Source organism: Rhinichthys klamathensis, unplaced genomic scaffold, assembly GCF_029890125.1.
Source record: "Rhinichthys klamathensis goyatoka isolate OS25496 unplaced genomic scaffold, OSU_Roscu_1.1 h1tg000354l_1, whole genome shotgun sequence".
Lineage (NCBI taxonomy): Eukaryota > Metazoa > Chordata > Actinopteri > Cypriniformes > Leuciscidae > Rhinichthys > Rhinichthys klamathensis.
The window spans coordinates 625,155-697,243 of NW_026606864.1; the positions used below are offsets into that span (position 1 = coordinate 625,155).

The 72,089-nt window shown below is 41.2% G+C and overlaps 1 protein-coding gene and 1 pseudogene across 1 annotated transcript; both read right to left on the minus strand.

Annotated features, from left to right (window-relative positions):
* Window positions 1–791: 791 nt before the first annotated feature.
* On the minus strand, window positions 792–27,783 carry LOC130069074 (uncharacterized). The gene is made up of 8 exons (XM_056232766.1): window positions 27,122–27,783; window positions 26,762–26,851; window positions 21,219–21,290; window positions 20,944–21,099; window positions 11,942–12,056; window positions 11,718–11,866; window positions 1,396–1,485; window positions 792–1,183 (listed from the first exon to the last, which is right to left on the minus strand). Exons 1-8 carry the CDS (start codon window positions 27,339–27,341, stop codon window positions 1,065–1,067), a joined length of 1,011 nt encoding a protein of 336 aa, XP_056088741.1. The 5' UTR covers window positions 27,342–27,783; the 3' UTR covers window positions 792–1,064.
* A 36,388-nt stretch (window positions 27,784–64,171) lies between these two features.
* Window positions 64,172–72,089, minus strand: part of LOC130069075 (uncharacterized) — a 10,385-nt pseudogene continuing 2,467 nt past the window's right edge.

The window sequence follows — 72,089 nt, forward strand, 5'->3', positions numbered from 1 at the left end:
GGAGTCTTAATGAGGACTGTTGGCGCTTATCTACAGTAGCAGCATCTCTCATGGCCATGGGTTTGAACTTAAAGTCATTTACCCACCGGTGGAAGATGATAGCGCGGGTCGAAATGATTGTCCGTTCGAACTGAGGAATGATGTCAAAACGAGAGGCACAACCTGCATGATCCTCCGGTTGCATACATAAGGTAGAGCACTGCAAACTTCTCCACATATGGCTCCTCCGTGCTGGACATTGGGCGCACACCACAACCCGCCTCTCCGGGAGGGCGAAAAGGTCGCGTCCGTCTCTCCGCCACGTCCACGTCTCGAGGCCGGACATCCCCACTCAGGCTCTGTCACTCTCTCGAGACAAGTAAGATGGCTAGGGACTTGAACAACATTAAAGGCGTTTGTTATGCCAAACAGGCACGACACAGCAACAACACAGCAAAGGACCCAGTTCAGCTGGTGTAGTAAAGGCTCCACGCCGGGTTTGAGTTGTTGATCTTTAGTTGTTAAAGAGTGCCCGTATTGGCGTTTGTGAGTTGTCCAAACAAAGCGGTTGACCCGCACTTTACGGTACTGGAGCAAATGAAACAACGATAGCATTATAACTGCAGTAAATCTGGTAAAAAACAGACCTGCAGACATCTGTAATACCAGATATTTGATATTACCAGCTCGCTGTGACAGCCGCCATCTTGGTTTAACGCGCCAAGCGTGTAAAGATGCCCCAAAACCTGTAGATTAACAACAATCTCATCAGCAAATATCCATATTGTTCGAATAACAAACAGAAGCCAAAATAGGGACATATAAAATAAATTTTATTATCCATTTTCTGAATTTCTACACTGTAGTGGCTTCTATATAGACACCATCATCATCATCATCAGGAAAGACTGCCGGACACCGATGCAACATAACAACTGTGTGTCCCAGCTTCAATATATAATTATTGTATGGAAAAAGAAAAAAGGAAGAAAAAAAAGAAACCTAGTTTAGTCTCTCTTTAGTTTGTTTACACTCAACATAAAACTGTGGCCCAGGGCAGAGAGAGCGAGTGTGTGTGTGTGTGTTCAGGGCATCGCACCGGCGGCCGCAGGAATCTGTGTGGCGAGAGCACTGGGAGACGAGATGACCGGAGAGCCGGCGATGTTGGCCATCGGCTGGGACGAGGACATGGATGTGACGCCTCCTACAGGCACACAAACACCATCAGCATTTAGAAGCAAACACACTCGCAATAAGTCAAGGATCAGCTGACGTGTTAACCCTAACCCTGCAGATCAATGCCTTTTAGTAACGTCATGTTTCTCACGAACACAGAAAAATACTCTTTTAATCTTAATTCTAGTTTGTGATTCTCAATTCAATAAGCATGATCCCGGAGGGAGTCACATGACTGACCTGTGATCATACTGGACGTGCTGACAGGAGTGGATCCAGCGGACAGGCCTGAAGTGGAGCCAATCCTCGCCTGTTCCTTCACAATGGGATCTGACACGAGACAAAATAATAATTTGTTACATTCATACAGCGCTTATCTGGGTACTCAAAGCGCTTCACATATGGGCACAGTGATGAAATGCATGATGCAATCAATAGACTACATAAACCTTTTATTTCAAATGAGTGAACAAATCCTGTGTCCACATGACAACCGCTTTAGTTCCTACAGAGACACTGTTCACACTTCTCAATCATTTGATCACATAACTGATGTAAATGTCAACTTTGCAATCAAGGTGTTTTTGAATCAGATTGGGATATTGGTTCTGCTCAGTGGCGTCATGCCAATTCAAAGTGAGGGGGCACGTGCCCCCTCAGATTTTTCCTCCCTAGGGTGACCAGAAGTCCCGAAAAATTCGGGACAGTCCCCAAATCTAAGCTGTTGTCCCGAATCCCGAAACCGGCCTTAATTGTCCCGAAAATTATACTAAAGCAAAATCTTGATATTAAATATTAAAAACTGTCCGTGGAAGTTGAGTCGTCCTGCAGCCAGCCCCTTCCAATTGCAGCAGCCGCGAGGACAGTGAATGTGCAGGCAGCCAGTCTAAACTTTAGTTTTTTTACGCGCGTCATTTGCTCTCGACGCGCGAATGGATTCAAAGTGTTCACGCGTATGCTATAACTAGACGCGGTAGGCGCGAATTTGACGCGTGTTGTGGAAATTTTAATAGTCATTGATCCCTAACAGATATCATAAGAGAGAGAACCTATTCAATGTGTAAAATATAGATGATTCAAAGAATGTCACATGTGTGTCTCTTACTTGTAGTGAGACAAGATTCTGTTTATGTACCTGGGGAAGCAGAAGGGGGAGACACTCCAGGGAGCAGACGAACAGGGACCTCTGACCTAGATGTCGGAAGGCCATTTGGTGCAGGGGGGCTTAGTCTATGGAAAACTACTGGGAGGAAGGCTCTGGGGGAAAGAAGGCCTTGAAACTTAGATAAAAGCTGGTTCAGTCTGTCTGGGGGTGTGTCACTCTTCTGCACAGGGTAACAACTGTGTATTAGACTGCTCCTATTCTTGCAAGAATAAATACTTCTATTTTATATAATTTGACTCTGAGTGTCTCTTACGCAGTGATGTATGTTTGAGATGAGTTTTTGCCACAACAGTTTTGGTGTCAGAAGTGATATTCCTTGGACGTGCCTCCTGGACCTGAGATCGGACGGTGTTTGGCCACCTGGGCTAAGTAAGTTCCAGCTCTACCTCGTAAACTTGAGAGAGAGGGGCCGACCGATATCAGGGCCGGGAGAATCGACCACTGGAACCTAAAGAACCCGCAGGTGGCAACAGAAGCATCTCTGGTAAGAGACAGTTCAATTTATTTTCTTTTGGGTAAGTTAATTAAATTCAGTTTAATTGGGGAAAGAGTGAAATTGAACCATATTGGCTGAGGGCTGTTTCTGTGGTACGTAATCTGAGATTAATTGAGATCTATATATAGATCAAGAGGTTTCAAACAGATACGAGAGAAAATATCTGAGATTAATTGAGGTCTGTGACAGAACAAGAAATTTCAAGCAGATAAATAATCTGGGATTAAGTGAGAACTGTAACAGATCAAGAGATTCCAAACAGATAGGTACCCTGAAAATTAGTTGTTCCACCACGGAGCAAATTGTTTTTAGGTGCTGAGGCTAATTAGGGGGAACCAGAAAAGATTTTTTGGTAAACCATAATTAGGAGGGCACTAATAGTGCAACCCGACCGATTTGGGTTAAAAGAAAAATCGGGTCTGGGAGGGACGCCTTTCAGACCAAGAGAACGCGCGTTGAAGAGAAATCCACAGAGAACAGAAAACAGCCAGTATGGGGATGTCTCAAAAGCAAGCTTGCGAAATTTGATACACCGGTTTTCTGTAGAACTAGGAAAGTATGGGGGAAAATGTATGTTTTAGATATTGAAAAAACTGAGAAAATACCATGATTTCCCCAGGGAGGGAACACTGAGCACAAATAGACTAAGAGTGTGCGAGAATCAGTGGAACAGGGCAGCGGGACAAAAGGTTGTTGTGGCTGCGTTCAACATGTGTGTAAAAATGTGAACAGATAATGGATGCATGACATGGGATGTCTATAGAACTTAAATTTATATGACAAGGATTGAAGTAGCAAGAAGCAATAAGCCTGTCTGTGTGAAATAGAGGGAACTGAACTGTAAGTGAGACTTGGTGGAAGAGGGAAGTGAAAAAAAAACAAAAGGTTGGTGTGTGAGACATGTGTGTGTGGGGATTGTTCAAACAATCATGTACTGGTTAGATAATGAAGGAACTGGCATGTTTGAGAAAAGAAAGGAGAGGATAATGAAGGAACTGGCATGTAGGGAAAAGAAAGGAGGAAATATAGTAGAGAACTATATGTGATGAAAATAGACATGGTCTGATAGAATTTATGGAAGTTTAAATGATATGAAAAGTTTTAGAATAAAATAAGGCATTGTATGATTGACAGGGATTAACATGATATGAAGAATGTTTTAAGCAGAATGGGGAACAATTCTAGATTTTGATAAAATAATGATGATATATCTGCTTTATTTTATTAATGTTAAGAAAATAAGGGTATTGAAGCAAGTAGCTATAATGGTTGTCTGTGTAATTTACGGACTGAGTAATATAATCTGTTTTGGAGAAACAGTAGAGATAAGACTGAGACAATAATGTGATGGAAGAAAAAAAGGCTTCAAACCAGTTGTAATGAAAATAATGATGTACAAATTGTTACACTTTATGAAGAGTAACTGAACAGTCCGGGAAAATAAATAAATAGATAAATAAATAGAGAGACAGAAGAGAGCAAATGCTGTAAACAGCTCTGCTCTGAAGATCTCACTTTGAAGAGATTTGCAGATGATGTTTTGTAAAAGATAAGCTGGGATAACAGCAACAGTACTTGTAATTAGTGTTGTTGATGATAATACCAAATTACTAAGGTAAAGACAGAAAACAAATTCGAATATTCTGAGCATTTTCTGTGCTGCTCATGAAATTATGTTCTGCCAATAATAATGATAAAGAGTATGATTTGGCTATTGTGATTTGAATCCGCCATTGGTGGATGGTCAAAGGAATACAGAGAACTGCTTATCAGTGGCTCTGTTTACATTCCTGAATGGGACACACTGCTTCAAGAGTGTGCAGTTAGTTGGAGCCGTTTGCAAGCTCACAGTGATCAAACTATAGTCAAGGACAGGTGTCTGATGCTGAAGTTGAGGCTGAAACAAATTCACTAGATGACAGAGAGTGTTTTAATGGTGGTCATCAGGACAATTTAGTAGGTAACTGTAAATTACCACCGAGAAGGTGTTTAAAAATGTGATAAAATGACAACACATTTCTGGTAATAATATTGGTTTGAAAATAGATCAGTGTTTAAATGACGACAGTGACAATTTTTGGTCTGAGAAATAAGAGATAAAAAACAAGGTCAAAAGATTGATCTTAAAGTGAATCCTTTTGAAGAAAAGATCTATAATAGTAATTTTTATAAGTGAATTGAATACAGGTTGATGCAAAATGAATGACTGCAACAAATGTGAGTTGCAAAATATAGTAAAGGTAACTAGAAGGAGAATTGTGTTTTAATTAAGCATTTTTAAAAGGGTTCAGGTAATATAGAGAGACAGATCTCAAAGATGATTTATAATAACTGCAAAAGAGGCAGTAGCCTTGTAAAAGTTAGTGTGAATCCTGATTGGAGACTGATAAACTCCTAGAAGAGAAAACTTTGAGGTCAGATATTAAGTTATGGTAATTGAGAACTTGACAACTAAAATAGGGATTGAGAAATGTGAAATGTTATTGAGAACTAGAATAATTACCATTATGTAAGAACAAATAAGCAGAAGCAGTAGGCTACTGAATTAACAGTTGCTAAATGTAAAATGTGTTGAAAGGCATTTGATTAAACAAAAAAGGCCTGCTAGTGTTGACCATGAAAAGAACAGAGCTGATGTTTTGCTTTCAAAAGATAAGTTTGTTATGGGCTGTAATGAAACAGTTCGCTTATCTAAAATCTGATGTGTGCTGTGGCTGAAACTGCCAGTGCAACAGACTCAATCTGAGTGGAAAATTTGTAATGTCTAAATTCCCTGAGGTGGGCAAAAGACAAATATAAATAATATGTTTATTTGAAACCGTATGTAATTTCTGGCAAAGATGCCTTAAGCTGGGATAGAGTTAAAAGATGATAGATAAATGTTTGATGTTAGAAGTATATGAGAGAGCAGTGTACCATCCAATAGAGTCTCAGAGTCTCTCTCATTCAATGAGTCAGCTAAAAGCTGGTATCTGTGATAATGTGTAAAGCACAGTGTTTCAGTTGAAGAATCATAGACACAGAGATGGTAAAAGAAACCATTTAGAGAGCAATTTGTTTTAGAAGTAAAACTGAATGACTTTTTAAAGAAGTATTTAAAACAATAATACAGATAGAGATGACATTTTGATTAGCTTATTTTAGGACAGTAACTTCTCTGTCTCATTTAGTCTCCACCATTCAGGACCGATGGCTCCGGCTACAGATGAAGTACACTGAATGTACGGTTGTGATCTAAATTCACTGAGTATAAATCTAAGCAGCTAGGTTTCTGCTTTTAAGATGGTTAATGGATTTAAGTGATTAAATACTGTTGTTATTAATCTGTCTCCCTATGTGAACACTATTAGGCAATCGGAATGGCTCTGGATGACTCTTGAACGTGCCTTTCCTAAGCTCCAGAAAACAGCTGAGTTCTGTTGAAGAGAACTGATTGTGTGATTGGAAAGAGCGGTCACCAGTGGGCACGAGTGGCTACTCAATGACGGGTAAGACCTTCTATTGGCCTGACAGGGGGCAACCCAAGCCAGAGTGGATCACGTAAAGTCATTGGGCATCTCCTGAATGGAGGTGTGTTATGTGAGACAGGTATGAGGGTTGAGCAGGAGCTGTGAGGCCAGCAGCGTCCTTATGGCGTTAAGGGGAGATGACGCGGTGACGAGTCACGGCATGTCTCCCCAATAAAGCAAAGCTCCTCGATATATACCACTCGCCAGAAGAAACCGCATTAGTTGTATGGCTTGTTTTTTTATTGTGACAAGCGTCTGCAAATATGCCAGGGGAAAACACCCTGATGGAGATTATAGATAAAGGGCGAACAGGAGTGGGCTTTCAAGAGCCAGCTGAGGCCATGAAGTGATTCCCATTAGTTGTTGTGGAGACAGTAATAAAAAAATTTATGTACTGGTTGCCATATGGGCAAGGAAAATCATAGTGTTGATTTTGAACTAATATGTTATAACATAGTTTTAACTCTTGAAGGTCGTTAGACATGGTGGTGGCTAAAGATGAAGACAGCTTTTGTAGATTTGAGAAAAGTCTGGATAACAAAGGTGAATGGTCAAAGGTTATTGTAATGAATACAAATTTTGTCTAAGTTACAGCCTTAGGAGGCTGGGGGGGGGGGAAATATTATTTGTTTATAGTGAGAGAGACTGCCTGAGTTGGAGGAAGGGATGGTAACTGTGTCTGTCTTTCTGTTATCGGCCTGCTAGAGCAAGCTGAAGCAAAATAATGATAATGAAACAAAACAACCCAGCTGACTTGTCTAAAAATCAAATGAATAATGAACAGAAGTAAAATTAGGTAGAAGCTACAGGAAAAATGAAAAGGTTAAAATCTTATTTAAAATTTAAATCTTTAAGCAATAATATAAAGAAAAGTGAACATTGAGAATGAGCAGTTAACATATGTGTGTCTAGAATGAGTGCGTGTGCTAGTGACCGCACTTTATGTCTTGTATGTATTAGTTTGGGGCACTAATATTCCACCTGAATGGTGTGTATATTGCGTCATTAACCTCTGGAATGAGTTTATCATTACAGATGGGTTAAGGCAAATGAAAAATTTTAAAGAAGCTGATAATTCTGATGAAAAGACAATACAGAACATGGGACAAGCTTTAAGTTGATTGGCCATCAAGCTCTGTCTGGTAGTAATACTTTTGTCATACATAATGTAGATTTGAAGATCAGTAAATTGGAATTGTAGTAGATCACCATCTGGCATGGGCTGAGATAAATGAAAATGTTGTAGATTTGAGGGAAACAACAAAGTGACATATTGGCTAAGTCAACATGAAATTATCAAGAGAGCCTCTCACATTTATGATTATTGTGAACAAAGGGGGAGAAATGATTGACTGACAATGACCAAGTCTGTACAGCACGACCTGACCTGATAGAAACAATTGATGACTTTGGAAATGTTTGTAGATGACTGACTTGAGAGACCAAACAACAGGCCTGAAAAGCGGGATTTGCTGTGAGACTCAGGGCCGTTGTCCTTCAAATACTGCGAGAAGATGATGAGATTGTGGCTTTAAGTGAAGAATGTAATATTTTTGTTTCAGAGACAGGGAAAGATGTCTGGAGGAAAATTTGGCTGAAGGACGCCGTTTGGGTTGGTGTTGATGGCAAATCAAATTAGTTTAAATTGATGCATGAGTTGATTAATGCATCAAGAGGGAGATGGTATAACAATTGCCAAATATGGTTTATTAAGGGGTTCACATTTGCTGAATAAATGTTGGGAGAACACTAGGGGTATTTGGATAAAAGCCCTGAAAGAAGCCATTTTTCTGCCTAACAAAATTTATGTCTGTGAGTGTGCTGCACACACCAATAACAAAGATTGTTTCAACAGGAAACGCCAGGGCATCGAAGGACACGGGGGAACAGTAGACAAAAGAAACTACGTACTTTACTATCTGACAATAACCTCGAAATTTGTTTCTCTTTACAGAGAGCATGCAGGATTGGGAGACAGGGCAAAATATGCCCAATAAAATAATGGTTATGGATGAATTTGGCTAACTGTCCTGGCCTGGTTTATTATTGTGGCAGAAAGGTGCTACACCTGCGCAGCGCATAACTTAAAATTTTCCTTTTACAGAATGTCAGGATGGATTGCATCAAGCTGAACTGATTGTGTTTCCAAATGTATGAATATTGACTTGTTAACGTAAGCAAAGTGGATATGTGTTTTTCAGGGGAAAAGGACTGAGTCCTATTAAGTGAGCAAGAAATTATCCGGTGATAATGTTTCAGATTGTTGAATCCACAGGTCACACCAAAGGGGACGAGCGGCAAGACAAGCGGTCACTAACAAAATACTTAAGGTCTCCATTCACAGGTGACGGGAAGCAGGAAATGGTTCATTCCAGTGGGGGTGCGGTGGTGATCTCAGGAGATCAGTGTGTCACCTGGGTCCAAGCCTCTCACCTTAGACAACACCAACAGGCCACAATCATCCCATAGTCCATGGGGCGAACGAGATGATCAACACGCCTGGAGGAGGATGTGAACCGACTAATGGTTTAAGAATGTGGTTTTGTGATTATTTTGAGGATTTGATTTGATTAAATCAAAATAGGGCTTAATATTGATATACAGTAGATCAAAAGATTTGATTGGTTACTTATTCATTAGGAAATATTTAAGGAAAATGTTTTTGGGAAGAGAAGATCTATTAATTAATGTAAATGGTAGGGATAATTGTTGAAGCTTATTAAGTAGAACCACTGCCTGTTTGAATTAAAAGTTAAAGGTAAAAGAAACGGAACGTTTAACAGAAGAATCTGTTTTTGTGATGATTTTGTTTGATTGAATCAAACTAGGTATTGATTTGATTGTAAATGTAGAAAATATATTGATTGTGTCCGTAATGGAAATATTAGAGTTAATATTGAACAACTGCATTGGTTAGAAGAATGGATAAAATTATAAGACTTCTCTGTTTAGATTTTGTTAAATATGGCATTAAATAGAGCTTACTAAATTGAATTAGAAGTGAACAAAATATGGTTAGGAAAACCGAGGTGAAATATGGAGATGGGCGTAGATTAATGGAAAAGGCTTAATGATAGGGTTTAGGATTGTTATTCTAATAATTTTGTTATTCATGGGTGAATATGATTACAGTGACAGGTGAAACATGCTGTCTGTTCAATTGGTGAAAATGACAGTCTATCCCAAGGATGAACAAAATTATGTGACGATACAGTTAGTGGGAGCTACAGTGAGATATGTGTTAAATGTATGTTCTGTTTGTTTTTCTTCTATTTGTTTATTTTCTGAGAAAGATTAAGGGCAAAAGATTTAAAGAAGGTTACAAGCAGCGGTCATCCGTGTTACGAGATGGCGTACAAAGATAGGGTTTGAAACTGAGTGATTTTTTATTATACTTTTATCTGTTTGTTTCCTTACTATGTTATAACTACCTTTTTCCTTACTGGCGTGACTGAGGGTCTGTTTACAGGAGCGCAGGAACAGAGATTTCTCGTTCAGCCCGGCGTCGTGAAAATATTTACTTGCTAGCTAAAATATTACGGGGCTTTCCCCCACAAAAACAGCCTTATGCTTCTTCATTCTAAACTTTTCTTCACAGGTTCAAGGAGAGTGATCATTTATGCAAAAAATCAGAGATGAAGAGTATAAGTGTGATGATATGACTTAAAATTTGTCTTATTGTTTATTGTTATGATTATGGGTAATCAGAATGATAAAAAGCGGGAATTTGTTGTGGAAATTTTAATAGTCATTGATCCCTAACAGATATCATAAGAGAGAGAACCTATTCAATGTGTAAAATATAGATGATTCAAAGAATGTCACATGTGTGTCTCTTACTTGTAGTGAGACAAGATTCTGTTTATGTACCTGGGGAAGCAGAAGGGGGAGACACTCCAGGGAGCAGACGAACAGGGACCTCTGACCTAGATGTCGGAAGGCCATTTGGTGCAGGGGGGCTTAGTCTATGGAAAACTACTGGGAGGAAGGCTCTGGGGGAAAGAAGGCCTTGAAACTTAGATAAAAGCTGGTTCAGTCTGTCTGGGGGTGTGTCACTCTTCTGCACAGGGTAACAACTGTGTATTAGACTGCTCCTATTCTTGCAAGAATAAATACTTCTATTTTATATAATTTGACTCTGAGTGTCTCTTACGCAGTGATGTATGTTTGAGATGAGTTTTTGCCACAACACGCGCTATTCGCGTCTGGTGTGAACGCAGCATTAAAGGAGTGATTGATTGGTTGCGTCACTGTGTGCAAAAAAAACTTCGTCCGGGCCTTATAATGTCTGATGTCGGGTTAGGCTTACACAAAGCAAATCATCTACAAAATTATTTCGTTTTCCTATTTAATGACCGACAATTTAGTTGTAATAAGAATTTTGCCATAAGGCTTATTAGCGTTAGGCTATAGCCTGAAAGGTCTGATTTAGCCTAGACACTGTTACAACAGTAACACATTTTTTTTTCACAATGACATTTGAGTTCATGATTTTAATGTTTTTTTTTTTTTTTTTGCCAGACTAAAGACTAATGACAGACTTTGATCTTTGAATTAAAAAATATGTTTGGTTCAGGTTTGAAATTCATTATCTTTTAATGTAGTCTAATATCATAGGACTACCCCCCCAAATCCCTACAGCATAGTTGTTATACAGATCGCTATACATATTGCATTTGATTTGATTACTTTTTTACATTTCTGTCAAATATTAACCATTTTCAAATAAACGGGGTAGTGTTAACCTTATTCAGCACTGAAATCTGTCAAACTTCTTTCAAAGTCCTTCATCACATATTAATATTAAAATAACTTAATTTCAGAGCACCACAAAGTCAGACCTCAGCACCTTAATGTACCTTTAATGTAAGATCGTTCTTAGGTCACATACCAATTTAAAATCATAACATAAAAACTGCAATGGTACTGTTTTTAAAATCATGTGTAGTAGGCCTAAGTGTACAGTAAGTGTGTGTGTAAACATGCTTTAATGAAGTAGACTTCAAAAGCTTTTGAATTTGAGCTTACAGTTCTTTTATCAACCTGTATTTTACATAAACTTACAAAATAGATACTTTAACTTAGTCCTCAGAATCAGATAGAGGAGTGTTGCTGCTAGCTCCGTTAAGGTATTTCTGTCCCTCCCAAACTGCATTGAAATGGTATGTTTAGCAGCCAGAATTTAAAAAATTTTCAGGGGGAGAAACCCTCTGACCCCTCCTAACATGATCCATATCACCCGTCAGAAAACAATTGCAACGTCTCAGATTGTGCCCCCCCCAGAATTTTGGCTTGCATGACGCCCCTGGTTCTGCTTCCTTGGCTATTGACTAAGAGATGCTAGACTCTGGCATGAGGAGCACAGCAGTTGATCTTAGATTAAGACACTCACAGAAATAAGGGTGCTCCATGGCCTCGCGGGCGGTGAGGCGAGCTTGGTGGTCGTAGCGCAACAGTTTGTCCAGGAAGTCCAACGCTTCGGTACTGACCAGGTGCTGGTTCTCACTGTGGACAAACCGTTCCCACCTTTTCCGGGAATGTCTTGAGAGAGATAGTAAAATCCTTAAAGTGAGGTCAAAGTATTACATGTATACACAATCACACATCTCAACGTACCTTCCCAAAATGTCGTTGAACCGTGGGTCGAGCTCGATGTTGTATTTGTCGATGTAGTCGTAGAGGTCCTCTGTGCCCAGGACTTTGGCAATCCGTACAAGCGAGAGGCATCCAGCTGCAGCCCCGCAGACTCACTTCTCGCTAGACACCAGTGGCTGGACACCAGTGGATGGACAGCCTACGTCATTTCCGGATCGTCATTTCCGTATCGTCATTCACTTTTCAAATTTGACGCGCCATGCAGATGTCAGCGGTAAGAAAAAATATATAAACTGTCGATGATCTATAGGTCATGTCAGAATTCAAATGCACAACCTAGTTAAAAAATCGTCTTGTTTTCAAGGTACTTTGTCGTGTTTTTTAAAGGTATTAGTGAACTCTGGTGTGCCTCAATTCTAGAGCTAGGTTGCTACAATAGAACACTTGTACTCTAATATAGTTAAATATAAACATGCTCATTCTAATCATATTGTACATCTGTTCTTGCTTTAGGTGTGGTGAATGTCAAAAAACTGCCCCAGGCTGTAAGAGACATGTGTGTCCCTTTTAAAATTGTACAATGCAGAAATTGCAGATGTTCTTTCAAAGACTGGGTGGGGTAACGTTACCGTGGAAACGGAAGACATGGAGACCTGCGAGGGTTTTATACAGACCCTGAATTTCCTGAGCATTGCCCAGACTGCCAGTTTTAGGGGGCAGGAATGAGGTGTGGTGTGCACAGTGTGCAATAGTTTATTTGGTCTATAGTCTATAGTTTATTCTCTTGAAATAGGGACTTCCCCCACAACCTTACGGGCCTGACTGTGGCATCTTCATTCTGATGGTCAGATTTGACTAATTTTACTAATTAGATTGTGTAATTTCCAATAAATATTGCAAAACCATGAAGTGTTAATTTGATCTGGATTGTTTGGTAAATTGTCTGATCATGTGAATCTACGTATATTTTAAAAACAGAAGTGGTTACATTTAAAAAAAAAAAAAAAAAAGAATTGAATTGAATATCCAAATGGGCAAGGCAAAAAACTGTGGTCAATTAACATGTACAAGTCTGTTGTATTGACAAAACGTTATAGTCCATTGATCTAGGCTGAATTTAAGTCACAAAAAATGCATCCAATATGATCTGAACAATATATATTTTCAAGGTGGTTCTTGTGAATGCAGTTTGCATGAATTATTGATGTTATAATATTAGGTATATAATTTATAATTGTTTTATGTAAAGAGATATGATAAAGATCATATTTCAATTTGCACACAGCTTTTACATTATATATTTTAAGTCATAAAAGTAAAATGACAATACGGAAAAGACGTGTGCAATTAAGCCTGCAAAGAATGCTGTCTATCCACTGGTGAAAACAGAAAATAAATATGCTGTCTATCCAGAGGTGAAAATATAAAATAAATATATGTCTATCCAAAGGTGAAAATATAAAATAAATATGCTGTCTATCCAGAGGTGAAAATATAAAATAAATATGCTGTCTATCCAGAGGTGAAAATATAAAATAAATATATGTCTATCCAGAGGTGAAAATATAAAATAAATATATGTCTATCCAGAGGTGAAAATATAAAATAAATATGCTGTCTATCCAGAGGTGAAAATATAAAATAAATATATGTCTATCCAGAGGTGAAAATATAAAATAAATATGCTGTCTATCCAGAGGTGAAAATATAAAATAAATATGCTGTCTATCCAGAGGTGAAAATATAAAATAAATATGCTGTCTATCCAGAGGTGAAAATAAAAAATAAATATGCTGTCTATCCAGAGGTGAAAATATAAAATAAATATATGTCTATCCAGAGGTGAAAATATAAAATAAATATGCTGTCTATCCAGAGGTGAAAATATAAAATAAATATGCTGTCTATCCAGAGGTGAAAATATAAAATAAATATGCTGTCTATCCAGAGGTGAAAATATAAAATAAATATATGTCTATCCAGAGGTGAAAATATAAAATAAATATGCTGTCTATCCAGAGGTGAAAATATAAAATAAATATATGTCTATCCAGAGGTGAAAATATAAAATAAATATGCTGTCTATCCAGAGGTGAAAATATAAAATAAATATGTCTATCCAGACAGAGGTGAAAATATTAAATAAATATGTCTATCCAGAGGTGAAAGAGGTGAAAATATAAAATAAATATGCTGTCTATCCAGAGGTGAAAATATAAAATAAATATGCTGTCTATCCAGAGGTGAAAATATAAAATAAATATGCTGTCTATCCAGAGGTGAAAATAAAAAATAAATATGCTGTCTATCCAGAGGTGAAAATATAAAATAAATATATGTCTATCCAGAGGTGAAAATATAAAATAAATATGCTGTCTATCCAGAGGTGAAAATATAAAATAAATATGCTGTCTATCCAGAGGTGAAAATATAAAATAAATATGCTGTCTATCCAGAGGTGAAAATATAAAATAAATATATGTCTATCCAGAGGTGAAAATATAAAATAAATATGCTGTCTATCCAGAGGTGAAAATATAAAATAAATATATGTCTATCCAGAGGTGAAAATATAAAATAAATATGCTGTCTATCCAGAGGTGAAAATATAAAATAAATATGTCTATCCAGACAGAGGTGAAAATATTAAATAAATATGTCTATCCAGAGGTGAAAGAGGTGAAAATATAAAATAAATATGCTGTCTATCCAGAGGTGAAAATATAAAATAAATATGCTGTCTATCCAGAGGTGAAAATATAAAATAAATATATGTATATCCAGAGGTGAAAATATAAAATAAATATGCTGTCTATCCAGCAGTGAAAATATAAAATAAATATATGTCTATCCAGAGGTGAAAATATAAAATAAATATGCTGTCTATCCAGCGGTGAAAACGGAAATTAGCGGCAAAACGGAAATGACTGAGAAAACGGAAATGACGTAGGCTGTCCATCCACTGGTGTCCAGCCACTGGTGTCTAGCGAGAAGTGAGTCTGCGGGGCTGCAGCTGGATGCTATTGGTACAAGCTGGACAAAGACACAGTACTGGTTAACAACAGCAGAGGGCAGCAGACACACATCCAGCAGATCAAACCAGCTGACCACCTGAAGTTAGCATTGCACTGGTTCTCTCCACAAAAAAAAAAAAAAAAAAATCCATTGGGTTTGGATTATTGCAGAAAATAAGTTCTGTGACCAACAAAAGTTCATGATTCTTGCATGTTTTATTCATCATGAAAACCTTCACAAATTGAACTTTTGTAAATTGTGAAGCCTAAATTCAGAATAGTTTGCAAGACTGTAAACATAAAGCGGAAAACTGAGTAGACGAGTTTTCCTGTTCGGTGAGATGATGTTTAATGTCCCGTAAATTATGAAGGTATATTTGGTGCAAATCAACTGAACACCTGTGACAGTGAAATTTGTAGTTGTAGAAAATAGCCACACATGTGTATCAGTAAATTTGAGGTCACAGATAGAAATGTTTTAAGAGTTGCAAACTTGTAGACTTTTTTCTCTCCCACAAACACAACACAACAGTTACACCTTCTCAAATTCGTCATTGCAGGTACACACATCCTATTCTACAAATCACAAATTAAGAAACTCGTGCACTCACATTTTTGCTACAGTTGCTGCACTGAAAATGGTGCAAACCGCATTTACACACCCGCATCAAAAAAATGTGAAGTCACAGAGAAGTTTTGCTCATCCGCAAATCAATATGTGAATTCATCCAATGAGAGTTGCACACTTGTAGAATATTTTCTCACAAATATCTTGTATATTTGTCTAGCACAAACACAAGTACAGCTGCTTGAATCTGCTGCGACGAATCTCAAACACTGTTTTTCGCTCTCAAGTGACGAGTTTCACGTGCTCTCCCTTTTGCACCATTGATCTATGTGAAATGTGGAGCAAAAGTGAGTTGTGCATCTGTAGAGGCAGTGGGCATGAATATTCATGAGTTTCCCGGGCATGCGCGTGGAACTGCTCATTTTAGTTCACTCGTTTCTCAGCAGGTTTATTGGATTATTTCAAAAAAGGTCAATATAGTTTCAGCGCGAACTTAAACTACAATTGTGTATCGTTTCGTAAAGTTCATAATGTTTTTATTAATTTGCATGTTTTGTGTATTCGTCAATGACTGAATGATTGCAGGCATTCACTTCATGTAGACCTATAAAGTACAGCAAACTTCAACTCGTCGTATAAATTGCACCTTGCGAAGCTTTAAAACTGTGTCTTTTACTAATTGTTATCATTTGTTGATTGCAATAAATTAAATGAACCCTCATCACAGTGTATCTGTGGGCTAACACTTTTTTTTTTACAAATATCCTGGTGTGATTGTTCTTAAATTCTTGTTCATAAGCCAAATCATTTAAGACCACACACAAGCATGAATGTGTTGCTTCAATACTTAAGTACAATTTGGATTAAACAAAATTGTATGGACAAAAGTGGATAAATTACATTTGGTACTAGGTTACTGTAAATGAGGGAAAAAAACACTTAACATTCTTTTACAAAATATAATAAGCAACCAATTTGATGTTCTAAAATAATTATATTATTTCTTCTGTCATCTCCATCTCTGCTGTAGCCCAGTCTATGCTATGGTACGGTTACAGTATTGGCCGCTGTGGCTTCCTCAACATAACTCGTGGCCACGACAAATAGATGTCGTTCTCTCAAAATATGAAGTCGTGGCCACGAGAAAAATATATCGTTCCCTTAACATATGATCTCGAGGATACGACTTTGCATCGCGTGGCCACGACAAAATTATGTCGTTACCTCAACAATATGATCTCGTGGCCACGACTTATAGTCACGTTCCCACGACTTAATATGACGTTCCCACGAGATATTATCACGTTCCCACGACTCAATATCACGTAATATCACTGTTTGTTAAATACAAGTTCATCCACTTAATTGCGTCTTTGGAAAAATTAAAAAACGATAGCTTTGAGAGCGAGTACCTCATGGCTTAACCCCAATTTATACTTCTGCGTCGAACTTACGCCGTAGCTACGTCGTAGGCTGTGTGTAGCGCGTGTACCCTTCGGCGTACCCTGACGTGCACCTCTCCAAAAATGTAACAACACGTCAATTCTACGCGGACGCAAGCGATGTGATTGGTCTGCTAGTACCCCTCCCTCCAGTTTCACATGTTCCCTCTGCATGTGTAATTGCGCGTCAACACGGACAACGACGCAGAAGTATAAATGAAAACCAACGCGAAGTGTATAGCGTAGAGGCTCCGGCGTAGGTCCTACGCAGAAGTATAAATCAGCCTTAACTGTGTCAAAAGCCTTCTTTAGATCCAGAAATACTGCTCCTATTTCACCACCTTCATCTAATTTTGATTTTATATTTTCAATAAAATAACAGTTGGCTGTTTCAGTAGAGTGGTTGGCACGAAATCCAAATTGCATTGGATGCAAAGGAAAGTGATTCCCGCTTAGGTGAGTAGTCAACTGCTTTGCTACCCATCTTTTGGCAACCTTTGACACTATGGGTAAAATACTGATGGGTCTGTAATTTCCCACAGTTGTTCGCTCACCTGCCTTAAAAACTGGTGTCACAATAGCCATCTTCCAGGTGCTTGGAAAAATTCCATGCTTAATTGATAATTCAGATTAATCAGATGAGCAATAGGATAGCTATCCTTGTTTGATTTAAAAAATGTGGTATCCAATCCATAAGCATCCCTTGCTTTTGAGTCTCTTAAGGAGCGTATAATGTTTTTAACCTCTAATTCAGTTATTTCTGTTATTCTAAAAATTGATTTGGCATCATTGATGGGGATACAAGCTTTAGTTCTAGGAGAGAAGCTCTGGGCCAAATCCTCCACTAAGTTTATAAAATAATTATTAAAAGTACTTGCTATCGAGTCATGATCGTGTGTTAAAATTCCATTAATCATAAGTTCAGGTTCCTTTGTTCTCTGTTCTTTATTAAGTCCAGTTAGTCTATTGAGATTTTTCCAGACAAGTTTTCCATTTCCCCTGGCATCATTAATAATGCTAATAAAAAACTCAGCTTTAGCCTTCTTTATATTCCTTACTACCTTATTTCGAAGTGATGTAAAGTTAAGCCTATCACTACTATTACCTGATTTAAGTGCTCTTTTCAATGCCAGGTCCTGATCTTTCATTTGTTGTCGAATAGTTTCATTTAGCCATGGTAAAGTATATTTATGTCTAGGTTTGTGTTGCACCTTCCTTGTGAAGGAGGACATTACTTTATTTATTGTTGTTAAAAACGTTTTGCAACTGTTCTCGACTTCTTCGCTCGATAAAATGTTAGACCAGTCAGTTTTTGTTTTAAGGCAGTTTCAAAGTTGTTCATCTCATTTTTTGGAATCCTCTGGTGGTATTGTTTTGATGGTATTTTCAAATCGTTTTCTGGTGAGTTTCTGTACCAATAGTGTAATATTATGATCCGACAAGCCAGTTAACAAGTTAAATGATTTTGTTATTCTTTCAGGTCTGTTTGTGAAAATCAGATCAATCTGTGTCTGGGATGAACTAGTTACTCTGGTTGGTCCTTGCCCCAGTTGAGTAAGACTAAACTGGTCTGTTATCTCCTTAAGTTTTTTTCTATCTGATTTATATCCCAATTTATGTTGAAATCACCCATTAATATAAGCTCTTTTTTACCATTACATTTTTAAGAATTCTGTATAGCTGCTCATAAAACAAACTGTTAGATGATGGTGGTCGATACAGACAGACAACAGTAAAGGAAATTTCTGGAGAAAATGAAATATTCAATCCAATACATTCCATATCGGTTACATGCGACCACGCAATGAGACTGCATCTAATTGTCTCTTTAACATAGATTAATAATCCTCCCCCTTTACCCTTGTCTCTGTCCCTCCTAAACACGTTGTACCCAGGGACATTAAAAATACCCAGAGGAGAGAGTTTAGCCATCTAAACAACTAAACAACTTTTAGTTGTTATGTTGCATCGGTGTCCGGCAGTCTTTCCTGATGATGATGATGGTGTCTATATAGAAGCCACTACAGTGTAGAAATTCAGAAAATGGATAATAAAATTGATTTTATATGTCCCTATTTTGGCTTCGGTTTGTTATTCGTACAATATGGATATTTGCTGATGAGATTGTTCATCTACAGGTTTTTGGGGATTTAAAACATAATTAACATATGATTCATAGACAAATATCACGGTGCAAGAACCATTTTCACATTCATGCATTGGGCAGATGCTTTTATTCTTAATGACTTGCATTGCTTTCTAAGTTTACATTATATTCCTTTTGGATAGTAACGACTCAACTTTCTAAAGGAACAACTAATTATTTGGATCAGTTTTATAAAGTGAAGATCCCAATAGTAATGACTCGTGTTACTAAATCCATCGGAAGGAATTACTATCCAAAACCTTACAAAAAAAACTCAAAAGTTTACAATGAATTCATTCTTTAATAGGAGTATCATGGTTTTACTTTAGAATACTTTTCCAAATAATTATTCCTTTTGAAGTAAAACTTGAGTCATTGCTAGTGCGTTACCATGATCTTCACTTTAGAATTAATGATATATTATACATTAGTCATATTAAATATGAACTGCAAATGAAGCCTCATCAGTGATTAATTTAATTGTGATGCTATTGTCGAGTTAAAGTACCTGTGTAACCTATGTGATACAGCTGAGATATGAGAACACAAGTGCGCACACAACTTTAATAGCAAAAGACAAAAACACAGATAATCCAGACCGGGAAACAGGCAAATAATCCACATGAACACAAAAGGCAAAACCAGGACATGCAGGAACACCACAACTGAACACCACAACAGTAAACAACAGCGAACAAAACATGACTGAAGTACAAGGGTTTGAATGCACAAGGAAATCAAGCATGATTGGTGTGTCTGATGACGGTAACCATAGGAACTAACGAGGTAATTAAAGAAACAGAAACCAAAGGAAGAAAAAACAGACAATGGAAACTGAGAACACATTTTAACACAAAAGTCCTTATAAAACACAGAACCGGGATCGTGACAGTGTCCCACCTGTCGTTACATTGTTTTCAGAAATTACTGTTTCTTGCTGAAGCTCAAACGTGCTGCGTAACACGAGAATGAACCTCATTGGTTCTTGCTGAAGCTCAAACGTGAATGAATCTCATTGACAGCATTTAATTTTTGGATGAAATAACCCTTTAAACTTCACCAAATGTTTTTATTATTTTTTTTGCAGTTATTTTAGATACATAAACAAAAGAGATCTTGTCCACATACACTATTTTTTGTAGGCTACTTTAGCACTTGGTTATTCCAAGAAAACGTTGTATTCCAAGAAGAACTGCAAGGCTTCCACCTGCCGACCGCAGCAGTTTCATGAACAAAATTTTTGGACAAAAATCAGGCACAATCACACAAAAAAACTGAAATTTGTTGACATAATTTTTTCTGTGCATAGATTTAATAACATGCAATACCACTGATGTAGGTAAATTAATATTTCTTTTCACAGATAAATTTTTTTGTATTTGTACAAAAAGCATCAAACCAAGTGTTTACGGCGACGTCGTTATCACTTCCCAGAGCAACGCAATTAGCAGTTCTCCCGCCATTAGGTTGATTTGGATTCCCGCTGAACCAGAACCTTTAAGAGACAAACAAGCAATAATGCACTTACAATAATATTTTTAGAAAACATCTGTATATTTGTACATTGATTAACATTCCTAGAAAGATCACACATGCAGAGTTCTTACTGTAGTCTGGTGTCAGTGAGAGTTTGGTTATTCACCCAAACCCAGTGGTCTTCAGTGTCCAGATCATTGAGACCAATCCAGTGTGTATCGTTAATTTTAGATGCCAGAAAATTCTAATGGGGAAAATGTACATAAGTGATAGTGTTTTTGGTATATGTGAAGGGACATTTATAGGTTAATATAAACCCTTTAAAAGCTTTGTTTTATTTGTGTGATCAAAACATATTATTTTCTAATTGATCTGACTTGCCTGTTCTGATTTGCTGGTTATGGTCACCAGATCGGCTCCTTTTGAAACACAGACATCTCGACTGCTCGACCAGCTCAGTTTATCAGAGCTGAATAAATACAGCTTTCCACGACAAGCAATCCAGCCATTCACAGAGAAATTACAATACTGAGCTGTGAAAGATGAATTAAAAAGTCAATTACACCTTCTATTATTTAGATCATAAAGTTAATCAAATGGTTCCATGTGCAGAAATATTCACACTTTATGTTACTTGTAAACTGACACTCACCATCATAAAAGGACAGCCATTCTCTAAGTGTGTCGTATCTGGCTGTAAGATCATTAAACTCTTTCTTCATGGCTGGTGAAAAGAGAATTAAATAGTAAAGGAAAACAAGCAGATACTGTTTCTAACATGGGGAGTTCAATGAACACTCAACACTGTTAATGAAACATGCTGTGCTCTACCATTTATGAACGTCTCAGGTTACTACTGTAACCATAGTTCCCTGAGAAAGGGAACGAGACGATGCGTCACTTGACGCTTTGGGAACGCCCCCAGCGTGCATGCGTCTGAGCATCAATGTCAACTAGTCCAATGGAAAGAATGAGCGTCACGGGCGGGTGACGTCATGACCAGGAAGGGATAAAAGCTCGCCCGGTGAAACGCGGCATTAGCTTCAAAAAGTCGAAGCAAGCCAATCACAGGGAAGCAGGAAGTATGGCAGGGTGACGCATCGTCTCGTTCCCTTTCTCAGGGAACTATGATTACAGTAGTAACCTGAGACGTTCCCTTTCGAGGGAACTCGCGATGCGTCACTTGACGCTTTGGGAACGAGAATACCCAAAACGCCAGAATTCCAAGTACCCGAGTGTCAGTCTGTTGGAACTAAGCACTAAGCACCTGAGAACCTGGGGCAGCATCCAGGTCCAAACTGTAAAACCTGACGAATGTGAGCGGTGAGGACCAGCCTGCCGCATCACAAACGTCTTGGAGGGAAACCCCAAATAACAAGGCTTTAGAGGCCGCCATACCCCTCGTTGAGTGAGCTCTGACCACCAAGGGACACGGATGGTCAGAGTACTCGTATGCAAGTGAAATAGCCTCGACTATCCACTTGCTAACCGTCTGTTTAGAAGCAGGAAGACCCTTCTTAGGTGATCCAAAGCAAATAAATAACTGGTCGGACTTCCTCATAGAAGATGTCCGATGAACATAAGTATCCAGTGCTCGCACTGGACACAAGAGGTTCAGCCTTTCCTGGTCCGCAGATGTAAAAGGAGGAGGACAGAAAGCCTGCAGCACAATAGGCCTCGGAATCAAGGTCGGCACCTTAGGGACGTATCCCTGTTTTGGATATAAGAATGCCTTGACCATCCCCGGTGCAAACTCAAGGCAAGTGGGGGAAACCGAAAGGGCCTGAAGGTCTCCAACTCTCTTAAGGGACGAAATAGCTAGCAGAAAGATAGTCTTAAGGGTAAGAAATTTCTCTGAAACCGAATCTAAGGGCTCGAATGGAGCCCTAGACAGGCCTTCTAGTACTATTGCCAAATCCCAAGCTGGCACCCTAGTGCGAGTTGCAGGCCTCAGCCTCAATGTGCCACGAAGGAAACGTGTAATCAGGGGGTCTCGACCCAACGATGTACCCCCAACCAGGGCGTGGTAAGCCGCAATGGCCGCCACGTAAACCTTAAGTGTGGAAGGACATAAACCTGACGTAAAGCGCTCCTGCAAGAACTCGAGTACTGTGTTCACAGAACAGTTAACCGGATCCCACTGATGTCGGTGACACCATACAGAAAAAACTTTCCATTTCAGCGCATATAGTTTCCTAGTAGCTGGAGCTCTGGAGCTTAGGATGGTCTCAGCAGCCTCAGCTGAGAGACCACTCTCTATGAGTTGGGCCCCCTCAGAGGCCAAACCCACAGGTTCCAAATCTCTGGTCGAGGGTGAAATATTGTGCCCCCGGCCTGAGACAGAAGGTCTCTCCTGATCGGGATCTCCAAGGGAGGACCGTCTAAGAGATTGATCAGGTCCGCAAACCAGATCCGACTCGGCCAGCGTGGTGCTACAAGCAGTAGGCTTATTCCGTACTGGCGGACTCGTTCCAGAACTCCTGGGAGCAGAGCAACAGGGGGAAATGCGTACAGACGTAGCCTCGGCCACGTCTGCACCATAGCATCCAGCCCCAGGGGGGCTGGGTGAGTAAGGGAGAACCAAAGTGGACAGTGCGTCGTGTGCTGAGACGCAAACAGATCCACCTCTGCTTGGCCGTAAAACTCCCAAATTTTCTCCACCGCCTCGGGGTGGAGTCTCCAGTCCCCTGGCCTCAGCTCCTGCCTCGACAGGATGTCTGCCCCCACATTCTGGTCCCAAGGAATATACACTGCCCTCAGGGAGAGTACCTTCCCCAGAGACCACAGGAGGATCTGGTGCGTCAGTTTGCAGAGCGGACGCGACCGCAGACCCCCCTGACGGTTCAAATAAGAGACCACTGATGTGTTGTCTGTTCGTACAAGCACATGATGGCCCCTCAGGTCTGGGAGAAACTGTCTCAACGCATTGAAGACAGCCATCATCTCCAGGCAATTGATGTGCCACGAAAGATGATGACTTTTCCACAGACCCTGAACCGAGGGGCCTTCCATTACCGCTCCCCAGCCGGTGAGGGAAGCATCTGTCGAGATCGTAACACGATGGCAAAGAGCTCCCAATACCGGACCCTGGGTTAAGAACCAATGTTTCCTCCATATAATTAAGGCACGAAGGCACCGCCGCGTGACCTTGATCATACGAAGTGGGTTTCCCCTCGGGGAGAACCCTCTGGTCCTTAGCCACCACTGTAGAGGTCTCATGTACAGCAGGCCAAAAGGAATCACGTTGGACGCTGCCGCCAAGAGACCCAACAGTCTCTCGAACTGTTTCACAGTGCGTGACTGGCCTAGCTTTAGCTCTTTGGTGGCTGTCAGGATAGCAGCTACACGAACGGGCGATAGAGTGGCCCGCATCGTCACTGAATCCCATACCACACCAAGGAAAGTGGTTCTCTGTACTGGAGAAAGAACACTCTTCTTGGCGTTGAGCCTCAACCCCAACATCTGCATATGGGCGAGAACGACACCTCGGTGCCGAACCGCCAACTGCTCTGATTCCGCCAGAATCAGCCAGTCGTCGATGTAGTTCAGAATACGTATGCCCTGAAGCCTGAGAGGGGCTAGAGCTGCATCCACGCATTTCGTGAACGTGCGGGGTGATAAAGCTAGACCGAAAGGAAGAACCCGATATTGGTATTCTTTGCCCCCGAAAGAAAACCTTAGGAACTTCCTGTGCTGAGGGAGGATGGAGATATGGAAGTAGGCGTCCTTCAGATCTATCGTGACAAACCAGTCCTCGGATCTGATTTGAGTCACGATCTGTTTGAGTGTCAGCATCTTGAACTTGAGTTTCTGTACTGAACGATTCAACAGACGAAGATCTAAAATGGGACGCAACCCCCCATCCTTTTTTGGAACAATGAAATAACGGCTGTAAAAACCCGACTCTCTGTCGGGTGAGTACACCTGTTCTATAGCTTCCTTTGCTAACAGGGCCTTTACCTCTTGCTCCTTTACCAGAGCCTGCTCGGGATGCACCACTGTGGGCAGCACCCCGTTGTAACGAGGAGGACGAGAACCAAACTGGATTCTGTATCCTTTCTCTACAATCTGCAGGACCCAATGAGAAATATTCGGCAGAAGCTTCCACGCTGCCAGAAAATTTACTAAGGGAACCAGCCTCTCGAGGCTGGTCTCTGGTGTTATCGAGACAGCCAATTCCGGAGCCTGAAACATAATGGCAGGAACTACCTGAACTGGCCGCTCTAAGGCCCCCCTCAGAGGGCGCGAAACCGATGCTGTGCCGCAGCATAGCATCAGCGACTCGCTGGAGACCGCTGCGCCCTGAAGCACCAAGGGTGGCAGGGTTGGCAGAACGGTCTCGTGAGGACCCCGAAATGGAACGGGCACCGTATAATGAGGTGTACACCGCTCCACTTCGGTCGGGGCTGTCCTCACAGGCCTGATGCATGAACATCAGGACCTTTTTTTTTTTTTGAACCGAAGTCTTCTTCGCCTGAAGAACGGTCCTCAGATCCGGCTTCGACTTAGAAGACTTCGGTTGAGAGGGTTGCGTCCGTCTCCAGTCTCTACGTGGAGGTGCACGAGACGCAACACTCTCTTTCTGATGCACACGATATGATGAGCTCGACGGCTGGGGCTGCTCACGCCCAGCAGTCCCAGGGGGCTGGACCGGGCGAGGGATAAACTTTTTAAAAACGTCCGCTTGTTTCTTTGACTCCTGAAATCTCTCGACGACCGCGTGGACTGCGTCGCCGAAGAGACCAGAAGGTTCAAGCGGAGCATCTAATAAAAAAGCTCGATCTTTTTCTTTAATTTCAGACAGATTTAACCACAAATGTCTCTCAGTAGCTACCAAGGCTGCCATAGACCGCCCAATTGCTCTGGCGGTCTCCTTAGTAGCCCTGAGAGAAAGATCGGTAGCCCGACGAAGTTCACGAATATCGTCATGACTGACTCCCTCACTACTATCCAGATCCCCCAGCAGGTCAGCTTGATAAGCCTGGAGCACTGCCATAGTATGCAGACATGCTCCAGCTTGACCTGCTGCCGTATAAGCTTTGCCCACTAACACCGAAGTGGCTTTAAGCGGTCTAGTGGGCAAAGCCGAGGCTTTCAGAGACGATGCGGGACCAGGGGAAAGATAACTGGCTAAATTCTCTTCCGCCTGGGGCATCGCCTCATAACCATACTCTTTCAGCCCTCTTATTCTTGAATAAGTGTTAACATGAGGGCTGAAAAGACGTGATGAGTATGGTTTATTCCACGATTTAGAGATTTCATTGTGCAAATCGGGAAAAAATGGAAGCCCTCGTGGTGGAGATAATGTGGTGGAAGATAAAAAGCGCTCATCTAACTTGCTTTTAGGACGAGCGCCCTTCTTCTCAGATGGCCATTCAATATTTAATTTCTCTACAGCCCGCGACATAACATCCACCAGCTCATCATATGCTGGGGAAATAAATTGTGAATCTCTTTCCCCCATGTGTGTGCTTACACTCTCCACACTCATCGCATCAACCTCCTCGGAGGAAGAGCAATAAAGTAATGGAGGGCTCTCTCCCCGGGCGAAAGAAACCGCAGAGCGTGCTTCCGACACCGGGGAGAGAGCACTGGATCTCTCGGGTAAGGAAGGAGAAAGAGCCCTCGGACCCGTCTCCAACCCCTCCGAAAGATCCTTTTGCGATCCCCAGGAATGCATTCTCCGCGCTGCCTCAGCAGACGCGGGTCCTGATCCCTGTGGATCGCGAGCCTGCCCACTCTCTTTATCAAAGAGTTACAGGCGAGAGCGGAGCATGCGAAGCGGTAACATCTCACAATGCTGGCACTCAGCCCCCTCGAAGGCTGAGACCGCATGCTCCACTCCCAAACAAACGACACAAAGCTTGTGTGTGTCCCCACCCGTTAAATAACGCGGGCAGGGAGAAGCACACTGTTTGTACACTTGTTTAGTTTCCATCCTTTTCCGCAACAGACAACAGTAAATTGACAGAGACAAAATGACACAGATCGCTTGCTGAGACGCAGAAGCTAATGCCGCGTTTCACCGGGCGAGCCTTTATCCCTTCCTGGTCATGACGTCACCCGCCCGTGACGCTCATTCTTTCCATTGGACTAGTTGACATTGATGCTCAGACGCATGCACGCTGGGGGCGTTCCCAAAGCGTCAAGTGACGCATCGCGAGTTCCCTCGAAAGGGAAATACAGTTTTCTCACCTGTGCTGTTGATCTCTTGAGCCGCCAGTGTCTCTGAAATCATGATGTTCTGCTCATTCAGTGATTTGAAATCAGCAAGTTTATGATTATCTGATTAAAGACAAAAGCAGCAGTGGAAATGTGTTTTTGAGGAAAGTCCACATAATGCACACTTAAGACTGAAATGATCTACAAAACAAAGTTTGAATGGAGTTTGTAAATGAAGTCTTCAGTTATAATTAATGAGAGTTCAATTGTATGATTTTATAAGCTACTTAAAATTGTGTTGCGAATTCTAATGATGCTACTGTAGACGTACTTACAGTAACTCAGTCAATACAACCCTGAACAGAGCAAAGATCAAGTATCAGTTATACTTACAAATCACCCCGAGAGTGCAGAGACCTCCGAGAGCAAACACAAGAGAGAAACACAGAACAATCAGAGAAACTTTAGTCCACTTAGGAGAAATGACCTCTCTCGCTCTCTCTCGCTCTCTCTCTCTCACTCTCTCTCTCTCTTCAGTGGAGTTGCCTGGGATTACAAATTTGATGAGAAAAATTAATGATTTCTGAATCTTGAATCTTTGCAGCATTTCCATCTGGAACCATTTCTGAATTTACACTGGGCTAATTTATTTATGATACATTTTTAACAGAATACATTTTCAACACATTGACCAAATCTGACATTTTATTAATTGTAATTATTTATTTAGTCTTGGGAATTCAGCTCTACCATTCAGTTAAAATCTACCTTCATCATATGGTTGACTATTGTCTGAATGTTTATCAGTGTGGATTTATTGCAAGTCTACTAAGCCAAAAGACTCAAATGCACGAGGGTAGTTCTGAGTTGATGCAGGAGCATCCGTTTGGACGATGTCCACCTTGGTCGTCCAGAAATAGCCCTGGCTAAACCTTGTAGGGGTGTGAGATGTCGACAAAGCGCACTTTCTCGATGAGCTGTCATGGCCATCGTGAGCTGCCCCTGAGTCTGCTCGTCACCAAAGGCGTCTGTTCCACTGCGGGAAAAAAGCAAGCGCTCTGGCGTGACCAGCTCAGCCGTGACGTCGAGCCTCGCAGGGAGGCGACACCACCCGTTTCAGCTGCTAATCCTCCAAGCGGTCGGTGAAACACCACCCCTGAGACGGTTGACCCAGAGATGAGCGGAGCTGCAGAGGAGGGCCGGGTGGAGAATCTTTTGTTTAGTTTTGTTTCTGTTCCGCTGCTAGCTGCCAGCGGTACGCACATTTTCAATTAAAGGGCATTTTATTATATCTCTGGGTCCCAACAGGGTGCGCAATGCATGACACTCTGCCTTGCCACCCTCAGTCCCCCTTTTGTCGCCAGGCCATATGTGTAATTTCCACATGATATCTTTCTACTCTCCCTATGGGTAGGATGTGGATTCCGCAGAGTCCTTTTCCAAAACTTGAAAGGGCACACTTGGCCAGTGTTATCCAATAGTCTATTAACATCATCATAGTCTGTTGTTCCGGGTCATGCGGAACAACAGTTCTACCAGAAAGACTCGGGAGAGAAGATACTGTACAATTATGCATTTTATTAACAGCCCAACAAGCAATATATGCAATAAAGTTCTTTGGCGTGGGCCCCGTCCGTAACTCGCGATCCGAGGGTACGGATTCTGCATTTCCTGCCTGAAGATGAAGGCAGGGGCGCAGCCGACCCCCCTTGGGGTATTGGAAGGGACCGACCTGGTGGTGGTGGGAAGGATGGAGTGAAGACAGTCTTGGTGGAGGTGGGGAGGATGGTGGTAAGTGAAGCGTCAGCATCTGCAAACTCAGACGAGTCTAAGTAAGGATCTTTTATACTTCACGTATTAGAACGCGATTGGATAGATGAGAAGGTAATAATAAATGACGTAACAATTGAGTCTTCCTGGCAGAACTTACGCTACGCTTTCATTGATCGACTGTGTCAGCGCCCTGTCCCATCTTCCGCCCCAGGAGGTGCGGGGGATTAGGTGGCTTTTGTTAGGGATCCCAATTCGTTGGTACGTTCCGACGTGACGTGTACACCTGCATGTTCTATGCGAAGCTTGTCCTGGCATCACATGCTGCCCAGATTTTGATTCCTTATTAAGCCAGCTCACTGGGCATGAACTGCTCGAACACACATCTACCTGTTAATGGCACCAGGCACTCATGCACTGTTAATGTCAGGCTCTAACATAATTCTGACCCCCGCCAAATTATCATTGTTTGAGCGATACACTCCCGCAAGAATGAGCACACCAATAGATGCTTCGATGTCTGTCCAGTCCACAGCCCTCCACTCATCACCAATGTCTTTTATCTCTCTCACTCTCTTTCTCTCTGCACGTGTGTGTGCATGTGGATGCATAAGGGTATCACTCCTTCATATCTTTGTTTTGCATTTGTGGCTAATTTCATTTGCAAAATTTCATAAAAGGTCTCTGTTGCTATAGGTTTTTATACTGTACAAACTGTATATTCTGTCTCCTTACACTAACCCGACCTAAACCATCCCATCACACTAAACTTGATGCATTTCACAGTGACACGAGTCCCCATGAGTCGTATTTCTGTATTTCTCAATACTTAGGTCACTTTTTTATGGAAGCAGATTAGTCTCAAATATAATTCACGCAAAAAACATGATTCAAACATGCGTAAACAATTTCACATGCATGAAACCTAATTCACGTACACTCAAAAAAAATTCACGTGTGTGAAAAATTTATATTCACAAAAAGCAATTCACATGCGCAAAATAAATTTATATATTCGTAAAATACATTTCACAAATGCAAAACACACTTCGTAGATATACAACTGTGCACAAAAACCTTTCAATGTTATAAATGTACGAGTGTGTCCTTGAATTTGAATGTGCAAATCGTCATTCACGTACGAATCACCTTGGTTGTGCGTGCGTGCGTTTTTGAGACTTTTCTATGGAAGCAGAATAGTCTCAATTATAATTCACGCGTGAATTGGGTTTCATGCATGTGAAATTGTATACGCATGTGTGAATCATGTTTCTTGCGTGAATTATAATTGAGACTATTCTGCTTCCATACTTTTTCAAAACTCTTCACTCAGTGAGCACAACAGAAGTATATGTGTGCTAAACAGTGCATCATTTATCATTGCGTTGGCACAAAATGCATTCAGTGACTACATCTTTCAAATTACATTAATTATTTTCTCATTTCGACAAAACTCTGTGTATACAGGCTAATTTACACATGCTTACTGTTTTCAAAACTGTTAAACTTAAGTTCAAAACAATTACATAATACAAAACTGAATAAGACAGCATTTTGCCACATTTCTATAGTAAAATTGTAATGAAATATATTTTGAATCTAAAAATTAAATGGTATAAAAACAATTGGACAATTGAACCAACCACAGCTGATTCCTATTGTATCTGTATCGGTGGATGGTGTGTATACAAATTTTTGTACTTTGGAATTACTCCAAAAACATAAAATATATAATGTATTGAAGCTAACTGCATCATGGCTAATTCATTCTAGTAACATATATTGCAGTTAATTCTAAACAGTATAGAGAGGTAGAAGAAAGAAAGCATTTACAGAGGAAAACATTTTTTGTTTTGTGGGTGACGAAGTGTGTTTGTTGGCTATCAACCTAGTGTTATGGAAGAATGTGTTGATTTGAGACATGCACGAAGTGATTTTATAGTTTTAGTGCATTTTGAAATTAACTACTGTGCCGAGCTGAAAGTTGGATAGGAGAACTGTGAAGAGATGAAAAAGTAAAAGTATTGAGAAATGTGTAGCAACTGTAAAAAACTGTAATGAAACTGACTAAAACTAAACTGAAATTTAAAGCAAAATTGAAAACGATATTAAAATAAAAGCTAATTTAAAAATGTAAAACTATAATAACCTTGGTGTGTGTATATAATGTAGAAAAAGTCACTATATGCCATGAGATGAAGGGAACCATGTTATTTTAACTAAGGAATAGTCGATTGGGATCATATTGACTCCACACACAATATGAGAGTTACATTACAGAGTTCACAGCTTTTGAACCTAGGGAACACATGAATAGATAAAATGTATACCTCAAATGTAATGTAAGCCGCTTTGGACAAAAGCATCTGCCAAATGTGTAATGGTTGAATGAACATAATTATTATTATTTTTTTAAACCTTACAGTTATTGCATTGCTCAATCTTAATAGAAATTCAAATGCAGCCTTACCTCTGTGTTGAGAGCATTTTTCATCTGAAGAAACTGTTGAAAGTGCGAGATCAGCATTTTCATAGACTGAACCCATTTCATGAGCCTGTAGAAGACGTGTCCGCTGAGACTTGAGTGCTGCTCCAGTTTGTTCAGAATAAGGAAGTCACATAGTTTTTATCTCCTGCTTTAACTTAAAAATAAAAAAATAAAAAAATTGGAGTGCAGAACAGCACTCTAATTGTCTAATTGTAGTTTGCATGACCCCTCCCCCTGTTTGTTCAGACTTCAGAGACTCATTATTTTAAAATGAAATAGAAATATAAATTTGATGGGAAAATTTTTATTTGAAATTGAGGGGAGATTTCTTTTTTACTTAGTCTATATTATTCCCAAGGTTGTATTTAAGAGGGTTCCCGGAGTAACATTTAAGGTTTTTGAAAACTGATTCATGTGAATGTTATTTTAGCCTTCAAATATTATTTTAAAATACGTTTTTTTATTTTTTTTTATATATATATATTTAATAATACTGAAAAATTATAATAATACTCAAGTGCACAAATACTACAACAAATTCTCACTGAAGAATTAAAAGTATATAAATCTGAAAAAAATCTGGTTATCTGAAAATTTGCTAGCTTGCAGTTTAAAACATTAGTGTTTGTTTTATTCATACCACATCTCTAAATAAGTGTCTTTATAGAAATCTTACTAATTTAAAAGAGACTAATACACCTCTAATATCTTCGTTTTAAATGGACAGCAATATATTTAATCATGTCTGGCAACTTGACATATGTTTTCAGTATTAATAGTATGTGTATTACAAATGAACTGGTTCTATGCATTTATTTCCATTCAAAGTGATGAAAACGTAATGAATTAAACATAAGCAGCAGCTTCACACACACAAATCTTTTCTCTTGAATTAGAGATTTTAGTCCAGTTATCAGGCTCTCTGACATTCTCTCGCTTTATCCAGAATCTGCAGAACGGAAAGACTAAATACAACCACTGGTTGTTTTTCCATTCAAAGGTTGTATTTTAAACATGAATGAAGCTCTTACTCTGCTGAATCATTAAGTGGTTGTTCAAATCAGTGTCCACTTTAACTTTAGAGGAAATACCCATGGAGAAAAAAATGAACAGTTTTAACAGTGAGATCAGATGTAAGACACACATGGTTCAGAGCAGAGAAATATAATATTTAAGGTCAACATAAAAACAGCTCGCTAAAAATACTTCTCTGCTTTTAACTTCTGCTTTATCTTATAATCTAGCTTATACTTGATACTTGGCATTATGTACTGCAAATACTGTTAATTCTTAAAATAAAATGTTTGTTAGGTCACTCATTTGTAAGTAACTTTGGATAAAAGTGTTTTCTAAATGTATAAATCATTTGCAGATTTATTGCCTTTCATTCAGTTTCACTCAGAAATATGCTGCGTTATGGAAGTAAAAATGGTTTAATTTTTCATGTTGACATATTTACAGTACAGTTTAGCAGTTTGATTTCATATTCTAACTGTAGAATATGAAATCAAATGTAATAAGGATGCATTACCTGTAGTATAAATATATACACTCTTAAAATGAAATATTCCAAAAGAGGGTTTTGACAGTGATGTCATAGAAGCATTTTTTTTGTTTTGTTCTCCAAATAACCTTTCAGTGATCCAATCTTTTCTTAGTATGAAAAATATTTGACCTTTTTCTGAACCAGCGTAAAAAAAAAAGAAAGTTGCCAGCCACCGCCTGTCACATTAGTACTGAGGGACGAAGACACAAAGATAGAGTGACAATGTTTATTTAAACAAGCATAAGCAACTTCATAATACTTGAAGGCTCGTGATGACACAGGGAATTCCAAAGTCCCAGAGGATCCGTGAACATGAGTGAAACAGAAAGAGCTTGACTGGAATCAGCTGGATCTTACTGAAAGCCACTTGAACTGCCGGAGATCAGTGCAGGTGAAACACAGGAAGGTGATCGTGAGTATCAGGAAACCCACTTCACGGATGCTGCAGAGGAGATACAAACAGGACGTTAGAATTGTGAAGAAACCACTTGAAGTCAGGCAATAACTGGAACCAGGCAACGAACACAAGGAACCAGTGAGTCACGGGTAATGGAAAGACGAGACCGGACGCTGAATGAGAGGAGACTGAAGCTTATGAACGGTGTGCATCAAGGTGAGTAATGATGAAGAGCAGGTGGGAGCGATTAGAATTCCGGGGATGATGAGCGAGACCAGGTGTGCTGAGTTGAGATTGATGGAGTGGTGTCATTGATGATTGAATCCGTGACAGTACCCCCTCCTCCACGGCCAGCTCCTGAGGGCCGTAGCCCCCGACGACGACCCCGCGGACGAGGTCTTGGACGATCCGGATGATCCCGGTGGAAGTCTTGGAGGAGAGCGGGATCCAAGATGTCATCCCGATGAACCCAGCTGCGTTCTTCCGGTCCAAATCCCTCCCAGTCCACGAGGTACTGAAGTTGACCTCCCTGACGACGAGAGTCTAAGAGGGTGCGAACCTGGTATACTGAATCCTCTGCGGGGTCCACTGGAGGATGAGGGGGCGTTTCGTCGGTGCTCGTTTCTGTGGTTCAAGATGAGAGGGGTGTGAAGTAAGGCTTTAGTAAGGAGACGTGGAAGGTGGGAGCTATCCTGTAGTGACGAGGAAGTGTTAGACGGTAGGATATCTGGTTGACCTGCCTCTCAATCTGGAATGGCCCGATGTACCTGGGACTCAGCTTACGTGAGGGCAGCCGGAGGCGTATGTCCCGGGTCGAGAGCCATACCAACTGGCCTGGAGTGTAGAGAGGAGTGGCCCTGCGACGGGTATCAGCCTGTAGTTGATGCCTCCGAACTGCCCCTTGTAGATGGACATGGGCTGAATCCCAGACCCTCTCACTCTCCACGAACCAATGCTGAACTGCTGGTAGGTCAGATGGTTCCCCAGACCAGGGGAACAGTGGTGGTTGATAGCCTAAAACGCATTGGAAGGGTGTGAGACCAGTGGAGGACTGACGAAGGGAGTTTTGAGCATACTCCGCCCATGGTAGGTACCGGTTCCAGTGGTCCTGTGTATCGTGACAATAGGTCCTCAGATACCTTCCGATTTCTTGAATTTTACGTTCCGCCTGCCCGTTGGACTGAGGATGGTACCCCGACGTCAAACTGACCGACACTCCTAATAACTTAAAGAAGGATTTCCAGACGTGAGATATGAATTGGGGTCCTCGGTCAGAAACCAGGTCTTCTGGAATGCCGAAGTGACTAAATATTTCTGTGAACAGGAGTTCGGCGGTCTTGAATGCTGTGGGAAGTTTGGAAAGTGCTAGTAGCTTGCAGGACTTTGAGAATCTGTCGACGACAACGAGTATGCAGGTTTTGTCATCAGAGGGAGGTAAATCAGTTATGAAATCGACAGCGATGTGTGACCAAGGTCGATTCGGTATAGGGAGAGGCATTAGTTTACCCTCAGGTAGACGCCGTGGTACTTTGGTCATGGCGCAGGCGGTGCAACCCTGTACGTACTGTGAGACATCCTGGGACATCCTGGGCCACCAGTAGTGTTCTTGGAGTAGTGTCAAGGTCTGGTGGCTACCTGGGTGTCCGGATCCCGGAGAAGTATGCACGGAATCCATGAGGGGTATCCGGAGTCGAGATGGAACGAAGATCTTCCCCTCGGGACCCCCGGGGGAGCAGGTTCCGACAAGGTGGCCTCAGCGATGAGGTCGTTGAGATTCCAGAGAATGGGACTCATTATCAGGGTTGAAGGGAGGACTGTTTCGGTGTTTTTCCGGTTGGAACAAGCGAGACAGTGCGTCGGCTTTGAGGTTTTTGGTTCCAGGGCGATAGGTTACCGAGAAATTGAAACGAGTGAAGAACATTGCCCACCGGGCTTGGCGTGGATTCAACCTCTTGGCGTCTCGAAGGTACTCCAGGTTACGATGGTCTGTGATTACTTGGAATGGATGGTTTGCTCCTTCCAGCCAATGTCTCCATTCTTCCAATGCCAGTTTGATGGCCAATAGTTCCCGATTGCCCACATCATAATTTTGTTCCGCCGGTGTTAACTTGCGTGAGAAGAAGGCGCACGGTCGGAGTTGAAGAGGAGTCCCCTGCTGTTGGGACAGTACAGCTCCAACACCGTTGGAAGATGCGTCGACTTCCACGATGAATGGCTAATCTGGGTTCGGATGGCAGAGCATGGGGGCTGAACAGAAGGCTTTCTTTAGGTTCTCGAAGGCTGCAGTGGCTTCTGGAGACCAGGTGAGACGTTTGACCTCCTTCCTTACCATGGATGTTACAGGAGCACAGGTTTTGCTGTAGTCTTTGATAAAACGACGATAAAAGTTTGCAAAGCCAAGGAACCTCTGTAGTTCTTTCAGGGTCTGAGGTTTGGGCCAGTTGAGGACAGCTTTCACCTTGTTTTGATCCATGGAGATACCTTCTGGACGAATGGCATAACCCAGGAAGTGAATGGTGGTTTGGTGGAATTCGCATTTCTCGAGTTTTAGATATAACTGATGCTCACGAAGACGTTTCAGGACTTGATGTACATGGCTTACGTGCTCCTCAAGACTGGTGGAGTAGATGAGGATGTCATCGATGTAGATGATGACGAATCGGTTGAGGAAGTCACGGAAGATTTCATTCATGAAACCCTGGAAAACTGACGGTGAGTTGGACAGACCGAAGGGCATGACCCGGTATTCATAGTGGCCTGGGGGGGTAATGAAAGCCGTCTTCTACTCATCTCCCTTGCGTACGCGTACCAGGTTATAGGCGCTCCGTAAGTCGAGCTTCGTGAAGATTACCGCAGATCGTAGTTGTTCAAGAGCAGCAGGTACCAATGGCAGAGGATAGCGATATTTGATTGTAGATGCATTCAGGACCCGGTAGTTGATACACGGTCGAAGACCACCATCCTTCTTTCCGACGAAGAAGAAGCTAGATGCGGCTGGGGACGTAGAGGATTGGATATATCCCTGTCGTAACGCCTCCTCCACATATTCCTCCATAGCCTTATGCTCAGGAATGGACAGGGGATAAATCTTCCCTCGTGGTAGAGTGGCCCCAGGCAACAGCTCAATGGCGCAATCCCAAGGTCGGTGAGGTGGAAGGGTGGTGGCCTTTTGTTTACTGAACACGTCCTGAAATGCCTGGTATTCAGAGGGAACATTCGGGACAGAATCAGTGACTGGACTCTCAACAGAGGTGGATCTCAGGAAGACTGGAGTTGGAGGCTTAGACAAATTCCTTTTAACAGACAGAAGGCAGTTTTCTTTACAATGTTGACATACCTCACCGGTGGCCCAACAGATGACAGGTGAATGCTGATCAAGCCACGGACGTCCCAGAACGAGGTCTGCTGTCGAGTCTTCCAAGACATAAAAAGAACACTCCTCACCATGCAAATAGCCCACTGACAGATGTACCACTGGACTGTAATACTGGATGTTTCCTCTCCCCAAGGGTTTGCCCAGAATGGAAAGGATACTCAATGGGCGAGTTAAACGTAGACGGCGGGCTTGGAGGCGGTTGAGCAGCGATGCGGAAATGAAATTCCCCGCTGCGCCAGAGTCTATAAGGGCTTTTGCTGGAACAGAGTGTTCACGATATTTGAGAATTACAGGGGTTAGTGCCAGATTAGAAACTAAACTGGGTAGATCAATGGTACTCACCGCCGAGCGCTTGGGGCGGACAGGACAGTCCATGCGATAGTGATCAGCAGCTCCGTAGTAGAGACACAGATTATTGTTCCGACGACGATTACGCTCGGTGGTGGTTAGATGACCTGCACTGATCTCCATAGGCTCAGGTGCGGGGAAGTTTACTGACGGGGAGTGTGGTGTTGATAATTCAGTGATCGCTCTCGGGCTACTGGCCGAAGCGGATCGCGGAGGAAAAGTTGTGGACGACCTGAGACAAGCAGCGCGATGTTGAGCAATCAGGATAGATCGCTGAATTAGTTTCTCAATCCCAATCGAGTCTTCATAAATGGCGAGCTGCAGACAGATGTTGGGATTCAAACCTCGTCGATAAGCGGTCATTAAAGCAACTTCATTCCATCCACTGTTAGCGGCGATAGTGCGGAACTGCAGAGCATAGTCTGCCACCGTAGAACGGCCCTGACATAAACGTAGCAGTTGATCGTGGATGGAAACCGCATTCGAGGTTTGTGCGAAAACAACTCGGAAGTGTTCCAGAAAACAACTCAACGATTGTAGAGCAGGTGCATTCGAATCCCATAACGCTTGTGCCCAATTCAAAGTGCGACCTGTGAGTAGGGAGATCACAAAGGATATCTTGGCTCTTTCAGAGATGAATTGGTGGGCGTGGATCTCCATGTAAAGTCGACACTGCAAAAGGAATCCACTGCATTCCTCATCTCCTGAATATGAAGAGGGTCGGGCCATGGGGCTACTGGATGCAGGTCTGAGACTCTGTAGTGTGCGACTAAGTTCAGCGAGGGTTTCTTGGAGTGTAGTAGGTGGAATGGATGATGCAGCGGCCGCTGCGGAGAGAGGCGAATGTACCGTGGCAGTTGATGCGGTGGCGCCCTGAGCGGTCTCCGCACCGGAATGAAGAACATCATGAGCCGATGAAGCTTGCATAGTGTGGTCCGGTCTTCTGTCACGTTAGTACTGAGGGACGAAGACACAAAGATAGAGTGACAATGTTTATTTAAACAAGCATAAGCAACTTCATAATACTTGAAGGCTCGTGATGACACAGGGAATTCCAAAGTCCCAGAGGATCCGTGAACGTGAGTGAAACAGAAAGAGCTTGACTGGAATCAGCTGGATCTTACTGAAAGCCACTTGAACTGCCGGAGATCAGTGCAGGTGAAACACAGGAAGGTGATCGTGAGTATCAGGAAACCCACTTCACGGATGCTGCAGAGGAGATATAAACAGGACGTTAGAATTGTGAAGAAACCACTTGAAGTCAGGCAATAACTGGAACCAGGCAACGAACACAAGGAACCAGTGAGTCACGGGTAACGGAAAGACGAGACCGGACGCTGAATTAGAGGAGACTGAAGCTTATGAACGGTGTGCATCAAGGTGAGTAATGATGAAGAGCAGGTGGGAGCGATTAGAATTCCGGGGATGATGAGCGAGACCAGGTGTGCTGAGTTGAGATTGATGGAGTGGTGTTATTGATGATTGAATCCGTGACACCGCCAGCATTTTTGATCATTTTCACAAAATGTTCATGGCCCCCGGAATATTTTGTTGAATGAATATCTGAACATGCAATAATATCACAAGAAACAGACCCTCTGCTTAAAGAAATAAATAAATATATATATTTTTTATTTTATTTTATTTTATTGACAATTGAACGTGGTAGTTTCATTTTTTTTAAAAAGCTACATTTTGAGCAAAAGGCTGAGAAAAACATGTTTTTGGAGTGGAATAGATCGAGTCCATCAACACCCCCAAAGCTTCACAGTCCTACAGCTCGTCCTGGTTCAACATTTCATTCAGTAACATTAGGCCGTTTTGATTTATGCTGTTTATTTTTGTTGATCGCATTATATTTCATATGCATCGGATTACATATGCTATCACTTGTTTCTGCTTCATCTTCACATGTGTTTTGATCAGGAGATTCATTGCTCCTTCAGAAGATGTGTTATAGCGCTCCAACCGTATAACAGTGAAAACACAGAAAGCTGGAAATTTACACCAATGTCTGGGAAAGTGTTAATAATCAAAATAACCTCCACTATAAATAACCTTTTGCGTAATGTAAAGGTTTCATGGATGTTTTATGTACGAATTTTGACGTATTATTCACTTTTTTTTCTTTACTGTCAACGTGTGAAAAGAAACTTAAAAAAATCAGATCTTGAATCCAGTGGACGGCACAAAGTGCACAACTGGTGTTGTCTTTTGGGAAAGAAGTAGAGACAAATTAATTATTTATTTTTTTAGACCCATTTTCTCTTTATTTGAGTAATTGTGCTCATTTACTAGCCTGGGAAAACCCAGACAACTTCCGGCAAATTTAGATTTGCTCTGAAAGTTAGTCTGGCAAAGAGCTCATTCAAGCCCATTTCCAATCCGCTGAAATCGCGGCACCAATCAGAAACGTTGGGGCGGGCTTTACACGATGACGACAGCGCTGGGATTTTGAAGCAGATTTTGTAGCCTACATTACAAAGATGGATGCCGCCGTCGAACATCACTCGTTCGAATCAGCTATCGCGTCTGTTTTAAGCGATTTGAACGTTTCCTTTTTGTTAAAACCCGAGCAAAGAACAACACTCGGAGATGTTTCTCCGCCGCTCTGCATTCGTCATCTCCTTCATCGCTCTGATTGGGTTTAGGTCTATCCGCGACGCCCGTTGGTGACGCCCCTCTGGAAATGATTTGTCTATGACGCTTTGCCAGACCATAACTCAGTTACAACTGAGAATGGTCTGGTTTTAACCAGGCTACTTATTTACAGTATGTGTGTAGTGAATGTTTTTTACCTTTGAGCAAGTCTCAAATGTTAAGATGTACGATTTAATCTGTTCTGCTTTCTAAGCGTCTCCTCATGCTGGTTGTGAAGTATATCAAACTGGTCTTTTGTAATTTGCATCCAAAACAAAGAAGCACAGTGAAGATCAGATACGGGTGCAGAATAGACTTCTATGCTATTTTCATTCTCTACACAAATCAGAATTGAAATTTTCTGGTTGCTGTATTTACCTCGTCTGTGCCATTGTGATCCTGATCAGACACAGACACATTCAAATCTGAATTTAAAAAAGCAACACAAATAAACATATATCAAAAGCTCACATTTAGGTATGAAAGAAGAGTTTAGAAGTAAAATAGTTACGTGCATCATGTGTTCGAAGCACCACCAGGGTACAAAGACAAGACAGACACTGAACTATCAGAAGAACTTTAGCCCATTTATTCAGAGCAACTTCTTTATTGAGGGTCTTCTAATCTGTCATGTTTATTATAATTATCAATAAATACAGCCGTGATCAAAAGTTTACACAATACAAGATATTTAAAATAAAAGGTGTTTAGTCCAAAAGACAAAAAATAGCTGAATTTATAAAAATGCCCCCGTTCAGAAGTTTATGTATTGATTCTTCATCATACTGTGTCGTGGCCGGCATCATCCACGATGGTTGTGATGTTTTGTGATGGTTGTTAATGAGACCTTTGTTTGTCCTGAGCAGTTCTTCAGAAAACCTCTTGCAAATTCTTTGGTTTTCCAGCATCTTTTGCATATTTAATCCCTTTCCAGCAGTGACTGACTGTGTGGTTTTGAGATCCATCTTTTCACACTGAGAACAACAGAGAGACTCATATGCAAGTTTTACAAAAGGTTCAAACACTATTGTGTCCAGAAGGAAACACGATGCATTATTTGTATATAATAAAAAAGTATTTGTTTGGAGGAGAGCAGACTCTTTTCTCTTCTTGAGAGATTGGTAGAAATAACATTTTGGTTATGTATACAAATTTGTAAATGAAACCATCGTTCTAAACATTATTTATTTTTACGCAAGTTATAATTTGTCAATGAAATTATTCTGTATATTTATTTTTGTCATGTCAATTAATTTGTAAATGAAACAAAATCAATTGTTCTATACATTTTTACTTACCGTACTTTTTACAACTATTTAAAATATTCATTATTTATTACAGTTTCGCTGTAACTGTATGATAGGTGTATGATAGGGCCTTAAAGGTTTATCTAAAAGTTATTTTAGATGCTTACTCAAAACAGATCGTGTCCATATATATTTATTTATTTATAGGCTACTTATAGCTAGGACATAAAGTAGGAACGTCACAGAAGTGCAATGCCATCTTCTGAACACAACACAGTTTCACACAGAATATTAAATAACTTTATAAGAACGTCTCATCCTTATAATGCTGTTATGCAGAAGCATCATCCCCATTTGAACAAATTTTCTGAAAAGAGGACTTATTATTTCTAGCTTTGAAAATTTCTTTAATTAAATTGAAAATCTTTATTTCAAACTATTAAAAAGAAAGAAACACATAAATGAAATATACAAATGACTTAAAAAAAAGAAAATAAAAAAACTAAATTAAAGCTGCAAGCAGCGATGAAGAGGGCCCTCGCACCCGTGCCGCCGCCACCCGGCGGTTTTAGGAAGACAGAGCACGGTGGGCAGTATGTAATGATAATAAATATAGGAGGACTATGTCAAAGTATTTGTATTTGCACACTTCCTGCTACCAGCAGGTGGCGCTATTGCTATAACCAAATATGAGCATTGTTATGTGTTCAGGACAGGACTCTTATCAAACATGTGAAGTTTGGGGCAGATCGGACAAAGTATGCCTGAGTTACTGCAGGCTGTCTGTGGTTGCCTAGCAACATCGGAACTGCAAGCAATATTGAACTATATGATATACCGGTATTCATGCACACATCACCAAAAGGCTGAAATTGGGTGTACATTTGTCAGGCCGCCAAGGGCACACCCTTCGACGAAAACTCAAGATCTTCGCAATTTAACGTCGCAAAGGCCTTAAAGGGATAGTTCACCCAAAAATGAAAATTAAGTCATTAATTACTCACCCTCATGCTGTACCAACCCCGTAGGACCTTCGTTCATCAACACAAATTAAGATATTTTTGATTAAATCTGAGAGGTGGATCACTCCTCCATAGGCTTCTTAAAGGAGTGAAACTTGATGGCCCAGAAAGTCATTGAAGAAAATGTTTAAATATTTCATGTGACTACAGTGGCTCCACTATAAGTTTATCAAGCGACGAGAATACTTTTTGTGCGGAAAAAAACTAAAATAACGACTTTATTCGACTATTCCATTGCTCTTGGCTCCGAAGCGAAAACATGATCTGCTGTTGCTGGTGTCTCTCCTTAAATACCCACGCGGTGGGGCGGAGATACATTATGCAAATTCCGCAGACCCTTGGCATTTCATTGCCATAGGCTCGTTTTTTAATATTCGAAGATGATAGGCTTTCTGGCGAAACCCCCATTCTCCGTCATCCGACGTAACTCGGAGTGACTACGAAAGGGAACAGGGTTTTTTTTTCTTGGTTCAACCATAGACCAAATGCATTATTGCTTGTTTGTGTGTTAAAGGTTCTGGTTCACTGGCGGGCCGAGAGAACCTGATAACTGGAGAGTACAGGATCCGTCTGGAGAGAACTGTGCTAGTCTGGGAGATGGGAATGGTAATTTTCAATCTTGGTTTGATGCTTCTTGTAAAACAGTAAAAAAGTTTATCTGTGAAAAGAAATATTAATTTACCTCCATCAGTGATACTGTTACATGTCAGTTTGTTTTTGGACTTCTTTCTGTTTGTATTTGTTTAGTTTCTCGCCACTCCTTTGTTTCCATGGTCACTGTCATCATTAGTCCAATTGTTTCAGCTGTGTGTAATTACCGTAAAACTTCAAATACTAGCCCGGGCTTTTATTTTCCCAAATCGTCGAACTGCACCGGCTTGTATTTGAGACAGGCGTCTATATGAGACAGGCCTTTATAATTTAGTGTTGAGATGTTTTCATTGAGTGTAGGCCCAGAGTCTCTAATCTCTAAAAATCTCCAAATGCTCCACGTGAAACTGCGGTCTTCCGACCTTTTACTATCGTGTCGATTGATTTTGATTAATATGCGCGAGGGAGAGAGAGAGCAAGACAGCGCTCGTGTTGTTTGAAGACGTGAGAGTGCGCGTGCGCGCGCGGCCGGGGCGCGCTCTCTCTCTCTCTATGGCAAGCCAATGGTCTGGTTTTAACCAGGCTACTTATTTACAGTATGTGTGTAGTGAATGTTTTTTACCTTTGAGCAAGTCTCAAATGTTAAGATGTACGATTTAATCTGTTCTGCTTTCTAAGCGTCTCCTCATGCTGGTTGTGAAGTATATCAAACTGGTCTTTTGTAATTTGCATCCAAAACAAAGAAGCACAGTGAAGATCAGATACGGGTGCAGAATAGACTTCTATGCTATTTTCATTCTCTACACAAATCAGAATTGAAATTTTCTGGTTGCTGTATTTACCTCGTCTGTGCCATTGTGATCCTGATCAGACACAGACACATTCAAATCTGAATTTTAAAAAGCAACACAAATAAACATATATCAAAAGCTCACATTTAGGTATGAAAGAAGAGTTTAGAAGTAAAATAGTTACGTGCATCATGTGTTCGAAGCACCACCAGGGTACAAAGACAAGACAGACACTGAACTATCAGAAGAACTTTAGCCCATTTATTCAGAGCAACTTCTTTATTGAGGGTCTTCTAATCTGTCATGTGTATTATAATTATCAATAAATACAGCCGTGATCAAAAGTTTACACAATACAAGATATTTAAAATAAAAGGTGTTTAGTCCAAAAGACAAAAAATAGCTGAATTTATAAAAATGCCCCCGTTCAGAAGTTTATGTATTGATTCTTCATCATACTGTGTCGTGGCCGGCATGATCCACGATGGTTGTGATGTTTTGTGATGGTTGTTAATGAGACCTTTGTTTGTCCTGAGCAGTTCTTCAGAAAACCTCTTGCAAATTCTTTGGTTTTCCAGCATCTTTTGCATATTTAATCCCTTTCCAGCAGTGACTGACTGTGTGGTTTTGAGATCCATCTTTTCACACTGAGAACAACAGAGAGACTCATATGCAAGTTTTACAAAAGGTTCAAACACTATTGTGTCCAGAAGGAAACACGATGCATTATTTGTATATAATAAAAAAGTATTTGTTTGGAGGAGAGCAGACTCTTTTCTCTTCTTGAGAGATTGGTAGAAATAACATTTTGGTTATGTATACAAATTTGTAAATGAAACCATCGTTCTAAACATTATTTATTTTTACGCAAGTTATAATTTGTCAATGAAATTATTCTGTATATTTATTTTTGTCATGTCAATTAATTTGTAAATGAAACAAAATCAATTGTTCTATACATTTTTACTTACCGTACTTTTTACAACTATTTAAAATATTCATTATTTATTACAGTTTCGCTGTAACTGTATGATAGGTGTATGATAGGGCCTTAAAGGTTTATCTAAAAGTTATTTTAGATGCTTACTCAAAACAGATCGTGTCCATATATATTTATTTATTTATAGGCTACTTATAGCTAGGACATAAAGTAGGAACGTCACAGAAGTGCAATGCCATCTTCTGAACACAACACAGTTTCACACAGAATATTAAATAACTTTATAAGAACGTCTCATCCTTATAATGCTGTTATGCAGAAGCATCATCCCCATTTGAACAAATTTTCTGAAAAGAGGACTTATTATTTCTAGCTTTGAAAATTTCTTTAATTAAATTGAAAATCTTTATTTCAAACTATTAAAAAGAAAGAAACACATAAAAAGAAAGAAAGTCATTGAAGAAAATGTTTAAATATTTCATGTGACTACAGTGGCTCCACTATAAGTTTATCAAGCGACGAGAATACTTTTTGTGCGGAAAAAAACTAAAATAACGACTTTATTCGACTATTCCATTGCTCTTGGCTCCGAAGCGAAAACATGATCTGCTGTTGCTGGTGTCTCTCCTTAAATACCCACGCGGTGGGGCGGAGATACATTATGCAAATTCCGCAGACCCTTGGCATTTCATTGCCATAGGCTCGTTTTTTAATACTCGAAGATGATAGGCTTTCTGGCGAAACCCCCATTCTCCGTCATCCGACGTAACTCGGAGTGACTACGAAAGGGAACAGGGTTTTTTTTTCTTGGTTCAACCATAGACCAAATGCATTATTGCTTGTTTGTGTGTTAAAGGTTCTGGTTCACTGGCGGGCCGAGAGAACCTGATAACTGGAGAGTACAGGATCCGTCTGGAGAGAACTGTGCTAGTCTGGGAGATGGGAATGGTAATTTTCAATCTTGGTTTGATGCTTCTTGTAAAACAGTAAAAAAGTTTATCTGTGAAAAGAAATATTAATTTACCTCCATCAGTGATACTGTTACATGTCAGTTTGTTTTTGGACTTCTTTCTGTTTGTATTTGTTTAGTTTCTCGCCACTCCTTTGTTTCCATGGTCACTGTCATCATTAGTCCAATTGTTTCAGCTGTGTGTAATTACCGTAAAACTTCAAATACTAGCCCGGGCTTTTATTTTCCCAAATCGTCGAACTGCACCGGCTTGTATTTGAGACAGGCGTCTATGAGACCGGCCTTTATAATTTAGTGTTGAGATGTTTTCATTGAGTGTAGGCCCAGAGTCTCTAATCTCTAAAAATCTCCAAATGCTCCACGTGAAACTGCGGTCTTCCGACCTTTTACTATCGTGTCGATTGATTTTGATTAATATGCGCGAGGGAGAGAGAGAGCAAGACAGCGCTGGTGTTGTTTGAAGACGTGAGAGTGCGCGTGCGCGCGCGGCCGGGGCGCGCTCTCTCTCTCTCTATGGCAAGCCAAAGTGTTCACAAACGCCTGGCCAGGCGTCCGATTGCACATTGACACGTCAAAAGCGTGCGTTCGACAGCCGAACGCGCGTCAAAAGCACGCGTTCTTAACGTGCGCTTTGTGTACACAGAAAACGCGCGTCAAAAGCGTGCGTTCGACAGCCAAACGCGCGTCAAAAGCGTGCGTTTTTGCCATAAAAAGCGCGCGTTCTTAACGCACGCTTTGTGCACACGGAAAACACGCGTCAGAAACGCGCGGTTTTTTGCATCAAATATCTTCCGGAGTTGGACCCTCGCCCTCATCAATGTCCTTAAGAAGGTCGGCCTGGTACGCCTGGAGCATAGCCATGGTGTGAAGACTCGCACCAGCCCGACCCGCAGCCATATAAGCCCTGCCCACTAGCGCTGATGTGTCTCTACACGGCTTAGTGGGCAGCACCGGGGCTTTAAGGGATGATGCCGACTCAGGCGATAAATAATTCGCCAAAGGCTGTTCAACGTGCGGCATCATCCCATAACCGTTCTCTCGTGCCCCCATGATGTTACTATAATTAATAATAGGGGGATTGGAGACACGAGAAGAGTGTGGTTTTTTCCACGATCTACACAACTCGTTGTGCAGATCGGGAAAGAACGGTAAGCCCCGGTGATGAGGTTGTTCCCTGTGCTGCAGGAAGCGCTCATCCAGTTTGCTTTTAGTTTGCGCTTCCTGCCTCTCTTGTGGCCAGTTGATATTTAAATGAGCCACCGCACGGGAAACAACCTCAACCAGCTCCTCATACGCGGGGACACGGGGCGGCGAGTCGTCCCCGAAATCCCCGCCCTCGATGCTGAGCACGTCAACCTCCTCGGAGGCAGACAGCTCAAACATCGGATCCTCGACTCGCGCAGAAGAAGCCGCGGGGCGGGCTTCTGCGCGAGGCTCGAGGACATCAGAACTGCCCGATGAATCCCGAGAAGGTGCCTCGGCAGCCTCGAGATCCCCGGACAGATCTTTTTGCGAGCCCCATGAAGAGCGTCGCCGCGCCGCCTCAGCGGACGCGGGTCCCGCACCACGGGGCTCGCGAGGCTGACCATCTTCATCAAAGATAGCCAGCCGGGAACGCAGCACACGGATTGTCAACTTTTCACAATCCTCGCAAGCAGCTCCCTCGAGAGCTGCCTGCGCGTGCTGCATTCCCAAACAATGTGTGCACAGTTGGTGTGTGTCCCCGCCCGTGATGTAGCGAGGGCAAGGATGCACACACTTCCTGAAGCTCACACTCGCCATTTCACTCATTCAGATCACTTTCAGAAACAGACAACAATAAATAGGACAAACAGTCACAGATAGCGCTTGCTGAAGAACAGAAAGCTGACATCTTTTGTGTGCCGGCTGCTTTTATAGCTTCCGCCTATGTGCCGTCACACATCACGTCATGACGTTGCACCAATCAGAGATCGGCTCAGTTTCATTCATACTTCAGAGGCGCTACGCTGAGGGGCGTTCCCCCAAAGTGTCATTCGACGCAGTTGGAGTTCCCTCGAAAGGGAACTGCACTTCTACAACATTTATTGATTTTTGTTCATGTTAATTTCAACGTTTACTAATGATTATTAAAATAAAAAGTTGTATTTGTTAACATTTCTTACGCACTGCGAACTATCAGGGTACTAAAAGGGTACACGTCTCAGATTATTAAATAAGTAAAACAACGTTGTAAAAGTAAAGTTTAAAAAGGTTATAGAAGTCTATGAAAATTGCACAAAAAAAATATATAAAATACATATTGTTGTATTATATAATATATATATTTACAATACATTTTCAACTCTAAAACTTCAAGAAAACCAATGCTAAATATCTGAACAAGTTCTGGGCCAGATTGTAGGCTGATGTCTCAATAAGTGAACTTTAGGGAAAAAATATTTGTGTGTGCAGTACCAATCTTTTCCACTAGATGACATCCAGACTCCACCCATGACTCTTCGATTTCCATATATGTTTTTAGTGATGTGAACCTTATATTTCCATACTATTCCAAAGATTTATGAAGTAGATATCCTAATAGTTAGGACAGTAATGTTAATATTTGATTTCAATTAAACCTCTAAAACCCCCAAATGTACGGAATTAATCAAAGCGCGTGTTATAGTTACGTTATAATGTGCAGACACTGTCAAAAATTTTAAGCATGGGAGTGCAGACTTCATTTTGGTCTCATTTTAAAGAAGACGATTGGCAAGTGAAATGAAAAAAAAAGCTATATAGGTTTAAGTTTATGACAATTATTTATGAACAATATTGTATATAAATCATATATTTTATGAAATATGTTGAACTCAAAAAACTGAAAATCAAAGCCATAAATCTAAATAAGTTGCATAATAAGTTCCAAATTTGAGGTTGATATCTCCAAAAACAAGCTTTCAGTAAGATTTAGTTTGGACGCATTTTCCCCATTAGATGCAGCAAAACTTTTTTTTTTTTTTTTTTTTTTGAGTTTTTCGATCTCAAATATCACACACACACACACACACCAATTATAAACTGTACATAAGGGATGTTTTGTTGTTTAACACAATTTAGTTGTTTTATTTTGTGACTCATCAAACATTTTTGTCTTGTTTGCATTAGTAGGCAGAGGAACAGAAACAAGCCTTCTCTGTAGAGCTCAGTCTTGCAGCATAGAAGTGAAAAAACAACTGTATAAAATATAGAACAAGAGCAGAAGGGCTTTGCTATGGAACACCTAAGTAAGACCCTGTTCAGTAGGTTAAAGGGAGAGAGAGAGAGATAGGAGAGAGAGAGGGAGCAAGAGAGATAGGGAGAGAGAGAGGGAGAGAGAGAGATATGGAGAGAGAGAGGGAGAGAGAGAGAGAGAGAGAGAGAGAGAGAGAGAGAGAGAGATAGGAGAGAGAGAGAGGGAGGGAGAGAGAGAGAGAGAGGGAGAGAGAGAGGGGGAGAGAGAGAGAGGGAGGGAGGGAGGGAGGGAGAGAGAGGGAGGGAGGGAGGGAGAGAGAGGGAGGGAGGGAGAGAGAGAGAGAGATAGAGGAGAGAGAGAGAGAGAGAGAGAGAGAGAGAGAGAGAGAGAGAGAGAGAGAGAGAGAGAGAGAGAGAGAGAGAGAGGGAGAGAGAGGGAGAGAGAGAGGGAGAGATAGGAGAGAGAGAGGGAGAGAGAGAGAGAGTGAGAGAGAGAGAGAGAGAGGGAGAGAGAGAGAGAGAGAGAGAGAGAGAGAGAGGGAGAGAGAGAGAGAGAGAATTTTGTGAATTTTAACAAAACGTTTATTTTACAATTCTTAGACATTACAACACAGTTCCAATATAAATAACCACAAAACACATCACATTAGTGATACTTATTGTATCACACAAGAAAAAAATAAAAGTTCATCTACAACAAAACAAACTGCATCATTATAACACCACTGATTTGAAAAAAACGTCAAGTCCTTCATCATTTTATAAAACTTAAAATCAATCCACACTCTTGATTTTATCCTGTTTTTTTAAATAGACACAACTTCACATCCTTCTGACCCTTCCATTTTGTTCTTCCTGCTTAAGTATATTGCCATTTTTGCTTCACCTATAATGAAGTTTAAAAGTTGACATTTTATTCTATTTTTTGCTACATACCGATAACCAAAAATAAAACTCTGAACAGTAAAAACCTCACTTAACTTGTTAAACATCAATTTAAGAAAATCAAAAAAATAACCCAACCTTGAACACTCCATAAAACAATGAAAGATTGTCTCCCTTTTTTTACAAAAAGGACACCCAGACGACACATTGGGATTAACACTTATAAAAGCATTGACAGCAACTGCCCCGTGTAAAATCCTCCATTGAAGATCCCCCACTCTTTTTCCCAAAGGAGGTTTATACAACACTCTCCACACAGGTTTTATACTCTGATCCAAGCCAAGTTTGTCTCTCCAAACAGTGTCTACTTTTCCATTTAAAACTTTCTTATTTAAAACTTTAACACAGCTTCGATACAATTTCTTACGGTCAGCCTCGTGAATACTTAAATCTTCCAAGTTCTCCAACATCCCGCCATTAGCTCCTTTAAGATCAGGAGTAAAGAAAAGCTCAGGAAAAGGATCTTTATTGTTTGGAGAAACCCTCCCCTCCCCATAACTCACAAGTAGAGACTTTTCTTCCATCGTAAGTCTTTGTTTTAAAACCTCCAACAATTTTCTTGCCAATCTTTCAGACCTTAATTTTAGACCAGATGCTACCCCTTGTGCGTTATTTAACTCAGGACCCCCAGCTGCTATCAGATCACACAATTTAACCTTTTTTGAGGAAAACATTACATTTTCAAACCCATATGCAATTTCATTAGACACATCCAACCTGGCTCCAAACACAGTCGGTTCTTCTAATAACCAAAATAAAGATGTCTCAGAAACCCCTCTTCTCTTTTTAAAAAAACTCCACACTCTAAAAATCCCCTTATAAAAAGGTGTCAGTCCATTCAGTTGAATCTTGTTAGAATCCATTAAAAACAAAGTAAAGTCCAAACCCAGACCTCCAGCTTGTTTTAAAATAGATCCAGCAACGTTTCTCCAAACCAGATCTTCTGGACCTGTTAAAAGTCTTTGAATGAACTGCAAGCGAAAGGTTGCTCCTCTGCTGACCAGGTGTATCAGTCCTTGTCCCCCTTCCTCTCTAGGAAGATAGAGTACGCTCTGCGGTATCCAGTGAAGTTTAGTCCAGAAAAAGTCCACTATTACAGCCTGCAGTTTTGCGAGAAGTCCACTTGGCGGCTCAATACATGCTAAACGATGCCAGAACATTGAAGCCACCAGGTTATTAATAATTGTCACACGTCCTCTAAACGACATTTTTGGCCACAACCATCTCCATTTTTCCAGACGTCCTTTTGTTTTTTACAAAACCCCTTCCCAGTTTTTTTGCAACATTGAATCATCTCCAAGATAAACACCCAAGTATTTAAAACCACTTTTCTTCCACTCAAGTCCACCAGGTAGTTTAGGAAGGCATCTACCTTCCCATTTTCCGCCTACTATGGCTTCACTCTTACACCAGTTTACTTTAGCTGAAGACAGTTTACCAAACTCTTTTAAAATTACCTGTAAAGTGTTTACTTCTTCTTGGTTTTTTATCATAACCACAATATCGTCAGCATAAGCTGATAACTTAATCTTAAACTCAGATTGCGGTATACTCCACCCATCAATGTTTGCCCTAATCCTTAACAGCAGAGGTTCAATGGCTAAAGCATACAACATGCCGGAAAGTGCACACCCTTGTCTAACACCTCTTGTAACTTTAAAAGGAGCACTCAACCCTCCATTAATTTTGAGTATACTCTCAATGTTTTCATACAATCTCCAACAAGTCCTCCAACCCATACGACCATTTAGGTCGTTTGTGACTACCTTCAAATACGACACATAAGAGCGTTTCCTAAATTTGCGCCCCTACCGGCAGCTGGAGATATGGAGAAATGCATTATAAACCTCGATGCATTATGGGTTATTTTTATCTACCTGCTAACGTTACCAGTTTACGTCAAACTCTCCCAGCTATTCAAAGTAGTTTATTGCTATAAAAATATATCTTTTTGATGACTTCATCACACGTACAGGTAGGGTTTCCATCCGTATATAGTCCCGTGTTTATGAATTAAATGATGTCGTGTTTCAAATCGGTATTTATATTTCAAGCTGTGTGACGTTCATTCAAACGCACGCCAGCATTATAAAGTTAGTTTTCATTGTGACATTCAAACATTGAAATTTGCCTGTGTTGGGAAAGGTATCATGCAAAAAGTCCACACATTTACTATGTTTTACCAGTAACTGTCGATCCTATGTCATGTGTAGTAAAAGCACAGTAACGTTATACCATGCTTCTTCCACCGTAACTGTAACCACGGTAACCACACTTACAATGCTTTTACCACAGTAACTGTGTTTGTATTGTGTACTATTGTAGTTAAAGCACAGTAACACAAGACTTAACATGTTTTTTTTTTACCAGTTACTGTAGTTGTAATGTGGTATTTGTAATTAAACACAGTCATTTACCATGATTTTACCACAGTCTGTGTTTTTACTGTCTACTATTTGTAGGTAAAGCACAGTAACCACAGCACTTGCCATGGTTTTACCACAGTAACCACAGTTTTACTGTGGTATTTGTAGTTGAAACAGTAACACAACACTTACCATGGTTTTACCACAGTAACCATAGTTTTACTGTGGTGTTTATTGTTGAAACAGTAACACAACACTTGCCATGGTTTTACCACAGTAACCATAGTTTTACTGTGGTGTTTATAGTTGAAACAGTTACACAACACTTGCCATGGTTTTACCACAATAATCACAACACTGGCCATGCCTTTAATACCTTTTTGTAATGTAATTGTAATTCAATATTCTTTTTCTGTCTTGCAGTTACTTCAGATCACATACTCCTCCATCTCCATCTCCCACAACAACCTTTAATCCAACAGCTCTTTTAAGAGGCCATCTCTCGCAAAAACTCACTTTCTGTCTCTCAATTCAATTCAATTCAATTCAATTCAGCTTTATTGGCATGAATGTGTACAATACTTTTTGTGCGCAAAAATAACGACTCATTTAATTCTTCATTTTCTTCTGTGTGGGCCTCTGAGTGAGTTTACGTAGTGTAACAGCGCAGCGCTTCTGTGTTGTACGTCAGAACGTAGGCTCGCTATTGGCCGACACAGGTCATGTGTGTGATGCGTGTGACGTACAACACAGAAGCGCTGCGCTGTTACACTACGTGGCTCACTCAGAGGCCCACACAGAAGAAAATGAAGAGTTGAATAAAGTCATTATTTTTGCTTGTTTTTGCACACAAAAAGTATTCTCGTGGCTTGATAAACTTATGGTTGATTGACGAAAGTCTTACGGGGTTGGAACTTGGAACAACATGAGAGTGAGTAATTACTGACAGAATTGTCATTTTTGGGTCAACTAACCCTTTAAGTTCGTTCATAACACCAATAACAATAACTATAATGATAACTATTTTAACATCCACAACAAACGGACGATAAAGTTCTGTTTATTATCAAAAGTGCGTGCTGTGGTAATGTGTTCTGCCATTTTAAGTGCTTAAGCTTTTTAAAGTCGAGTAGATTCTGATTGGCTGTCAAAATTTTTATAGTTCATCAGCTGGAAAAAAACAACATTTCTGAAAGTGATTCCAACGAAATTGTTCCTCTGTGTCGTTATATGTTAAATAGCTGCAGTGTGGGCTCATCCTTTGTGTGAAGAGGCCTTTAAACTGCTTACAACAATACTGGCAGCAAGTAATCATGTTTAAAGGAATTCATTTATTAATATAGCTTGCTATTGAAGATACAGCTTTTTCTAGTACCACCTTTCTTTCATTATTAAAACTTACACCCAAAATTCTGCCCATCTCAGTTCCTGTCTTAATGTACATGTTTAAACAACAATAGTATTTAAACATGGGTTCAATAGACATTTCTTGTTTTACAGCTGAAAAAGAGCAAGCCAGGCAAACCAGTATTCACCAGGACAACCAGTCCTGTTGGGGATGAGAAATGAACATGGCCTTCTCATGTATTCATAGATACTCATACATACATGTTTATAGCTGGAAACTACTTTATATGGTGAGTACTGACAGTTTTTCTGGAGTTATTATTAAATTGTTGTTTTGTCTGATTGTTTGAAGGAGGATGAAGCCAGTTGATGAAGAAATAGGCATGTTGCACTAGTTTTAAATACATTATTAATTTGTTATGACTGCTTGTATTATGTTCTCATTTTCTACTTGTACAGAAAGACTACATCAAGAGGTAGAGGAGCCGATAGCTGGCACTGAACACACTCAATGCTCAGGTCCGTCTTCACGCAGTTGGTCAGTTCACATGGTCCAGACTAAGGAGAAATGGGTCTGAGGCCAGAGATGGAGTTTTTGTTGACAGGAGACGATTCTGTGGCCACCAAGTGCAGCACTGCATCAGTTATCCACTGTGAAGAATACATTCCAGCTCTACATTGACAGGTCAGAGTTATGGCCCATGGAATCAATGGTAAGTCTAGTGCAGGGGTAGGCAAGTTCGGTCCTAGAGAGCCGCTGTCCTGCAGAGTTTGGCTCCAACACTGAGAAAAACCTCACCTGCCTATAGCCTTAGTAATCCTGAAGACATTGATTAGCTTGTTCAGGTGTGTTTGATTAGGGTTGGAACTAAATTCTGCAGGACAGTGGCTCTCTAGGACCGAACTTGCCTACCCCTGGTCTAGTGCAACAATTTTAAATAATACTATTATATATGGTTTGCTGATTTACCACCTCCTAAATACATATTTTCTTTGGTTAGAACTTCACCCATCCACCCTGATGCTGTGCTGAAGAAGGCTCATCAGTGTCTTTTCTTCCTCAGACAGCTGAGGAAGTTCAGTGTGAGCACCAAAACACTCAAATCAACCCTCAATTTTACACTGTGGAGAGGATCCTGACTGGCTGCATCACTGCAAAGCTCTACGAACTGCACAGAACACTGTCGAAGGTGAGCTTCCCTCCCTCCAGGACAAGGGAGTGTGTGAGGAAACTTCCCTTCCTACAGGTGTGTGTGTGTGAGGAAAGCACGGAGAATCCAGACACCTGAGCCATGGACTGCTCTCACCGTTACCATCAGGCAGAGGTTATCGTAGAACCCGCACCAGCAGACTGGACTCATACCAGTAAAACACACAGCAACCCCCACCCCCCAACCTCATATGCTCTACATTTTTTCAATTAAACTGACTGGACTCTTACTCAGTATTATTCTGGACCCTGACATTCTATTTTCACTCATTCATACCGTACTGCACTGTATATGTATACTGTGATTATTTTGTTTGTTATTTTTTTCATTTTTCAATCTGTGTATAGTATAATATTGTGCCATATATTGTTCTCTACTTGTATTGAGTCCCTAACATATACTGTGTATATTAATACTGTATGTGTTGTGTAAATATTCTATACTTGTCATCCATACTGTCATTCTGCAGAGTTTGCAAAAAAGAATTTCATCACCTGTACACACTTGGGTTCATGGTTTTGTGACAATAAAATTATTTTATTTGATCACATCTTTTGTCCATCATTTGTACTGTACTGTGCTCGATAACAATTGCAAATTGCTTATATACATGGAAGAATATTTTGATGGGGAGATAAATATCATGATTATAACAACCCTTTTTTATTTCTCTCAAATATCATAAGTCTTTATATGCTACTTTAGCTGTATTTATGCTGTATTATCCAGTAAAGTTTTGTACATGGTGTTGGATAAAAACATATGGTGAATATTATTTATATACATGGAAGAAGATTTTGATAGGGAGATAAATATCATGATTATAACAACCCTTTTTTATTTCTCTCAAATATCATAAGTCTTTATATGCTACTTTAGCTGTATTTATGCTGTATTATCCAGTATAGTTTTGTACATGGTGTTGGATAACAACATATGGTGAATATTATTTATTAAGGATTGTGTTTGGTAAATATACAATTAGATTTTGTAATAAGACATAATAACCATGATTGTTTTAATTGAGACATGAAGATTTGTCATATTAATGACATTTGGGACAATCATTTGCTAGAATGTTACCATTGTATATGTTTTAGGACTTAGATGTTGTGTCAAATACAGTAAATATGCCAAATTTCAGTTACATGAAGTAAAAGGCTGAAAGATGCATCACAAGAGACTGCATGGGCTATAATGTTATGGGCACTTCAGGCACACTGAGGATGATGTACCAGGGAAAGATCAACATGGATCCTGTACTATAAGCAGGATGAGCATTCAAATTTCTGATGTCCAGAACTTTTACTGTACATTATGATGCTTTGCAGTGCATTCATTTTTTGTTAAGACTTTTGAGCCATAAGTTACACACTGTGTGTGTACTTGGACAGTATGCCATTCAGTAAAACAATGTTGTACAATGAAGTGTCACAAGTGTATTGGTTGTTTAAATTGATGTCTTTGTTTATTGTCAACACTTCTTATGCTATGTTTACATAATGATGTTGACTTCACTTTAAAAAAAATCATATATATATATATATATGAAAAGGTGGTATAAAGGCGTTTTAAAAAGTGCTTATAGTAAAATACCAAATTTTAGCCTGCCTCTCAAATATGTCTTAGAGGTTTTCACAATGACCATGATTAGATATCCCTATGTTCAGTAAAGATAGTATTTTTTAAAAATTTCTTTATTAAACGTTTTAAACTACATTACCCATGAGCCTCTATCATTATAAGCTATTTGGCAATAGTCTTTGTTTGTAGTTCAGTTAACTTATACTTAGGGTTAGGGTTAGGATCTCGGTAAAGGGGTAATTTCTCACAACAAATCAACACCACATTGTTAACTTTATGTATTACTGACGTAATTATAACAGCAAAACGTACTTTGCAACATTAAACGTTTAGTAATATGGGTTTAAAGATTGTCCAACCACAGCCAGTCCTGTAGGTGCCAAGGAAATGTCAAAGCCAATGACAACCCAGTTGAGCAGATGCGTCACACTTACTTGTCCATATATGGTCATTTATGACAGGATCTTCCAGGTTCTTGTGGTGAATGGACAAATTAAACATTTATTTGTCCCCATTAAATATAAAACTAAAATGACAGATTGCATTGCATAACCCGATGCAACAATAGATTACACGCAATAGAAAAATGTTGCAGTTGGATACTGTATGACAAATAAGTATTAAAATAATTCAAAAAGTTTCATTTGCTTACAAAAAACTAATCCTCTGATAATTATTCAAGCATTCAGTATTTCTTAAACAAAGATAAGTTCAGCTACTATTCAAATGAAGTAATTCTATAACATTTACAATGTATTAAAGGTATATAATTATTTAATCACTTCTGTGTTTCCAGGAAATGGACCCCATTACCAATTAGCTAGTATAAATATAGGAATAAAAAAAAAAAATCTCAAAAAAAGAAATGAATGGACACATTTTGTAGTAATTTCCCAATGTTTATTTATATGTCAAACTGTTTAAATACAAAGATAAGCGCCCAGCACAGCATCCTCTGTCACACAGGTACTTCTCCAGTTTGCGCCACTATGTAGAAAAGAAAACAAAAAAATAGGTTGGTTATATAAAAAAATATCTGCATTGAGGTAATCAATTATAGTGAAAAATAGAAAACTCTTAAAAAAAACACTGATTGATAAAGTAACTGATATGTAACCGAAACCCCTTTAAAACAACAATGAATAGTATTTAACATGTAATTTTGATTGGCATTTCAGATAGATGGAGAAAACTGAACTGGAATGATATATGTAAGGGATAATGTGTAAGGGACATTATCCCGCGTATTACATGGCTACATACCAAATATATCAATAATTTGACTCAAAATATTGATTTAAAAAGGAGTTTATTGATTTAAAAATGATTGTATTGCTTCCGCTAAAGAAAATAGCGTTTAGCGCTACGTCTCTACGGTTAGAATCCATTGCAACGCTCAGTTTTTCATGGCAATGGTGTGTTATACTAGCAGCGGTCTGTTTTCAAGAAACAACAGACCGCATTCTACATTAGAATTCAACCAAGCCATGTAATAAATTTATATATATATATATATATATATATTTATATAATTACATATTATGCAATTCAATAACATTAAGTTGAAACAATTAAGGAAATAATATTAAAAAGAAAGAAAATAGGTTATTTTTACATTACCATTCCCGCCCTCTTTCTCTGTGTTGGCAAGTAGAATACAGTGGGAGGGATGGTGACAGGAGTGCTCACAGTAGAATCTGAGTGTTCACTGTAGAAAAGAAATTATTACAAGTAGACATGGTCAGAGTGGAAATTAGCAATAAGAGTGAAGAAGGGCTGAGAGCAGATGTGCCACACAAGACCGAGAGCGATGTGGAAGCTTTTGGATGGGTTGGGTCTTAAAAGAGCCATTGGGCTTGATATTGTAGAGAGCTGATGGAGTTTGATATTGTAGAGAGCTGATCGAGCAGGACTAAGTAATTTGTGACAAATCCTGCAAGAAAGGACAAAAGAGAATTTTATTAAATCACATGATGAACTATAAAAACACTGACAACCAATCAGGATCTATCCAACTTTAACCGTTTGTTGTGGATGTTAAAATAGTTATCATTATAGTTATTGTTATTGGTGTTATGAACGAACTTAAAGGGTTAGTTGACCCAAAAATGACAATTCTGTCAGTAATTACTCACTCTCATGTTGTTCCAAGTTCCAACCCCGTAAGACTTTCGTCAATCAACCATAAGTTTATCAAGCCACAAGAATACTTTTTGTGTGCAAAAACAAGCAAAAATAATGACTTTATTCAACTCTTCATTTTCTTCTGTGTGGGCCTCTGAGTGAGCCACGTAGTGTAACAGCGCAGCGCTTCTGTGTTGTACGTCACACGCATCACACACATGACCTGTGTCGGCCAATAGCGAGCCTACGTTCTGACGTACAACACAGAAGCGCTGCGCTGTTACACTACGTAAACTCACTCAGAGGCCCACAGAGAAGAAAATGAAGAATTAAATGAGTCGTTATTTTTGCGCACAAAAAGTATTCTCGTCGCTGGATAAACTCAAGGTTGAGCCACTGTAGTCACTTGGACTATTTTAAACATTGTCTTTTCTAACTTTCTAGGCCGGCCAGTTTCGATCCCTTAGCTTCTATGGAGGAGTGAGACAGCTCTCAGATTTCATCAAAAATATCTTAATTTGTGTTCTGAAGATGAATGAAAGTCTTACGGGTTGGAACAACATGAGGGTGAGCAATTACTGACAGAATTTTCATTTTTGGGTGAACTAATTGTTTAAGTGATCTGATTAGGACAAGTTCTTTGAAGATCTGATGTGTCACGTAACTTGTTAAACTAGCATTTCCAGACTCTTGCTTCTTAAACAGATGTGGTCAATAAAAATCAACATGTGGAAAGATATCATGTACTGTTGGTACGAGAAGAGACGGCGCCAATATGTAAAGGTTAATAAAGAATACAATGGACTTGATATGAACTTTCTGATATAAACGGTCCAACTACTTACAATCTGCAAGAGAGTTGAGGCAATGGCCAATGACAGCAGCTGGAGTAAAAGTCATAGAATTTTGTACGAGTGCACTTGCATAATATCATATGAATTTGCTGACTTGGTCAATTGTATGAACTATTACTACATCAACATGACGCTTCATTGAGGGTTCTTACTGATGGGGTAGTGTAGTATGTAAAACAAAGTTTAAGAAACATCAAATGCTGTGCAAAATGTAACTGCAGTAATATTCAATCAAGGGTTAAGACCAACACAGACATACCATTGGAAACATTTGCCTTTGGCGCTTTTTTCCTTCTCCATAAACACACAAGATGGCCGAATTCATCCCTCTCCACGAAGACAGGTTTAACAAGCCCTTGACAGCACTTCCTTTTCAGCTGAAACAAAGAGAAATATATACATGTTGAGACAGTGTGTTAAAAATTATCCGTGACCAAATTATTTGGGAGGAAGGACTTTAAGGAAAGTTAATAAAACATAAAATAAGGATACATTCATTAAAGCAAATCAGCTATAACTAAATGTGTTCAACATTACCTAATTTGAAGGACCTGTTCAGCCTCCCTGGCAGCTTCTTCAAGATCAGCACTGGGAGCTTTGAGTTCAAGTTCCCTGTTAATAGCAGATTTCTGACAGAATTGATCAAATTTTGATTTTTAAAAATATTCCATGATGAAGAAGAGAAAGAAAGAGAGCAAAAAAATGTGTAAATTAATTACAGTTAAAAAAAACTGAGAGAGAGAGAGAGAGAGAGAGAGAGAGAGAGAGAGAGAGAGAGAGAGAGAGAGAGAGAGAGAGAGAGAGAGAGAGAGAGAGAGAGAGAGAGAGAGAGAGAGAGAGAGAAAGAGAGAAAGAGAGAAAGAGAGAGAGAGAGAGACAGAAAGTGAGTTTTTGCGAGAGATGGCCTCTTAAAAGAGCTGTTGGATTAAAGGTTGTTGTGGGAGATGGAGATGGAGGAGTATGTGATCTGAAGTAACTGCAAGACAGAAAAAGAATATTGATTTACAATTACATTACAAAAAGGTATTAAAGGCATGGCCAGTGTTGTGATTATTGTGGTAAAACCATGGCAAGTGTTGTGTAACTGTTTCAACTATAAACACCACAGTAAAACTATGGTTACTGTGGTAAAACCATGGCAAGTGTTGTGTTACTGTTTCAACTACAAACACCACAGTAAAACTATGGTTACTGTGGTAAAACCATGGCAAGTGTTGTGTTACTGTTTCAACTACAAACACCACAGTAAAACTATGGTTACTGTAGTAAAACCATGGCAAGTGATTTGTTACTGTTTCAACTACAAATACCACAGTAAAACGACAGTTACTCTGGTAAAACCATGGTAAGTGCTGTGGTTACTCATGTGCTCTAACTACAAATAGTAGACAGTAAAAACAGTTATTGTGGTAAAAGCATGCAAGTTACTGTGCTTTAACTACAAATACCACAGTAAATTTAACGTTACAGTTACTGTGTTAAATCCAAGGTATGTGTTGTGGTACTGTGCTTTAACTACAAATACCACAGTAAAACCACAGTCTTAAAAGCATGGCGTTGTCTTATTTAACTAAAAATACCACAGTAAAACTAATCACTATGGTAAAAATTTATGGGCACTGTGCTTTAACTAGCAGGATCGAGCTAATATACTGTGGTAAAATCACATTCATTCAGTGGCAATCGCAACCCATTTGTAAAGAAAAAATATCAAACTACACTTATACTTACACATGAATTGCCGACAGTCACAACGATACATTAAATAGATCTTTAAATAAAATAAAACAGATATTGATTACGGCGGTCAGGGACATTCTTTTTCTTGCCGCATTTTGTTTTTATTGGTAACGACAGTCAAAGGTCATTTGATGACGACACACCCGATAAACGAGACTGTCATATATAAGACTGCTAGAGGGCGCTTCATTTTAAAACGCCACTATAGGTCGTAATACGCTGCATGTACAAACGACATATGGGGTCGTTTTTCGGAGGAGGACAGTCTCTAATATATAGACACAAATAATATCGAATTGTAAAAAGTTACCGCAGGGTTACAATCCCCTGCTCTCTCCTGTGGAAAAAGCTGGGCCACTGTGTCAGGTCGCTTGGTCAGCAATGTCCACAATGGTGTCTCTTTAAGACCACGTCTGAATTGCTTGATTTGTCGTGTGACACGTCCAATTACTTGTTAATGACATTACCGGACAGAAGGTGATTTTTTATTATTATCCCAAAGCAAGTTTTAAGGATGACTTTTGCCAATATGTGAGAGTTTCTTTAAATTTCACGCACAGCATGGATCAACATCTTTTCAAAAAGCCATCTTCGGTTATTTCCAGTAAGGCCAGGGAGATCCCAAGCGATGGCCAAGTCCTGGACACTTTTTTTGTCCTTGTCTGAGAGTTCAGATTCCCCTTCAAGCTTTAAGACAGAGAGGGAAGCGAAAGACGAGGTAAGTTTATCTAGCTATATAGCACTATTTAAATTGCTTTACATGCAACATTAAAAAGCAGTTCAAAATGTAAAAACATTAAGGAGAATATAAAAAAAAGCTAAAATAGCAGTATTTACCCCCTCAGCCATTTTTCCATAAAATATTAGCGCCCACTGAAAAAGAATAATAATAATTGCCCAAGGGGGTGGAGACTTTCTTGCTTGATTGTATATAACAGGGAATAAATAATGACGTTAGATAAAAAACATACAAGCCTGATTGTTTCACGGATGTCTAGGTCTGGACAGTCCTCTTGTGTTACTGTTGCAGTTTCCGGGCTTCCTCCAAACAGGACATGCACAACAGCAGGGCTAAGCCCTGACAGGCATGGTCCTCCATGAACAAAGGAGTGCCCCACCATTCTGCCTGCCATGACGAACATGTCACTTTCCACAAGAAAGTGAGAGGCTGAGGGCACTAAATGGCCTGGCTGTCCATCAAAGAGATGTGTAACAACAGTGTTTGCTGTTTAAGAAATGTACAAATTTAGTCAAAAGAAAATTTCAAATACTACATACTCTGCATAGTAGGCATTATAGTACATATTCTATAAACTTTATAAGTACCAGGTTACAGCAAAAAAAAAAAAAAAAGGATACAAACATAACAGAATTACAATATGTTTAAACAAGACTTTAATAACATAATATTTGTTAATGACAAGTCAGCTTACACATAGCTACAGTCAACATACCAAAGTGGAAGCAAAACCCAGACTTTAGCTTGTTCATGCAAGTTGAGAGAAAAAAGCGACTCACACCCTCTCCAATGGCTGCATCACCTGTATCACGATGGAGGGTTTGATATAGTAAAAGGGAAAAGCAATACTTAAGGTAGGCTTTAACTACTTTGACATGAAATTTAAGCCACCTTCAAGTCTGCAATTCAAGGGTCGTGCCCATTCCACATTCGGCTTCTTATAGAAGCAGATGAGCGCAGCGTCTTGTTCAGGAGGGCTCTTTCTAATATCCATGCTGAGAAATACGGGATTCTTACTTTCATGATGGCTAAGAATAGAATCCCGAAACAGAGACATGGCCTTGGTAGGGTCTTGTACTGTGAGCCACTCTAGTAAGAGATAAAATGAAAATGTTCAAATAAAATGACTTTAGAATATGTAATTGCAGAAATACCCTTTTCATAAGTTACATATCCAAACATTAGACATTAAACTTACTTGTAATAAATAGAAACTGTTATTTACTGAAACCAGTACAACACCGTAATAAAGTTTCACATGGTCAGATAAGGTGTAGGTTATACCATGTGACATGCCACTTTTGACATTGCATCACCACAGTTTACCCTCCCTAACATTATTGTCCTGCTGCTAACCCTGAATAGGCCTACCATCTACTTGTTCACTACTGGACGGTCCAGTCATCGCTGCTTGCTCTTCAACAGTACTCCTATCCAACACCTCATTTCCTGCACTGCCCACATTCACAACACAACATTAAACACTATAATTATATTTGTGAAACTGCTTCATGGTTTATATCTGATGGTGAGTGAAACAAGTACATACAAGTAAAACAATAGGTTACTGTCGTAACCCCGGTTCTCTGAAACATCGAGTGGAGAGATCCACCTATGGGAAGGGCATCCGTACCTGACCTCTGCAGAAGCATCCAATTGCACCAAGTCTGGCTAACAGACAGAAGCGCGCAGCCAATGCCAGGTGAGGCCACACCCCCTTACCTACGGGCATATCACAGCTGGGCGCGCTGCTATTCCTCAGTAAGTATATTCGCTTCTCGTGCGGCAAGCGGGGCAAAGCTGGTGGATCTCTCCACTCGATGTTTCAGAGAACCGGGGTTACGACAGTAACCTATTGTTCTCTTTCATCATCTCGTTTCGAGATCCACCTATGGGAGAGACATGGACAGCTCCCCGATTGCCCAATACACTCACAGTGAGGTTCTGAAGGCCAGAGAAGGACGGTCACCTCAGAGAGGCGGTGCCTGACACGTCCCACAAACATGACCCTGCAAGTTTTCCGCCACGCTAACTGCTGTGGACAAGCAGGGCATGAAACATGCATGAGACACATACATGATAATGGCCCCCGCACCACCAATGCACATAGCTAAACCCAAGAAGGAATGCGAATGCTTGGTGACAGGAATGAACATGGCCAGCCGGCCCATTCACTCCTCGTTGGTTAACCAAACGGGGCTGTGGGAAAGGGCTAAGAGGACCCTACCCCTAGGACCGAGTGTGCCACCGAAGTTCTGGTGACATCCAACCGGTAGTAACGCTCAAAGGTATGAGGAGAGGCCCAGCTGGCCGCGGAGCAGATGTCCTGCAGTGGCACTCCCCTGAACAAAGCCCAAGAGGCGGCTAAGCCCCTTGTGGAAAGAGCTCTGATGCCCCTTATGGCTGCACTCCCTTTGCTTCCTAAGCCATAGTATAGCGTCCACAAGCCAATGTGAGAGGCATTGCTTTGAAATGGGACTCCCCTTGTGCAGGGGAGCCCTTGAAACAAAGAGCTGGTCGCTCTTGCGGAAAGCACTGGTCCTGGTCATTATGCTTGCAGAGCACGGACGGGACACAGAGCATTCAGCCCCTGATCCTCCGGGGAGGCAAAGGGTGGAGGTTGAAAAGCGGATAGCTCCAAAACCTCCGACGTGAACGCAGGGAAGCATTTCGGCATGAAGGCCGGGTTAGGCTTAAGGAAAACCTTATCTCCACTTAGGGAGAATTTGGCGCACGAGGGGTGAACCGAGAGTGCATGTAGCTCACTGACCCGTTTAGGAGATGCCACGGCCGAGAGCAAAGCTGTCTTGAGGGACAGCAGCTTAAGGGAAATACTCCCCAGAGGCTCAAAAGTATACAGAGACCGCGCTTCCAGCACCATGGAGAGGTCCCACTCTGGGACAGATTCAACAGATCTCCTGATGACCAGCAAAGAGCGGCGTGCACCCTCCATAAATCTGCGGGTTAGAGGGTGCTGCCTGACGGTGGAGCCCCAAAACCCACATGACAGGCTGAAATCGCAGCCAGGTAGACCTTAATAGTGGAAAAGGACCTGCCTCCTTCCATGAGGTCTTGCAGGAAACACAAAATATCAGGCACCGAGCACTGATAAGATGTGAAACCACGCCCATCATACCACCCTTCGAACACTTGCCACTTACAGCCATATAGGGATCGCGTGGAAACGGCCCTAGCCTTCTGAGTAGTGGCGATTACACGCGGCGGGAGCCCCAGTGCATTTTGGTTCGTCCTCTCACGGGCCAGGCCCAGAGAGCCACCCTGTCCGGGTGGGGGTGGTAAATCTCCCCGTTGGCTTGGGACAGTATGTCCGTGCGAGGGGGGAGGCGCCATGGCTCGGCTTATAACAGAGGGATTATCTCTGCCAGCCATGGGGCTTTGGGCCACCTGGGTGCTATCAGAATGAGAGACAGGCCGTGCTCTCTCACCCTGGCCAGTGTGAAAATTATCAGGCACAGGGGAGGAAAAGCATACGACAGCACTTTGGGCCATGGGTGGGCCAGTGCGTCTGCCCCGAGGGGCGCGTCCATGTCCTTTAGCGAGAAGAACATAGGACAATGGTGATTTTCGTGCGAGGCGAAAAGATCTACGGCTGCCTGTCCAATCTCATCCATAACCTCTCCACTATCTGCGGGTGAAGACGCCAATCCCCGTGGATTGGGTTTCCCCTCGATAGCAGATCCGCGCCTCTGTTCCGAATGCCCGGGACATGAGTCACGCGTAATGACAGAAAAACCTGTCTGCTCCACACCAAAAGCCTGTAAGCTAGAGCGTGGAGTTTCGACGAGCGCATGCCACCCTGACGGTTGATATAAGCCACTACCGTGGTATTATCGCACCGTACTAGAACAGGATGTCCCTGCAGGCAAGGCAGAAAATGATTCAGAGCTTTCCAAATAGTAAAAGCTCTAAATAATTAATGTGCGCTGAACGTAGTCTGCTCAGCCACAGACCGTTCACCGTTCTGCCTTCCTGGGTGGTTCCCCAGCCTGTTAAGGACGCATCTGTCGTCAAAACTTTTCGCATCGTACCGTCCCGAGGGGGGGTTCCCCGTGCGTAAAAGTTCTCGCTCTCCCAATGGCGCAAGGCCGCCGAGCAGGCGCGCGTCATCGTTACCGAGCGGCAGAGATCGCAAATCGGGCTGAAATGTAGTGTACAAAACCCATTTCGTGAACATTCTCATTCTCAGGAGACCAATGGCACAACTTGGATAGATGAAGCCATGAGATCCTGCAGCCTGAAGCATGTGCGATATTGTACTCTCGCCCCTTCACTGAACTGAGACAAACAGTCCATCAGCGAGCGAACGCGCTCTTGAGAGAGACACGCTCGCATGGAGACTGAGTTCAATTCCAAGCCCAGGAAAATGACATTCTGACTGGGAGTCAGATTGTTGTCGCTCGCATTCACCTTGAACCCGAGGGATGTGATGTGCGCGAGCACCCGGCCGGTGTCCAGCGACACCTTCTCCTTTGATTTGGCTATGATGAGCCAGTAAGTCAGAATTCTCAGCCCTGATAGTCTCAGGGGCGCCACGCCCACCTCCGCACACAGACAGAAAGTTCGGGGACTCAAATTGCGCCCGAACGGAAGAACTGTGAATTCGTAACAAACGCCTTGGTAGGCGAAACGAAGATATTTCCTGTGTGGAGGGTAGATGCTTATGTGAAAGAAAGCATCTTTCAGATCGACTGATGTGAACCAGTCGTTCTGCTTTATGGCACAGGCGAGAGAGGCTTGTGTCACATTCTGAAATTGAATTTCCTCAAATGTTTGTTCAACACTCGAAGGTCCAATATAGGGCGGGGGGGCGCCACGCCTTTTGGAACATGAAAATACCAGGAATAAAAACCATGGTTTATCAGATTGGGTGGCACCATCTGAATCGCCCCCTTGTTAGGAGGGAGGAAATTTCCTCTTTCAGAATGTGTGAGGCGTTTTCTTCTGTGTGAGAAGAGAGAACGCCGTTGAAATGCGGAGGTTTTATTGCAAACTGCAGCTTGTAACCCTGGGTTACAGTACGCAAAAACCCACTCAGGCGCTGAAACGGCTTGTCAAGCCGCTTTGTGACTTGCGAGCGCCCCCGCTCGGGCCGGAGCGGAGCTGTATGGGCCCAGCTGGTTCATTTGTGATGCAAAGGCGCCATCTAGTGGGAACACTAGAGGCCACATGCAGGGGTTTGGAGGGATTTCCTCTCTCTGCAGTGAGAAGTTTTCTTTGCGGAGAGAGGTCTTCTCTCCAAAACGAATCCATTTGATTCGTAGCTTTGTGTGTTTTGTGTTGGGCAAACACTGGGGCCGAAACCTTTATTGACAGAGTGAGGGAAACATAGTGTGGTGTCCACTGTGCTGAACTTTCCCTCACAAGGTGCCCCCAAAAGTGGGAAAAACACATATCTCCTGAACACATGAACTGGGCAGTCTCAAGTGCAGGCAGAAAAATAATATCCGCGGAGAGAGATACTCTCTCTGTAATGGATTTATTTAATGCGTTTTTTTTATATATATTTTTTTTTTTTATGTTATTTAGTTATGCGTGTGTTTTGTGTTGGGGAACACAGGGGCCTTACACACACAACGTCCACTAAAAACACGTCGGCTGGACAGCCGCAACTGAGCTGTGTGAGCCCAGTTGGTTGATTTATGAGGCAATGGCGACCTCTTGTGGACGGACTCAGGGCGACATGCATGGGATCAGAGAGATTTGCTCTCTATGTTGCCGCTGGCAGATATATAAATCTGCACGAATTCATTTGATTCGTTTATTAAATGTGTTGTTTAGTAATGTGTGTGTTTTGTGTTGGGAAACACTGGGGCCGAAGCCTTTAATAACTGGGTGAGGGGAACAAAGTGCGTGCGGTGTGGTAACACTGCTATGTACTTTCCCTCACGACAGAGACACACACACACAACGTCCACTAACATACGGACTGGGCAGCCACGAGAGGGGATTAACCGACCGTAGGTGGGGGAGACCCTGTTAGTTAACGTTACTCCCAATGGTCGAACAACAGGCAGGCCGCTTGCGTTCGGGACCGCCTTCCTAGGAAGGCATAAATTGAAAACCTCAACACGTAATCGTAACAAATCAAGGCCCGTGAGACCGTGTTAACAGTCTAGCGGGACGCTCCAGCCGTTCAGACTGGGCGGTGGTCCCAGCGTTTACCCGTCGTACATATTCCTATCCTGGTCGGTGGCGCTCTGTGGAGCTGGCCACACAATGTTGAGACGAACGGCCGCTCGCTCACAAACTTCCAGGAGGATGGACGGAGGCAAAGCCGCGTGAACGCTAGCCTAGGGAACGCTAAAAGGACCGCGTCATCCCCGTCGCCGGAACCGACCGGTTCGTCAACGAGAGTGAGGTTTTCCCGCGAAGATGTCCTCTTCAGGGAATGCGGATTGGGCTGATGTCAGCTCAAATATTTTAGAGAGGTGGCGCTCCAGGAGTCCCCCGGTAGCGCGTCATCATCACCGTGTCTCTCCTCCGAGTCAGAAAGGCCGAGCACGGCGCGCTGTGTCGTGCAACTAAAAGCCGGCTTAGTAAAAGCTACATGGGCAGCAATTACAATGACCACAATTCCCCGGGTTCTCCAAAGCTTGAGCGTGTTAAGCCCAAGCAGACCGCGCAGAACGAGAGGGTCCTTATAGCGGCGATGAGAGCACCACACGCGGCCGGGCAGGCTCGTCGTGATAGGCTGTTCCCCGGGGGAAGCGGCTGTTTAGACGGTCACATAGCCATGGGTGGGCCAGCGGTGAAGAACTCGGAAAAATCCGTGGCGGGCAGCCATGTAAAGGAGGAGCAGGTGAAGGACAGCGAGAGCTCGGGCGGCTCCGGATGCAAAAAACACAGCGGATAGGCTGAAGAAACGACTGTCACTCACGTCTGGCGGAGGCTGATCTGGCGATATGTCCTCCTGAAGACTCGAAAGTGAGCAGCGTAACGTTAATCCAACCGAACTGTGTCAATGCAGAGATCGCGAGAAGCGAATGTCAACTGAGGAATAGCAGCGCGCCCAGTTGTGATATGCCCGTAGGTAAGGGGGTGTGGCCTCACCTGGCATTGGCTGCGCGCTTCTGTCTGTTAGCCAGACTTGGTGCAATTGGATGCTTCTGCAGAGGTCAGGTACGGATGCCCTTCCCATAGGTGGATCTCGAAACGAGATGATGAAAGAGAACTGAATTACAGTATATAATGTACCTTTCACCACACAAAGCAGCATGTACTTTAATAAAGTCAATGGTAAACATTTCCATGCAGATAGGACAGGGCTCCTGAACTGGTGCTGAGAAAATGGAGTTAGCAAAGATAATCAAAAATTTGACTTTAGCAAGAACCACTAAATTTAGTCATGGCTTTGTATTTTTCAACAAAACCATCTGCCCTTATCAAAAAATGTGATTTTAGGCCATCCATATTGAATGTCAAATCGATTGAAAATGCTAAATTTATTTTTTACATTGTCTCTCACCTTGCTCACTGTTCTCCTCCACATTATCCAGGTTGTCTTCATCATTGTCAACATCAATGATGTTGCAAGACTTCAAGTGTTCCATCATGAGCTCCAGTGGAATGGCAGCTCCACACTTTTGGCACATTGCCTTTGGCATGCCACTGAATACTTCATTACTTAGTTGCAAAGGTGTAGCAGACCCCTCCCGAATGATGGACAAAACTTTACTGATGTTGATGAAGTTTATTGAGTCCGTTTTCACTGCAAATATCACCTCATAAATCACCGTAAGAGCTGAACAAAGGAAATACAAAAGCTCGCATTAACGACTCGTACAAACTCTCTCTCAGTTACACTACCAATAACATATAGCAAAATACATAAATAACAATAAACCATAAACAAATGTTAATACAGACCTTATGCCTTTTCCGGGGGGTGCTTATCACCGTTAAACATTAATAGCCTGCACAACTCCTACAACTGCGTGCACTCCCTTTGCTTTCCTTCTATCAACCGCGTGCTCTCCCCTCACTTCCTTTTACCCGTATTGCCCCGTAGACCACAAAACCCATCAAAATAAAAGTCCCTCCTTAATACGACCTAAATACATTTCCTAAACCTAATTTAAACTAACAGGACTATCAAAAAAGTATATAAAAACAAATTAGAAAAATTAACACATCAAAGTCTGTTACACTCCCACCAAATTATAAATGTAATATCAACATGCATAATTTTCAAGCATAAGTAATATCACCTTTCACTTATAAAGACCTTTGTGTGTGTATGTATGTAAAGTCCTTTTTGAAGAGGTGTTCACTCAGATTCCAATAATAAGACCAACTTCTGAGCTGGCCTCTCTACTACTGAGACCTTGTTCAATCGTTCTCCTTTCTTGTTCAGTGTTTTATCACCAAGTGTCAATGTGACTTTCCTTACTAACCCATCTTGGCTAGTTACAGTGTCTATGATCCGACCTAGTCTCCATACGTTCCTTGGAAGGTTCTCATCCGTATCCATGACAACATCACCAATCTGAAAGTTCCTTTTTGGAGCATGCCAGCATTGTCTAGTAGCAATGTTGTGGAGATACTCCTTTTTCCATCTACTCCAGAATTGCTCAGTAAGGTACTGTACCCGTCTCCATCTCTTTTTCCCATAGATGTCTTCTCTCATGAACTTTCCTGGTGGTGGTAGGACAGTGGTGGCTTTCATAGTAATCAAATGGTTAGGTGTAAGTGGTTCCAAGCTCTTGGGGTCGTTCAAGTTATCCACTGTAAGAGGACGACTATTAACTATTGCCATGGCTTCATAAAACAAAGTGCGCAGTGAAGCATCACTGAGCCTGCCTGATGCAAGGGAAGCTGTAGCATTAAGAACACTCCTTACAGTTTTGATTTGACGCTCCCATACACCACCTGCATGACTGGAATGAGGGGGATTCAAAACAAAATCACACTGTTTATCTGCAAGAAAAGCAGTAAGCCTTTCTGGATCAAGTTGCTGTAATGCTGAGTTCAGTTCGTTCTTAGCACCGACGAAATTGGTACCTTGGTCGCATCTGATCTGCCGTACTGTGCCTCTGATAGCAATGAAGCATCGTAAACTGTTGATGAAAGCATCCGTGGACATATCCTCCAACATTTCTATATGAACGGCTCTTGAACAAAAGCAAGTTAGAAGCAGACCATACCTTTTGTGCTGTTTTCTTCCACCATGGGCTGAGAGCAAGAGACAGTGGATCATCCCAGCTTGTACCCTTGCGACACATTTCTTGTAAGATCCTCTTACCATTGAGAACGTAAGGAGCTACAAAGCCCAAAGGATCATATATGGAGGCAACAGTTGACAATATGCCACGACGTGTTGTAGGTTGACCTTTTAATGGGATGTGGAATTTGAAGCTATCACTCTGTATGTTCCAGTGAATACCCAGAGCTCTCTCGAGTGGCATGTCATTGAAGGTAAGATCCTTGGTCTCAAAGTTCACGGCACGTTCTGATGCTGGTATGCTCTGCAGCACAGTGTTGTCATTAGACACCACAAATTAAATTTGTGAAGTCGAAGACCTCCTTTTGCACACAACTCTCGTGTCTCTTTTATTAGCTGAATAGCCTGTTCCACTGTCTCTACGCTTGTGACTCCATCATCAACGTAAAAGTCTCTTATGATGAACTGGGCGGCTAATGAGTGTGACTGACAATGCTCACTGGCTAAATATCTTAGTCCATAATTTGCGCACCCAGGCGAAGAAACAGCACCGAAGAGATGAACTTTCATACGGTAATCTTGAAGCGGTGAATTTGTGTCTCCGTTCTGCCACCATAAGAAGCGCAAGTAGTCTCTGTCATTTTCCTGAACATGAAATTGGTGAAACATTTTTTCAATATCACATGTTACAGCTATAGGGTGTTTTCTGAACCTGACAAGGACTCCTGTGAGATTGTTTATCATGTCTGGCCCTGGTAACAAATGTTCGTTGAGACTTGTGCCTTTGAATTTAGCGGAACAATCAAACACAACACGTAGCTTGTCTGGCTTTTTCGGATGGTAAATGCCATGATGAGGTATGTACCACTTTTCACCATCAGCTCCATCATCAATCACTGTTTCTACATCACCTCTTTCAATGATATCATTCATGTACGCAATGTAGTCTGCCTTGTATTTCTCATCTTTACAGAACTTTTTGTTCAAGTGATTGAATCTGACTTTGGCAAGCTCTCTGTTATCTGGTAAGTATGGACGTTGTTTAAACGGAAGTGGCATTTCATAATGTCCTTGAGCATTTCTCTTTATGCCTTCTTTGAGTTTGTCCAAAAACACAATATCATTCTGTGAAATTGTCTTATCACCTACAGTGACATCTTTAAAGTCAGCCTCGAGCGCACGTATGGCATCCACAGGTGTCAAAGCTGGAATCTCCTTTGTGGCTATTCTGTGGCAAAGACCAATTGCTGTGGATTCATGAATGCCTGGTGTGGAGCTGCCAACAATACTCCAACCCAAGTCAGTTAAAATAGCATAGGGTTCATCATCTTTACCTAGAATGACTTCTCTGGGAGCTAGCACTCTGGGGCAATTGTATCCAATTAGTAAACCTACTTCACAGCCGAGAAGAGGTGACATTTCCTTTGTGATTACCCTCAAGTGACTCCAGTTCTTTGCGGTTTCCTGCGTTGGTATGTGGTCACGATTGACAGGAATACACTCTTTGGTGTATAATGGAGGCAGATTGATGTGTACTGACGAATTATACCCTCTCACTTGAAGATCAGATATCCTTTTGCTATTAATGATCATACTGTCTCCCATCAAAGTAGTAAGTTTGAGCTTAATTGGATGAGCATCCACTTGCAATACTTTACTCACTCCTTCATCAATGAAAGTGGTGTCACTCTGAGTGTCCAGCAAAGCGTAGACAAGCTGTTCATTGGATGGATTTTCGATGCACGACACCCATACAGGTACAATCATAGATGTAATGACTGAACGACCTTCTCTTGTGACGTTAAGTGACGTGGCATCTGTAATCTCACTCTCATGTGCACGCTCATTGCTTACCGATGGTTGCTTTCGGTTTCCATAATACTCATAGTTGTAGTCATGAAGACTTGTGGGATGTCTCAATTTGCATACATCACATGTGTGGCGACGAC

Coding starts and splice junctions, on each gene's coding strand:
- LOC130069074 (XM_056232766.1), bottom strand. CDS start 27,341: ATGGAAATGCTGCAAAGATTCAAGATTCAGAAATCATTAATTTTTCTC. Junction 21,100..21,218: donor ATGGCTGTCCTTTTATGATG/GTGAGTGTCAGT, acceptor CATCTTTCACAG/CTCAGTATTGTAATTTCTCT. Junction 12,057..20,943: donor CAGCAAATCAGAACAGGCAA/GTCAGATCAATT, acceptor GCGGGGCTGCAG/CTGGATGCCTCTCGCTTGTA.